Genomic DNA, 72089 nt, shown 5'->3' on the forward strand with positions numbered 1-72089 from the left:
GTTCTCCAATCAGTTGACAGTACACTGATGGGGGTAAACTAAAGAGTAGCATCAGTGTCGGGCAGCAGGAGTTTAGTTGTTCAGTGCAACTGCAAGTTTAGATGATATTGCCAGGATCCCTGACCTCTACCTCAAAAGGACTAGGAGGAATATTGCTGCTGAGGCAAAGGTTGTTGTGGCATCTGTTGAATCTCTTTTCAGAAGCCTCAAAAAGGTCAATATGTTTGGTTAGAATGCTTTGCAGGAAGTGCTAGGTTAAGAAAGTCTACTGTGGCTTTGCTTTTTTTAAGCACTCTAATGCCAAATCTGCCATGTCGCCGGAGTGACGGGTGTAATCAATTGATATGTGCATAAGGGACTGTTGGACATCACTGGAGAAGCCTGTAAGTGTTATCCATTCATTGCACCAAAACACCATGCTGGTACCAACTGCCCTACCCAGACAGTTGGTAGTGTCCAGGCCTGATCTAATGACATGTTTCTCTATATCTTGACCAACCTGTATTGTTTGTTGCAGGTTAACACGAAGGTTGTCAGACACTGTGTGCAAGAAATCTCTCACAACGTCCCACAGAGTGTGTGGATAACAATCTAGGAGGCAACCCAAGTTGATATTTGTACAGGCAGGAGTGGCCGAGGAGAACATCTGTTTCCTAAATACCTCCATGCGCTTTGAGATTCTGTGTGACAAACTGGTCAGGAAAGCAGACAGGTTTAGTTGGCTGGTGAAAGCCTGAACCATGAAGCTCTCTGGTGTGGATGTTGTAAAAGGAAAAGTAGGGCCCCATGAACTTGTCTGAGGCATCAAGCTTTTGTTCTGTTGACAGGGGTGCACGACCTTGGATTTGCCCATGTTCCCAAAATGGTATCTGTGAGGACCTCATTCTGAGAGAGTAGCCTCTTTCTAGCATGGTTACACCCATTTTTGGCCTGTTTGTGTGTTATTACTGTCTCACTGGGATCCTGCTAGCCAGGACCCCAGTGCTCATAGTTAAAACTCTATTCATCAATGTGTTTTGCCTGTCTCACTGGGATCCTGCAAGGTAGGACCCCAGTGCTCATAGTTTGTGGCCTATATGTGTTGCCAGTATGCTTAACTGTGTCACTGGAGTTGTGCAAACCAGAACTCTAGTGCTTATGCTCTCTGTACTTACCAAATGTGTCACTTTAATGACTCCATATTCCAATTCTGTTGGCACCCAGGCCCCCCCCCTTATAAGTCCCTAGTGTATGGTATCTAGGTTCTCAGGGCATTGGGGCTCAAGGAGATCCTTATGGGCTGCAGCATTTCATTTGCCACCCTTAAGGAGCTCATACAGACGTTTCATCAGGACTGTAACTGCAGCCTGAGTGAAATAGTGCACACACTATTTCTCAGCCATTTCACTGTACTAAGGTAACTTATAAGTCAATTACATGACTAACCTTCATTTACTGAAGGCTGGGTGCAAAGTTACTGTGCGTGAGGGCACCCTTTTACTAGGAAAGGTGCCCCCACGTTGTCCAGAGCCAATTCCCTGGACTTTGTGAGTGTGGGGACACCATAATATTTGTGCACTACATATATGTCAATACATATATATAGCTTTACAATGGTAACTCTGAATATGGCCATATAACGTGTCTAAGATCATGGAATTCTCCCCCCAATCCAAATATGGTTTTGGGGGCCAATCTCATGCACCCTGGGGGCTTCACCATGGGCCCCCAGTACTGCCAAACCAGCTCTCTGAGGTTTCCTTTGCAGCCCCAGCTGCTGCCACCTCACAGACTGGTTTCTGCCCTCCTGGAGATTGAGCAGCCCAATCCCAGGAAGGCAGAACAATGCATTTCCTTTAGGAGAGGGGTGTTACACCCTCTCCCATTGGAAATAGGTGTTAGAGGCATGGGAGGGGTAGCCTCCAGAGCCTATGGAAATGCTTTGAAGGGCACAAACAGTGCCCTCCTTGCATAATCCAGTCTACACCTGTTCAGGGACCCCCAGCCCACAATCTGGCATGAAACTGAGCAAAGGAAAGGGGAGTGACCACTCCCCTTTCCATCACCACCCCAGGGGTGATGCCCAGAGTTCCTCCAGAGTGTCCCTGGCGTTAGCCATCTTGGATTCCAAGGTGTGGGGACTCTCTGGAGACCTCTCAGTGGCCAGTGCCAGCATGTGACATCAGAGACCCCTCCTGATAGGTGCATACCTGGTTAGGTAGCCATTGCCCCTCTCAGGATAGTTTAGGGTCTCTCCTCTGGGTGTTTCCTCAGATTTGGTTTGCAAGATTCCTCCAGGACTCCTCTGCTTCAGCTTCTGACTGTCAGATCAACCGCAGACTGCTCCAGGAACCACTGTAACTTCAACAAGGTATCCAGGACGACTCCTGTGACCTACAACTTCAGCTCCAGCAAGCATTTGCAACAGTTTACAAGGTGTGCACATTCTGAGGACTGCCTGCCTTCACATTGCACCAGAAGAACCAAAGTAATCTCCCGTGGAGTGATTGAGTCCCTTCCCTGCTTCTGAAGGCACCCTTCTGAAACAACAAAGAGTACTCTGGGACTCCTCTCCTGATGACGAGCCTGCTCCCTGGAATACAGGTGGTGGACTGAAGTGACCCAGACTGTCCAAAGGTCCAGCTGTCCAAATTTGGTGGAGGTAAGAGCTTGCCTTCCCGTGCTGTGAAAGTACCCCTGTGCACTGCGTCTTCTGCAGCTCCTTGGGCTTCTGGGCACTTCTTCCAAATGTTCTTCATGCACAGCTTATCCCAGGTCACCAGCACTCCATCCTGCTATGCAAAGCTCTCTGAGTTGTTCCCTGGCGGCGTTGGACCTTCCAGTGTAGTACTGCGATGACAGCACTTTGCATCTTCTTTGCCCCATCTTCTGTCACTCCTGTGGGTGCTGCCTTGTTTTCTGAAGGCTCTTTAAAGGGCTAAGAGCCCCTCTGTCTCCTCCATCCTAGTTGAGACTCCCAGGTCCTTCCTTGGTCCAGGCAGCTTCTTTTTGATGCAAACCGCAAGGTCGTGCACCCCTGTCAACAGAACAAAACTTGCTTGAACCAGGGCTTGTTGGTGGAATCCAGTGACGCAAACAGCCTGCATCCAACAACTCAACGTGACACATCTCCTGCACCATGCAGGAACCCGCAATCATCTGCTTTGGTGCACTTCTGTACTTGTCTTCTGACTGGAGGATCCACTTTTGCACCTTCTTCTAGGTTGGCAGGGGGTCTTCTTCGACTTTTGGACTTGGTCTACTCTCTCCACAGATCTTCAGGTCCAGGAATCCATCATTTGTTACTTGCAGTCCTGCTTGGGTCTTGCAAAATCCTTTTTCACTACTTGTAGTGTGTCCTGAGGAAACTTGCTGTACTTTACTCCTGCTCTCCTGGCCTCTGGGTTGGGGTATTTTGTCTTACCTTTGGTGTTTTCCTACATTCCCAGTGCCCCTCTATACGCTACACTTGCCTAGGGGGGAATTTGACATTTGCATTCCACTATTTTAGAATATGGTTTGTTTTGCACCTATTCTATGACTGTTTACTTACCTGATTTTGGTTACTAGTGTATATATTGTGTATAATACTTACCTCCAGAAGGAGTATTGACTCTAAGATATTTTTGACCTTGTGTCACTAAAATAAAGTACCTTTATTGTTGGTAACACTGAGTATTGTCTTTTATTGTGTATAACTACTGTGTAACTCTAGTGGTATTGCAGGAGTTTTACATGTCTCCTAGTTCAGCCTAAGATGCTCTGCTATAGCTACCTCTAGACAGCCTAAGCTGCTAGAACACTGCCTACATTTCACTAAGGTGTGAGTACCTGAAGTACCCACTGCAAACCAGTCCAACCTCCTACCCTCATTGAATGGAAGAAGTGGTTCCATAGAAAACTTCCATAGCTGCAAATCTTCAGTCAATAGGTTTGTTTTAACCTCCACTGAGGGAAGCTGAAGTCAAGACATTCTGCTGCCATTATAATGAACATGACAAAAAAGGCAAATTCCTCCAAAAGAGTGGGCAGGTTGAATATTTACTCCTGTGTCCGGGGAGATGTTAATGCCACTGGCCTCCTGGAGGTTCAGAAAAAGATTTACATTGACATAATTAAAAATGTTCATCTTATCATCATCCTCATGAGGCTCCTTGTCTGAGATCTAAGTGGCATCAGAATACGGCTGATAAAGAATTTGGGTTGGGTTTGACTTTGACTGAGGTTGTGGCTGTGGGAAACTGGCGCCCTGTTGAAGTATCCCCTTTGCCCACTTGTTGCCTGGTTTCTGGATGCAACTTGGACAGGAGTGCACTGGGATCCTGCTAACCAGGACCCCAGTTTGAGCGTTCTTTCCCTAAAATTGCAAAGGTATCAATACAATTGGCAAAACCTTTAGCTGCTACTATAAGCCCCTAGTAACAGTACACATGTACCAAGGGCATGGGGTACTAAGGCTAAGCCCCTGAAGGCAGCAACACAGATTGTGCCACCCTCTTGCACCATGAATCCAAATGCCATAGCACTGTCATTGCAGGCTGAGTGCCCTTGTGCAATCCAAAAATGCAAATCAACATGGCCCACAGCCTGTGTGCTCTGTCCACTACACACTGCATGCAATGTAAGTAAGTCACCCCTCTGGCAGGCCTCCAAGCCCTAAGGCAGAGTGCACTATACTGTATGTGTGGGCATAGATGCACTTGCAATATGTCCCTACTGTGCCCTTGGAAATCCTATGACATTGTAAGTGAAAAGAGCAGCCAATTTAAATGCATGTGCTGGACATTGGTCATTACGTGTTTCACACCTACATGATTGCTACACTGAACCGTGGGTTGTCTGATTTCATCAACTCAGAATGATAAATCCAACTAGTATTGGATTTATTGTAAAATGTACCCAGGGGCCTCCTCAGACATGACCCCTGCAAAGCTAGCTATCACTGGCATAGTTGCTGGCCAGCCAAAACCTGACTGCCACCACCAGACAAGATTCTGGAACCCTGGGGTGAGAGCTCCTGCTATCTGGGTCCCAGAACAAAGCCCTTTCTGTGTGGAGGCATCACACATCCCTCCTCAGGAATGTGCACTGTCCTGCTAGTGAGCTTCAAAGGGTTTACAGCCTTTCAAACTTAACCCCTAGGCCTGCTTCTTGCAGCAGATGGCTGCCCCATTGCAAGCCCGCACTTTTGGAGGGAGCAATGGTAGGAAAACACAAAAAAGATAGAAGGTGTGGCCACCACACACTTGCACCACCCCAAAGGTGTTGCATGTGAGGTGACCTCTCCATTTAATTTTCCTCCATCTTGCATGGTAGGAAAATAGCCTGTCAGGAATTGGGAAGTGACTTCTGCTCACAGGAAGTGGTCACATAGTGGGTGTAACCACCGTAAGGTAGATGACCTATGGGTCACTGCTAGGTACTCCCCTAAATGCCAACTAAATATAGTATTTAGTGGGCACCCCTTGACCAGAGATTGGCCACGCACCAGCTTCAAAGACTTTCTGCAGCTGCTCCAGCCAAAACCGGAAGCTGCCCAAACTTCTTATGCTGGTCCACAGGGCCCACCGAGGACTTTGACCTACAACCAAGAGGAGACATTAGAAAACACAGTGCCTGATCTTACATGCATTTTTTAAATATTTCTCTATTGATTCCTATGGTGCGTAAATAAGAACTGAGACATTTTCTAAACTTTGAAAATGTATAACTCAAAAAGTACATACCCAATTTTATGATCTTGGTCTTATAGTTTTTATAAGAATCAGAAGTATTTTTGTAAATTGGTCTCGAGGTATTCTTTTGAGTTTGTGTTTTCATTTATTGATATTGTGACTACAACAAATGCATTGCATTTCTCCAAAATTATCCTAACTGCTTGACCAATCTACTATAAAAATAAAAATTTCTACCTCTAGCTTTTACCTCTGTAAACCAACTTGTGTTTGCCCTGACCATCTGCACAGTGTACAAGTTTTTGCACACTACATCGAGAGCCAGTCTCCTACAGTGGCGGGTTTGAAAGGACAATGGGTCCACCCTTTGGCGTAAAAGCAAGGGGAACAGGCACTGTATTCTGTTCTTGTTAAGGAGTCAGAGCAAGAATTAGCTCCAGAATGAGATGGAACCCTAAATAGGGTTGAGAGGTGCAGTTTACTTAAGGGATAGATTCTCCCGTAGTAACCTGATTATGATCCACATGACATTCATGGTACCCAAAGGCACACCATAGTTCCCAAAGGGAACCAAAAATTTGCAACAAAGCCTCTTTGAAGGCTTGAATTCACTGCAGCATGGTTGGTGGCCTCAGGAACTCAGGTTGGTTCAGTGCTTGAGGTAGTTCAGTGGTGAATGACTGAGATCTGCAGGTACCGTGACATCCACACAACTACTCCTAACAAGAATGGTGGGAAGAGGGGAAAGCCAAGTTTGGACTTCTTGTGGCAGATTTACTAAACTGGTACCCAAAACAGAGCAGCAGCCAACATTTCTGTGCTGTGTTGCATGACAGGGAGGAACAGGGAATGCCATACTTATGTCTATGTGGTTCTCTCCTCCTCTCTCCCTAGCTCCAGTGCAGATTTTAGCACCTTTGTGCCATAGTGCAAGGGTGTGTGCAATAGTATAGCATAGGTTTTGTAATCAAGGGTACCCTTCTAGCATAAAATACTATGCATAGGTGATCTATCAATCAATCAATCAATCAAAAAAATGTATTTATCGCGCTACTCACCCGTGAGGGTCTCAAGGTGCTTGTTGGGGGGGGCAGGAGGGTCACTGTTCGAACAGCCATGTTTTGAGTTTTTTTCTGAAGAGCAGGAGGTCTTTGGTTTTGCGGAGGTGGTTGGGGAGGGAGTTCCAGGTTTTGGGGACAAGGTAGGAGAAGGACTTGCCTCCTGTGGTGGTGTGTTGGATGGGGGAGACTGCGGCTAGGGTGAGGTTGGCTGATCGGAGGTTGCGGTGGGAATGTAAAAGTTCACTCTTTCGTTGAGGTATGTCGGGCAGGTGTTGTGGAGGGATTTGTGTGCGTGGATGAGGATCTTGAATGTGATTCTCTTGTTTATGGGGAGCCAGTGAAGGGTTTTGAGGTGTGGTGAGATTCTTTTGTGGCGGGGGAGGCCAAGGACAATGCACGCAGCTGTGTTCTGGATTCTCTGGAGTTTGCGTGTGAGTTTGAGTGTGGTGCCAGCGTAGAGGTCGTTACCGTAGTCTAGTCTGCTGCTGATGAGTGCATGAGAACTGTCTTCCTGGTCTCTGGGGGAATCCATTTGAAGGATTTTTTTAGAGTGCGGAGTGTGAGGAAGCAGGAGGAGGTAAGAGCATTGAATTGCTGTGTCATGGAGAGGGAGGGGTCCAGGATGATGCTGAGGTTGCGTGCGTGGTTTGCGAGGGTGGGTGCAGGTCCTAGGGTGGTGGGCCACCAGGAGTCGTCCCATATGTTTTGTTGGGGCCGAAGATGATGATCTCGGTTTCGTTGGAGTTATGCTTTAGGTGGTTAGTTGTCATCCAGTTGGCGGTGTCGAGGAAAGCTGAGTGTAGGTTGGTTTTGGTGGTGGTGAGGTTGCGCGTGAGGGGGAGGATGAGTTGGGTGTCATCTGCGTAGGAGAGGATAGTGATTCCGTGTGATCGGAGGATGTTGGCTAAGGAGATCATCTATAAGGTTTGTATTACTTTGTATGTGTGGTGCACAGAGCAGCACACATGCAAAGTGAGAATAGAAAGGAGAAATGAAAACATTTCTCTTTTTAAAACCTGGTTTGAAAGGTGTTATTTTTGTATGCAAAACCCTGCCTCACAACTTTAGAAGATAGCGTTTTGTGTCAAAAAGTGTGGAAGGTTTTATGGGAACACCCATGTAATACACCCCCAAAAACAATTTTGTGCTGGAAAGAAAATAATAAAAAAAAACATTTTGTACTGGTATTCATCACCTTTATGATAAATCACCCCCATGTGTTTTCTCTTCTTTGACTCATCCGAAGATTTGGAGTGGATTGAAGATCTCTCTTGGGAGCAACCTCAGGTCCAAGAATCAATGTGAGCCTTTGATTTTGATTGGGATTCGGGCTGCTGGAAATTGTCTCTCTGCAGGGTCACCTCCAAACCTTTTGCTTTCCTTCTCTTTTTTTCTGATTTTGGTTTTAGGACTTTGCTTACTTTACCACTGCTAACCATTGCTAAAGTGCATATGCGGTCTCGCTCTCTCCCTAAAAACAAGGTAAATTTGGTTCATGCCCACCAGGTGGGAGTGAATGGAGTCCCAGTCACTGCTCTGAGGGACACTGGGGCTAGTCATACCATAATGGTGGGGAGACTAGTTTCCCCAGAGCAGTACACCAGCCAGGTGCCAGGTGTGATGGGTGACTCCAGCCCATGGGGACAATTCCTTCCACCCTATTGGCCCTGGTACAGAACCTAGGTTGATCAACCAGTGTCAGGATACCACCCATGAAATAGTGTGAGGTAGAGTGGAAAAGGGGCACAGAATCCCTGGGGCATATGCTCTCGCCCTTAAACATAGTAACACTGGTGTATCCCCAACTGGCATATTTGATTTACCTGTAAGACCCTAGTAAAATGCACTACAGCCCAGGGCCTTTAAATTGAATGCTACTAGCAGGCCTCCAGCACTGGTTGTGCCATCGACATACGTAGCCCCTTAACCATGTCTCAGATTTGCCATTGCAACTTGGAATTTAAAAGTACTTGCCAAGCCCTTTTTCCCTTTTTCTACATTTAAGTCACTCCTAAGGTAGGCCCTAGGTAACCCATAGGGCAGGGTGCTATGAAGTGAAAAAGGCAGTAAATGTACATATGTGGTTTATATGTCCTGGTAGTGGAAAACTCATAAATTGATCTTCCACTACTGTGAGGCTTGCTCCTTTCACAGGATAGCATTAGGGCTACTATTTATTTATATATTTAGTATGGCCAGAATGGTAATAGAAATTCCTGCTTATTGGTGAAGTTGGATTTTATATTAGTATTTTAATAGTGCCACTTTTAGAAAGTGAGCATTTCTCTGCACTTAAAATCCATCTGTGCCTTACAGCCTGTCTCCAATCCACATCTGGGCTGGGCTGCTTGACAGCCCCCTTGCGCATTTCACCCAGACAACCACAAACACAGGATACTCAGTAACACCTGCACTAATGTGCATACTGAATGGGTCTTCCTGGGATGGTAGGGTGGATGGGCTGAAATCTACATTTTTAAGGCTAATGGCCTGCCCTCACACAATGGACTACTAATCCCCCTACTAGGACCCTGGCAAACAGACCTGTGCTGAAAAAGGACCTTGTGCACTTCAAAACCACTCTTTGAAGTCTCCCCCACTTCAAAGGCATTTTTGGGTATATAACCTGGGTCTCTGAACCCACCAAATCAGACATTTCGGGACCTGAACCTGCAACCTTTCAAAAGGAACTGCCTGGCTCCCCAAAGTACTCATCTTGACTGCTTTTCTGTGAAGGGCTGCTGCCCTGTTGCTGCCCTGCTGCCCTCTAACTTTGCTAAGAAGAGCTCTCCAAGGGCTTAGATTGAGCTTGCCTCCTGTTTCTGAAGTCTCAGGGCCAAAAAGACTTCATCTCTTCAAGGAAACTCCATGTGCACTGAAAATCGATTTACAGCCTTGTGGAAATGACACACAGCCTACCCTGTGGAGAGAAAATTGCCACACAGCTGATCCGGAACAACAAGCCCGTCTTCCCGACTGAAGATCAATGCACAGCCATACCGGATCAACGCATAGCCGAGCTGAAACGACACAGTTCTACTTCCTGAGTGAAGAATCGAGCCAGTGTCTGCCGTGCAACAGAGAATTTGACGCACCACCTACTGGATAGATGCAACACCTGTGTCTTCATCTTGCATCCCCAGGATTTCCTTGCATCGTCCCTGGATGCCAAAAGACCCCTGCATCGCAGTGGGGAACCAAGACTGTGCACCACAAATCAATGCAAAGTCCCTTGCAGCGTAGAAAGAAATGACGCATGGTCTGTGCTGCATCAGAAAATCCAACGCACAGATCTGGAGCTCACTCTCTTGATTTCTGCAGCTGAAATAGCTTTCTCCTTTAAAATATGTCCAATGTTCAACAGACATCTTTATCTAAAACAGTGGGGGGTTAAACCCCCATAAAGATTGCCACAAACAGATTTCAGTGATGGACCCATATGTCGTCTTTTCTGAGGTTTTGGATGCTTGTATGACTGAATGGGATGTGACAATTGCACTCAAATTACCCTTAAGACCACCCAGTTAAGCAGTGTAGAAAGGTTTGGAAGTCCCTGTTAGAAATGGGGTCTCTAGTTGGCAGAGGTATACACCTTTGTCCAAGTAGAGACCACAATCCAAGTAAGGGTAAGCCACACACAATCCAAATTATCCTGTGCCCACACGCTGGAAGATTAGCACTGAACAGCCAGGCTTAACTTAGAAGACAATGTGTAAATTATTTGTGCAAAAAATCATACAATACCACAGTGAAACACCACAAAAATACACCACACACATGTTTATATATAATATTTATCTGATAAGATGAAGGTCAAAACAGTTAAGGTGTATAGGAAAGTACCATCTTGCCTGGCATGTTACCCCCATTTTTACATGTATGTCAGTTTAATTTTGCCTGTCTCACTGGGATCCTGCTAGCCAGGACCCCTAGTGCTCATAGTTTGTGACCTGAATGTGTGTACCTGTATAGTGACTAACTGTGTCACTGATGCTCTGCTAATCAGATCCTCAGTGCTTATGCTCTCTCTGCCTTTAAAATTGTCAATATTGGCTAGTGACCATTTTCACCAATTCTAATTGGCACACTGGAACACCCTTATAATTCCCTAGTATATGGTACCTAGGTACCCAGGGTATTGGGGTTCCAGTAGATCCCTATGGGCTGCAGCATTTCTTTGCAACCCATAGGCATCTCCGACAAATCTTACACAGAGTCCTAAGGACAACAAACAAATACAGCACAAATGTGAGACAAACCCCAAGGCTATCGGGTCTAACAGTAGAGAAATTGACCATCTTAACAATTTAGCGTTCTCTCCTTTCATCTGCTTCAACCATTTAAGACGTCAATGGTCAGTTTGAAACAAATAAGTAGACCCTTAGCTTCTTCATCGACCAAACCTCAGCAAAGGCTTCCCTCACAATGGTACTCCAATGGTGTTCTCTGGGAGCAGTAACCAGCTGATAAAGGTAACTGGATGTCCTTGACTCTGGTCTTCTAGCTGTGACAAACTGCCCCAATCCCATGTTCTGAAGCATCAGTTTGGACAACAAGCTTTACTAAAGTCATGTGCCTTTAGGACAGGTGCTGAGCACAGAGTTTCTTTAAGGATGTCAATGGCCTTTTGACAGGAGTCCACCATATAACTTTCCTTGGTTGCTTTTTAGAGGTTAACTCTGTTAAAGATGCCACTATGGTACCTTAACCCATTATAAACCTCCCGTAGTACCTGGATAGGCCTAAGAAGTATCTGACCTGTGTTTTTGGAGCTTTTTTGGCCAGAAATGTGTTGATTCTGGGATGGAGAGGTTGTACATGGCCTCCACCTACTTGGTGTCCCAGGTACACTACAGACCCTTGGCCTATCTTGCATTCACTTGCCTTAGTAGTCAGCCCTGCCTGTTGAAGGGCTTAAAGCACTTCCTTAAGGAGGACCAGGTGATCCTCCCTGGGGGTCCTGAAGACTGAAATATCATCAGGGTATGCTGCACTGAAACTTTCCAGACCTTACAGTACTCTATTTACCAACCTCTGGAAGGTGACAAGTATATTTCCAACCCAAAGGGCAACACCTTGAACTAAAAGTGGGTTTATGGATTAGAAAAGGCAGACCTCTCAATGGCTCCTGGTTTGAGGGCTATTTGTCAATAACCTGAAGTCAGGTCAAAAGTACTCAGATATTTTTCAGCCCCTTACATATCCATGAGCTGATCACCTCTGGGCTGAGCATCAGTCTTGGTGACTGCATTTAGACCTCTGTAGTCTACACAAAATCTCATCTTTGGTTTGCCTCTTTTTGGATTGGGGCTGGGCACCAGAAGCAATGACCACTGGGCTGGCTCATGGACAATTAGCAACCGCAACTCCAGTCTTTCAAGCAACTGCAGCTTTAATGCTAGGCTTGACTCGATCTGACAGTCTGTAAGTCTTACTTTGACAGGTATACTATTACCTGTATCAGCATCATGGGTATACCATGTCGTCAGACCTGGACATAAGGAAAACAGTCCAGCAAACTGTCTAAGCAAGTTTTAACAGTCTTTCTGTTGCTTGCTTGTCAAAGTTTAAGAGAAAACTACTCCTACCACTGAACCATCTTTGACATTGGTTGACATCTGGTCTGGGAAAGGTTCACATTCTTCCTAGTCTGCAACATCTGTCACCATGAGTATTGTGATATCTGGTCCGTCATGATGGAACTTGCGCCTAATCATCTGCATCACCTTTTGAGGTTTCCTTTGAGTACCTAAGTCCAACAAGTATTTGACTTCTAACTTCTTTCCCAAGATGGCGTAAGGCCCAGTCAATTTGTCCTGGATGGCTCTTGGTGCCCGAGGCTCTAACACCAACACTACTTGTCCAGGTTGGTACTCAACCATAGCAGACATGTGGTCATACCATTGCTTTACAAACTCCTGGCTGGCCTCCAGGTTCCTGTTTGTCATTTTCAGGAATTCGGCCATCTTGGAGCAGAGGCCTAATACATAATTTAGGATGTCCTATTTTGGCTCCTTGAGACGTATCCTCAACCTTCTATAGCCAAACTCAAGGGACCCCTGACAGAGTGTCAAAAGACCAGTTCAAAAGGGCTGAAACTTACTCCTTTCTGAGGAACCTACATGTAGGCAGATAGTAGGCATGGGAGAAGAACATCCCATATTCCCCTGAGTTTCTTAGGCAAACCCATAATCATGTCTTCATAGTCTTGTTAAATCTTACAAAAAGGCCATTACCTTATAGATGTTATCGTGTGATTAACTTATAAGTCACATAACCGTCATCCCACATTGCTTTCAGATCGGCAGAAATGAATTTTGTGCCTCTATTTGAGATTACCTCCTTAGGAATACCCACTGTGATAAAAATACAAATCAGTGCTCCAGCTACTGCAGGAACAGTAACTGTTCTCAGGGGAATTGTTTCAGACTGGTGGCATGGTCCACAACTACCAGGATAAACCTATGTATGATCAGAGGCAGTAGGTGGTTCCATTGGAGCAACAGTATCAATCCACACCCTCTCATCGGAAGTCCCACTACAGGAAGTGGTTTCAGGAGAGCATTTGGCTTGCCACCAATCTCTCCAATGGCTTGGTGGGTGACACAGGAGTGACAAAGCTTCTTCACCTTCCCAGTTATTTGGAGTCAATAGAAATCGTTGACAAACCTGTCCAAGTTGAAATGGTTGACAAACCTGTCCAAGTTGTAGTCTGTCCCATATGTCTACCTAAGGGGATGCCATAAGCCAAGTTAAGGAGGAACTCTCTTTGCTGTTGGGAACCACCACTCTCCTGGTTACCCCTAGTTTGTGGTCCTTTGCCTCACTCTACAGGATTCCCTCCTCCCAGTATAAAGTATGGATACCATTGACTCAGACCTTCAAGAGTTGGACAAGTCTTCTCTGGAGGACCTCCTGATCCTTGAAAGTCTCTCACATCAGACAGGACTCTCAAGGCAGCACCCTCCCTCCTCCTTAGAGACCTCTTTAAAGACCAGACCCTCCGTCTGAGGGTTAGGGTCCCTCTAGATCTGTGGACTTTTTGCAGAAGCCGTCCCAGGCTTCCTGACCTTTCTCTTGCTGCTAGGTACAAGACACACTTTTCCAGGATCCACAATCCTCTGACTTTCCCTTAAGGTATCTGTGCTCTAGTTGAGAACACAAACCCACTCAGGAAGACCCAAAATTACTGCATGACTCTTTCTCTCCATCTCTTCCCTTCAGAAGGTTCAAGGACATTGCCCAACAGGCACTACATTGGGATAGCAGGGACACAGCTACTTTCTTATGGCCAGTAACCCCTCCCTACTCAAAGTCTACCACAGCTTTGAGACCATGTCACATTGTCAGAGTTGAGTATCTCATGAACCTCATCTGGAAAGATATGGCTGTATAGAAACCAGCTTGGCCATCACTATGGTTATGCTGACACCTGTATCCCTCAAGGCCTGATTGTCCACCCTGTAGATTTTTGGCCACTGCCTGTACTTTAGCATACTGGCATGCAAGTTGGTCAAGGGTTTTTCTTCCTCACCATCCAAGGTGCTGGATGTGCCGTTTTTGCAGCCTCATCCTCAAACTTTTTGCCTCCTTCCTCATATTTTTTCTGACCAGTTTATGTTGGCTTTAGGACTCTGGGCACTTTCCACTGCTAACCAGTGCTAACGTGCATATGCTCTCTTTGTGAATTGTGTTGGTGATTAGTTTGTCCATAATTGCCATATATGATTTACTAGTACGTCCCTAGTAAAATGCACTAGAAGTGCTCAGGACCTGTAAATCAAATGCTACTAGTGTGTGTTCCGCACTGGCTGTGCCACTCACATGAGTAGCCCAGTAAACATGTCTCAGACCTGTCATTGCAGTGTTTGTGAGAGCTGTCTTGCACTGCCAATTCGACCTGGCAAGTGTACTCACTCAAAGCCTAAACCTTTCCTTTATTTACATGTAAGGCACCCCTAAGGTAGGCCCTAGGTAGCCCCATGGGCAGGGTGCAGTGTATGTTAAAGGTGGGGCATGCACTGATGTGTTTTATATATCCTAACAGTGAAATACTGCTAAATTTGGTTTTCACTGTGCAACGCCTATCTCTCTCATAAGTTAATATGGGGGCTGCCTTTAAATAATCTTAACATGCAGATTCCCTTTGAGAGCAAATCGAAATTTGGAGTTTGGTGTCCCTGAACTCACAATTTAAAAATACATCTTTTAGTGAAGGTGTTTTTTTAAATTGTTAGTTTGAAAATGCCACTTTTAGAAAGTGGGCATTTTCTTGATTTAACCATTCTGGACTCTGACTGTTTGTGTTATCCACATCTCGGTCAGACTGACAGTTGGGCTGTTGTGAATTCCCTGTAGACAGTGACACAAAGGGAGCTCGGGTATAGCCTGCATGTCATGATGAGCCATCTGGGTTAGAGTGGAGTTAGAAGTGTTCACTTACACCTGAATGGGCTGTGCCTGCCCTCACACACTGCAGGCTCCAACCACCTGGTGTGTGTGTGGGAGCAGGCCTGGGCAAGGCAGGATCTTGTGAACAACAGAGACTTTCCTTTGAGGTTTGCCTATTTCAAAGGCAGAAAGGGGTATAAGTAGTGGACCCAAAACCCCAGGCTTTCGATTTCTTCAAGATCACTTCTGGAACCAAGAGGAACCTCTGCCAAGGAGAAAAGCTGAAGAGCTGAGGAAAAGTGCTGCCCCTGCCTGTGACTGTGCTTTATTATGCTATCCTGCATTGCTGCTTCTGCCTATGAAACGGGACAAAGACTGGGCTTTTTTGTGCATTCCTGCTTGAAGAAGAATCTCCAAGGACTTGAACTGGACTTCCCTCCTGTTTTGAAGTCTCAGGGAAATCAAAGACATCTTCTGCCAGCACCTGGACTCTCTGCTGAGACTCCTGTTCTGCCAAGTAGTGCCCTATCCAGTCCCTGGGCCCTCGAAAGGTGACGTTGGCAGAACAGGAGCTGAAATCCAGGTACAGAGCGGCGAGTGGGAATATTTTCGAGGCACCATCTGCAAAGCGGCTGATAAACGACGCGCCACCCGCTTCACGGTTAAAATCTACGCTCCACCTGCATCACGGCTGGAACATCAACACATCATGACTGGAGAAACAATGCAACAACACAGCTTCTAGTAATGATGTAAACCCCACTCAGTGTGGTTTTCTAACATCGTGCAGCCAGATTTCTCACTCAATGCTGGGCATCAAACTCATTGTGAATCAAAGTGGATCCAAGGTGCCCTGTCTGGAAATCAATGGATCGCTCTCTTGCCAGGAAGCAAAATGACGCATCACCTACCTGATTGGAGAAGCAACAACTCACGGCCTCACTTGCGAGTAAGGAATCAACACATCAATGACGTTTCTGCTGCATGCTCTCCCGTGCGGCTTTATTTTTTATGCAAACCAGGTACTTTGTGTATACTCAAAATATCCATTGTTTTCTCTGGAGTTGAACTCTTATTCTTTTCAAAATTCATATCTTGACTTGTGTATGTTGCATTTTTGTTGTTTTGGTCTACTTTGAGTTAGATAAATAGTACCTTTTTTACAAAACTGGTGTGGTGTCAATTCTGTGGCATTTTCACTGTATTACTGAGTGTGTTAGTACAAATACTTTACACATTGCTCCTGAGATAAGCCTGACTGCTTGTGCCAAGCTTCCAAGGGGGTGAGCAGGGTTTGTCTAAGTGTGTAGCTCCATTGCCCTGACTAGAGTGAGGGTCCCTGTTTGGACAGAGTGCAAACTGACTGCCAACCATAGACCTTATTTCTAAGACAGGGAAACATATGTGGCTTCAGTCTATCCCTTACAATCCTGAGGGACACTGTCCATCCCAATCCTTACACTGACTGTCACCAGTGGGTGACTTTTAGGTGTATGCAGGATCACCCCTCTTGTACTTTGTTAACCTATAGTCAAAGCACATTCCAGCCTTTGAGGAGTCACAGTTCTTTCCCCGATACCTCCTCCCCTTTGTTTGGCTTGTGGGTCTTTGCTCCCCCACTTGGGAATCTTTTGAGGTCTCTTTGGGCTTTTCTGACTTTTAAACTAGCCCCCATCTATACACTGAAGGAGGACCTGTACTCACTTTTTGTGTTCAACATCAGAGGATGTTTTGGATACCCTAGTGCCTACCCACTCATCAGTTTTCTTTCCCAGCTCTTTCGGGTAGATAACTGGAAATGTGCCAGATTCTGGTGAGACCTTTCTGAGAAACAATTGGTAAGTATGTGCTCCTTAACCATTAAATTGTATAAGCACTCATGGGTATCCACCTTGGTACCCTTACTCCAGCCATCTAGTGACTTCACAGAGGCATCTACGAAATCAATCTATGTCTGTGTTGCTCCAATCTGTGAGCTTCTTTATTTCTGTCTATACTCTTCAGTGATGAGACCACAAAGCTCAATGAGTGCATTCTTCATGTGAGTGTAAGACTCTGCCACCTGACCCTCAAGTCTCAGCAGCCTATCTTTCCCTACAGTTAGAATGAGTTCCCACAGTAAGAACCCCCAAATGTGTGCACACACCCTTCTCATCCTAAGAGCTCTCTCATCAGATGCCAGCCACTTATCAATGTTATCCCCCTCTACATATTTAGGCACAATTCCCTTGGGACACCTAGGATCATAGGTACCCTCGGCAGTTACCTCTGCATATTTACTGCTGCCACCATGTCCTTGGGGTTTGATCCCTAGCTTGATCCTCTTCTCCTCCAGGGCCAGTCTTCTTTCCTCTAGGGCCCGCTTCCTCTCTTGGATCTCAAAGAGGATAAGCTGGGCCTCCAGGTGTCTTGGTCTCCTCATCACTGTGGAGCACTTTTCACTCCTAGACAGGGAGTGAACCCCACTCTCATGGTCCACCTCTTGGTCAGAATGGATACTGCCCACCCCTTCACCCCCACTCTCAGGAGTGATAACTTTCTCTAGTTGAGCCTGGTTTCTTATGGGTTCCTCCCAGACTCTTAAGGTTTTCTCTAACTCCTCTATCTTTGCAGAAAGGCCTAAAAATATGTTCCTCTCCTTGAACAATGCTCTTAGCTCATTGATCCTTGATGTGGGCAAAATGGCCAAGTCAACCCCCTGGTTCGCCATCTTTGAAGACTCTTGGCAAAAACTTTTTTCCAACTTTTAAAAATGTTCTTCTTGAAAAGCAGGTACCTTGTAACAGAACTTGGCAGCCTCAGAAAAATATTTTTTCAATGTCAACTTTGAATTTTTTTTTCAGTGGTCATAAACTACAAGATCGGGATCTCACCGCTGGGCATCCAATGAGAAGATTTTGCTGTGCTCTATGTTATGGCTGTGGAGTCTTATCATCCATTACACTCACAAATACAATCTTAAATCCAGTCAGGTACAGTTACTTAATCTTACTCTCAACCCCGGATAGCTGGGGCTGCGAGCAGTAAGGCTCAGCAAAGGAGCAATGTGTAAAGCATTTGACAAGATCAACCAAAGAAATAAGAAAGCAATGACATGCAAAAGAAAAAAGACACTAATTTATAAAAATAAATTATATGTTTATGAATTTTAGAGACCGTGATTAACAAAATCCACCAGAGGGTTCTGGACATACAGATTTTAGAAGACCTTTAGAGACGTTGATGAAACAATCCACTGGAGGGTTCTGGAGATACGGATTGTAGAAGACATTATTTCTTTTAAATGCAACCACAAACAAGCAATAGTCAACAAAATTTTGGGATCTTTTGAAAAGTTTGAAACAGTTAGTTTTTCTACTCTGACCCAGGTTTGGTGTCCCATTCTGGCAGGACAGAGTTCTAGAGGGCCAGAGTGGACACTTTGGACAACTGCCATGATGACAATCGAGTGGTCCTGATGCACAGGAATGCAGGCAAATTATATTCAACGAGTGCCTAGTTGTGGTGCAGTTGATGGGGGTGTCTTTGTGGGTGCTTATCAGTCCACTGGTGCAGTGGGGTGAATTTGGCAACAGAGATCATGGTCCCTTGAAGTCTTCTATTTTGCAGCAGCAGGACAGCTGATGCTGGGCTACTGGTCAGTCTGTACCATGGCTGGGGTGAATCTTTAGCTGGGAGCTAGTGTCCCTTGGGTGCAAGAAATCAAGACATTGATAGCACTCCCGGGTCAGGCATGCACAGGTGCATCTTTTGGCTATCTTCCATTTGTACTCTCAGGTGCCTGACCAATAGGTAGCAGGAAAACCTCTGCAGTGGCTACCAACTTCCCAATTTGGACAACTTCAGCTCTTATGTCCCTGGAGCTGGTTCCTTGGAGTCAATGCTGTTGTTGGATGTCAGGATTCAACTTTTCCCTGAGCCAGGAGCTGTAGACACAGTCCAAACTTTTCTAGCACAAAGTGCAGGAGGTGCAGTCCTTTCAAGTGTGAATCCTCTCTTTGTATAGGTTCAACGGCAGCTGGGCAATCGTTCTTCACTCCTCTCTCTGATTCCAGCATGATCTTAGGGTCAGAGTGCCAAGGGTGCCATATTTATCACATGAAAGTGACCTAAGTGGACCATGTGGTCACTAGCCAAAGAGTTACTGCCCCCCCCTTCAGAGCGATGAAGTTCCTATGATGTGTGGCATCTGGCTATCCAAGATTGCCTCACTGTTTCGCTTTCAAGATGGCATGACCATTCATCTGTGGTCAGAAGCTTGGTATCCCACCATAGAGGGGTGGCTAAGAAAGGGTCACATGCCCAAAGTAGAACTGGTTTGGGGTAGGTTTCCCCCTTGACCCTGTTTCCACTTTATCTGCAGGAACAAATGGCATCCTACTCAGGGGTGTTGGTGCTACTTTCCTCACAAAGGCAACTTCACCTTAGAACTTTGCTTTTGTTCATCCTGGGGGAGGAGGTGACACCTCTCTTCACAACAACTGCCTTTGTTGTAGTCCTGGGGAGTCATTCACAAGCCTCACCATGTGGTCATAAACCTGTCTGTGTGCCAGGTCCTTTGTGAGGCTATTGGGTTAGCTGGAGCACAGAGTGGCAACTCTGGCGACTTTCTAAAAGTTGCTTACCTTTCATAGTGGTCTTAAATTTGATCTGGGCATCAGGTCTTGTTAATGTCACAATTAATTCATACCTTATGAGAATGAGCCTTAGCCAGGTTGGGGTGCCAAGCAGTTACTCTGTGTTAGCCAATAGGGCTAATAACTTTGGGCCTGATTTAGAGTTTGGCAGACAGTTTACTCCGTCCCAAATGTGATGGATATCCTGTCTGCCATATTACGATCTCCATAGAATATTCACATTTGTGACGCAGTAACCCACTCTGCCAAACTCTAAATCAGGCCCTATATCCACAGCAAAATGACAGTTTGAAAGTGTTGCTGTTAAGACATATCAAATATGTATGTCTTACATAGCAAAATACAGCCCTTTGCCATGTAGTTCTATAGGCCTTCCTTATGGGAGACTTACTTATAGTGCTAAGGGATATGGGGCCAGATGTAGATAGGAAAAATTTAGCGAGTCGGAATTTGCAAGTCATTGCGACACACAATTTCCGACTCGCTAAATGGTATCCAAGAAGAAAATGTGACTTCAATTTGCAGTTTGCGAGGTCGCTTTTTGTGACCGCGCTAAAAACGAACACGCAATTTGCGAGTGGGTGTCGCAAATTGCGACTGTGCTGCAAATTGAATGCAGGTGCAGCAGAACACTCTGGAAAACACTTCCTGGCTCTTGATGATGACATCACAGCTAGGAAGTTTACAAATACACCTGGGAGGAGGGAGGAACACACCCATTTTCAACTGCTACACTGCAAACAGAGAGAACAGCAGCTACCATGGCTGAGACACCAAGGAAACACAAACTGAAATTTGCAGAGAAAGAGCTGGAGGTGCTGACAGAGGAGTGCAGCCAGCACCGTGACCAACTTTTTGGGAGGGCAGCCCTCACTGTGCCAGAGGTGGAGAAGAGAAGAATCTGGACGGACATCCAAGACAAGGTGAACTCCCTGGGTGTCAGCCACCGGAGCATAGAAGAATTTTAAAAAAGGTGGTATGACCTGCGTTCCTGGACCAAGTAGAGGGTGGCAGAGTGCTCCGGGAGATGAGGGGCACTGGAGGGGTACCGTCCACAATACCACCACCCACACCCCTGGAGGAAAGAGTTGAGGAGACCCTGGAGCCAGAGGCAGTGTGCGGGATGGGAGAGCTGGATACTTCAGAGCCAGGACCATCAACCGATGAGTACCATGAGACAGGCATGTACACCCAAATATGCCATACCCCCACCCAACTTGTACACAGTAACATGCACAACCGAAATTGCTCCATTTCAGAGTAGCAACAACCAGAATGGTGCATTATGGGCAATGTAGTCAAGTAGGCAGTTGATAGGCAGCAGTTTATTAGGAAGTTGATAACAGATGGTAGATACTGACAGTGTGTTCCCTATGTCCCACAGGTCTCCCACACGACACCCCCACCAACCAAAGCATCCAGGGGCCACAGGTCAGCCACCAGCCTGCAGACGAGTCAGGACCAGCCACCACAGAGACCTGCACCACCAACACGCAGTCCCCTCAGGATGCACCAGTTGCCATACTGGTGAGTGAGCCAGCACCTGGTCCCAGCCACAGAGCCACAGTAGATGACACGGAGCCTGCACTGCGTCGCAGGCGACATGTAAATGTGCCACCAGAGCCGCAGGCTGAGTCAGGGGACGCCTCCATGTCGCACGCCGAGGCCGCAGTCCTACGGGCTCAGTGCCTGCAAACACAGGAGATACGGAGAATTTCAGGGGCAATGCGGCACATGGAGCAAAACCAAAGCAGTGGTATGCAGCTGGTACACACAGAGCTGCAACAACTGAACACACATGTGGGCGACCTTGCACTCTCCATGAGACAACTGGTGGCAGAACTCATAACAGAGAGAGAGGGTGCAAGGCGTCGTGACAGGCAGCTAATGCACCGGCTGCACCAAATGTCTACTTCCATAGTCAGGCTGGCTGTGAACACCACAGGCCTTTCAAGGTGCACGGTCAGCCTCCAAGTAGACATGGGCACTTTGCCAGTGATGTGGCACGTGGACTGGGACGTTTCAGCCACGCCATTGAGATCATGGAGGCACGGCAGGTGACTAGGGGCGTGGCTGACACGCCGCAGGATAGCGAGGAGGGCTCCACCATCAGCAGTGTCTCAGCCAGTGACACCAGGGTGTTGTGCAGTGGAAGCGCAAGGCAGGGCACTGCTGAGACACCAGGTACCAGCCATGCTGGCCGAGGCCGGTGTAGAATATGAGCTCCACACTGTCCTGGGGTAGAGGCACATGAGGTCAATGTGTCCTCTTGCAAGGTGGACTGTTACAGCCCCTGAACTGTTGTCAATGTAAATAGTTTTTTTTGGTGCACAAAATAAATCACTTGTTAGTTCCACTTCACAGCTGGACTCTTTGTGTGTGACATTAGTTAGTGTGGTGACAGTTAGCACGTATCTTCGGAAGTATTGGTTTGCAATGTGGTCCCGTCTCAGTCTGCCTCGATTTGCAATACTTCTATCCCCATGATGACGATGTGGTAGCTCTTGCTCTTCATCCTCCGAATCTGGGTGTTGGAAAATGGGTTACTGGTAGGGCAGGTAGGTACCTACACCTAGCAACAAGCCACAAACCTCCACAAAAGTACAGTTAGGTCTCAGTAAATTAATCCCAGCTCTACCCTTGGTAGCTTAGCATCGAGCGTCAAGGCTTAACTTAGGAGACAAAGAGTAAAGCATTCAAATATCACAAAACAGTAATTAAATAAAACACAGGAAACAGTTTAAAAATCCAAAACCAATTTATAAAAATAGCTTATATTTTTATCTTTAAAATGACACAAAAACGATTAAAATCGGTTCAGGGGAACCGGAGATATGAATTTTTAAAGTATTATTATTTTCTAGCGCATAGAAACAAAAAGCGCCAATCGGGTCATCTGGTTGCACCAGGACCGGGACAAAGTCAAACTTTCAGGCCGACCGCGATGGAGCCCTGCTCGGATACAGGTCGCGGGAAGCCTCGGTTAAAAAGTTACCTTCTGACTTAGTCTTTATTTTGAAGTTTTTCTTCACCGGGACGAACCTGCCAGTTGGATCCGACCTCCTGGAGCCCTTGTCCGGATACGCGAAGTCGGTTTCCTCGGTGGTGATTTCTACCTTCGGACTTAGTCGTTTTTTCGAGATGAAAATCCTTCGACCGTGGTAAACCTGGATCTTGATCCGACGTCCGTGGAGCCCTTCTCGGATACGATGGCTGGAAGGTCCGGGTCAACTTTTTACGTTCGGACTTAGTCTTTTTTTCGGATGTTTTTCTTGACCGGGACGAACCACGAAGTCAGGCCAGGTCGCGGTTGAGGCAAGCCGGCTAGAATTTCCGCGTCGAGTCGGTCACTTTATGGAGCTTTTTTCTAAAATTTCTCCAATCTTTTCCAAACTTCTGGGGCTTCACCCAGATGTTCTTTTAAGGTTCTTTTGGGGTCCACAGCTCACCCCAAGGGTCCAGAAGTTCTGTGATGGTCCTTGGGAAGTGCGGACTTCAACTCCCAGAGTGCACCTGGCGCAAACTCCTTTTTGGCCACTGGGCAGTGGTCAGCTGGTCACTTTTTCAGGAGTTGGTGCAGGGGACTCTGGTTAGCAATTTTTCACCTGTAGCAAACAGGGAGTCCCTCCTTGAACCAGTGGAAGCCAGGCAAAGTCCTTCTTGTGGTGAAGCCCAAGTGTGCAGCTGGTGCAGTCTTTCTGAGTGCAGGGTCCAGGTGCAGGCCAGGGGTCCAGCAGGGCAGTCCTTCTTCTCCTTGTAGTTCTTTCTTCTTGAAATTTGGTGGGGATCTGAGGCGTGGGTGCAGGTCTGCCAGTTTTATCCTTGCTCCTGGGTGAAAAGCAGGGGGGCCCTGGTCCTCCAATCAGGGACAGGGTCGTCCCCCTGTGATGACCACTTCCTGGGAAGTGTGGCAAAAATCCATCCCAGAAGGCAATAGTCTCTAAAAATCCAAAATGGATGAATCTGATTTTTGGAGGAGAGATCTGGCTGAGCCCACCCACTGGTGTGGCTAAAAATCATAAACACACCCCTCTCCTGCCCTCTCCTAATCTAATCAAGGGGGCACCTAGCTGTCTGGGGTTGCAGGATGTGGGGGTGTTGCTGGGTGCTCCAGATGTCCTTCTCTGCCTTTGAAGACCAGTTTGGCAGCCCTCCCCCTTCCTGCTTCCCCATCTGCTGAGGGGAGATTCTCTCCCCCAAGCACATTCCTTTGTGTAAAGCCAGGCCACTTCACACCTCATTAAAGTGGCCTGGCAGAAGCTGCTGCAGGCTGGCCAATCAGAGCACAGCAGCAAAAACAATGCAGAGCTGAAATTGGCAACTTTTTAGGTAAAGTCTAAACTTTTTACCTGCACTAGTTATATTAAATCCAACAACTGGAAGTTGTGGGATTTATTATAACAATCAATTTGATACCAAATTCTTGGTATGTAACATTTAAGGAGACTTTAAAATTTAAAATAAAGTCTGCCCATTCTAGCCTATGAAGGCCATTTACTTCAATGAGGGAAAAACGAATTTGGCTGTTTTTACCTCACCAGGGCTTATAAATCTATTTTTATAAAGTCCCTGCTTATAGTTACATGGCACCCAGCCCTAGGGGCACATAGGGCACACCTTAGGGGTGACTTATATGTAAAAATAAGGTAGTTTAAAACTTTGGAAGTACCTTTAATTCCAAAGTCGAATTTGCATATAACTTTAATTTAAAAGCAGCCAGCAAGGCAGGCTTGCTTTTAAAATGACACTGGGCACCTCAGCAATGCACCTAGGTGTGCACCACCTATGCTGTGGTCCCTAAACCTACATGCCCTACCATATACTAGGGACTTATAGGTAGGTTAACTTAGCCAATTATAATTAGCCTAATTTGCATATCCATTTTACACAGAGCACTGGCCCTGGGACTGGTAAGCAGTACCCAGGGCACAGCCAAGAGTCAGTAACCACCAGTACCTATCCAGAAAGAGTGGGGGTGATCAGGCAAAAAAAAAGGACTTTCCTACACTGCCCCCCCCCAGATGAAAGGTGATGGGTACTAACCTACACCCTGGTAGTCCTCATCAGCTAAGTGGAAAAACCTGGAAAGGCCATCTGCATTGGCATGAGCAGTCCCAGGTCTGTGCTCCACTGTGAAGTCCATCCCCTGTAGGGAAATGGACCACCTTAACAGTTTTGGGTTCTCCCCCCTCATCTGCATCAACCATCTGAGAGGTCTGTGGTCAGTTTGTACACGGAAGTGAGTGCCAAACAAGTAAGGCCTCAACTTCTTCAGGGACCAAACCACAGCAAAGGCCTCCCTCTCAATGGCACTCCATTTTTTCTCTCTGGGGAGTAGTCGCCTGCTGATGAAGGCAACTGGGTGATCATGGCCCTCTTCATTAACTTGTGCTAACACTGCCCCAATCCCTTCCTCCGAAGCATCTGTTTGCACTACAAATTCCTTGCTATAGTCAGGGGCCAGTAACACTGGTGCTGAACACATAGCCTGTTTTAGGGTGTCAAAAGCTTTCTGACACTCTGGGGTCCAAATGACCTTCTTGGGTTGTTTCTTGGAGGTAAGCTCAGTCAGAGGGGCCACTATGGTCCCAAAATTCTGAACAAACCTCCTGTAATACCCAGTCAGGCCAAGAAAGGCCCTGACCTGAGGATGGGTTTTTGGAGCCTCCCAATCCAGGATAGTCTAGATCTTGGGCTGGAGAGGTTGTACATGGCCTCCACCAACAAGGTGGCCCAGGTACACAACAGAACTTTGCCCTATCTGGCACTTGCTTGCCTTGATAGTCAGGCCTGCTTGAAGCAGGGCCTGAAGCACTTCCTTCAGGTGGACCAGGTGGTCCCTCCAGGTGGAACTAAATACAGCTATATCATCCAGATAAGCTGCACTAAAAGATTCCAACCCAGATAGGACTCTATTCACCAACCGTTGGAAGGTGGCAGGAGCATTTTTCATCCCAAAGGGCATCACCTTGAACTGAAAGTGGCCCTCTGGTGTGGAAAATGCTGACCTCTCCTTAGCTCTTGGACTTAAGGCAATCTGCCAATATCCTGAGGTCAGATCAAATGTGCTCAGGAATTTGGCAGCCCCCAACCTGTCAATGAGCTCATCAGCTCTAGGTATGGGGTGAGCATCAGTCCTAGTGACTGCATTTAGACCTCTGTAGTCCACACAGAATCTTAATTCTTTCTTCCCACCTTGGGGATTAGCTTTGGGTACCAGTACCACTGGACTGGACCAAGGACTATCAGAGGGCTCAATTACCTTCAGGTCCAACATCTTAGCCACTTCAGCTTTGATGTTGGCCTTGACCTGGTCAGACAGCCTGTACAGCTTGTTCTTGACAGGCAAGCTGTCACCAGTGTCAACATCATGGACACACCAATTGGTGAGTCCAGGGGTCAGGGAGAACAGACTAGCAAACTGTCCCAAGACTTGCTTACAGTCTTGTTGTTGCTGATCTGTCAGTTTGGGAGAGAGTACCACTCCCTCCACTGACCCATCTTTTTCCTTTGAGGACAGGAGGTCTGGCAGAGGTTCACCCTCCTCCTCCTTCCCTTCATCAGTGACCATCAGCATGGTCATGTCTGCCCTGTCCTGGTGGGGTTTCATCCTATTAACATGCAGGATCCTGTGAGGATTCCTGGGGGTGCCAAGGTCCACCAAGTAGGTGACCTCACCTTTTTTCTCTAGGATTGGATAGGGCCCAGTCCATTTGGCCTGTAGTGCCCTAGGAGCCATGGGCTCCAAAACCCACACCAGCTGTCCTGGGTGATACTCAGGCATGGTAGCCTTTTGATCATGCCAGAGCTTCATGAGCTCCTGACTGGCCTCCAGGTTCCTGCTTGCCTTCTTCATATACTCAGCCATGCGAGACCGCAGGCCTAGTACATAATCCAGCACATTCTCCTTGGCTTCCTTGAGAGGCTTTTCCCAAGACTCTCTCACCAAGCACAATGGGCCTCTTACAGGGTGCCCAAACAGTAACTCAAAGGGGCTGAATCCAACCCCCTTCTGTGGCACCTCCCTGTAGGCAAACAGCAGGCATGGGAGGAGGACATCCCATCTCCTCCTGAGTTTGTCAGACAAACCCATGATCATGCCCTTCAGGGTCTTATTGAATCTTTCCACCAGACCATTGGTCTGTGGATGGTAGGGTGTGCTGAACTTATAAGTAACACCACACTCCTCCCACATGGCTTTCAGATAGGCTGACATAAAGTTTGTGCCCCTATCTGAGACCACCTCCTTTGGGAATCCCACTCTGGTGAACACACCAAGTAGGGCCCTAGCCACTGTGGGTGCAGTGATTGTCCGGAGGGGTATTGCCTCAGGGTACCTGGTGGCATGGTCCACTACCACCACAATGTACCTGTTACCTGAAGCAGTTGGTGGGTCTAGGGGACCAACAATGTCAATCCCCACCCTCTCAAAGGGAGTCCCAACCACTGGCAGTGGAATTAAGGGAGCCTTTGGCTTGCCCCCTGTCTTGCCACTGGCTTGACAGGTGACACAGGAGCTGCAAAACTCCCTGACTTTTTCTGACATTTCAGGCCAAAAAAAATGGTTGACCAGCCTGTTCCAGGTCCTGGTCTGTCCCAAATGACCAGCTAAGGGGATATCATGGCTTAAGGTAAGGAGGAATTCTCTATACTTTTGGGGGACCACTACTCTCCTAGTAGCCCCTTCTTTGAGGGTCCTAGCCTCAGTGTAGAGAACTCCATCCTCCCAGTAAACCTTGTGGGTACCACTGGTATCCCCTTGTTCTTGCCTGGCAGCAGTCTGCCTCAGGCCCTCAAGAGTGGGACACTCTCTTTGTCCCTGGCACAAATCTTCTCTGGTGGGCCCACCTGCCCCTTGCAGTTCTGCCAAGTCAGGCAGAGTTTGCAGGGAAGGTGTCCCTCCCTCAGAGTTCAGATCCTCCCCCTCAGGGTTGGATTCTTCCTGACCCTCTGTACTTGTTGGGGCTGGCAAGCCAGACCCAGTGCTCTTTCTCTTTTTCTTGGAGGCTTGGCCCATTGTTCCAGGGTCCAAGTGTCCAGCATTTCCCTGTTGTGTTGCCTGTGACCTGGTCACAGCACACACCCATTCAGGGAGATCCAGCATCTTTGCATGGACCCTTCTCTCCACTTCTGACCATTCAGATGCTTCAAGATCATTTCCCAGCAGACACTCTACTGGGAGGGCAGGAGCTACAGCTACTTTTTTAGGGCCAGTCACACCTCCCCATTCCAGACTCACCATAGCCATGGGATGGAGTTTGGTTCTGCTATCTGCATAAGTCACCTGGTGGAAGACACCAGGTAAGACCTGCTCTGGAGAAACCAGCTTTTCTGTGACCATTGTCACACTGGCTCCTGTATCTCTCAGAGCTTCCACTTCAGTCCCATTGACTTTAGGCCTCTGCCTATACCTCTGCATGATGGGAGGTAAGGTGGCCATAGTTGCAATGTCCACCCCACCCACGGATACTAAGGTGACTTCAGTGTACCCTGATTCCACCCCTGGGCCAACTTCCACCCCCAACCCTACACTAGCAATCCCCTGGGATTGCCCACCAGTGGGGGGCTTCTTGGTGCAGATAGCATCTCCTCTTTTATGTCCTGGCTGATAACAGTCAAAACACTTGCCGGCCTTAGCAAGCTCCTGAAACTTTCCTGCTTTAGCAGGATCAAAATTCTTTCCCTGATACCCTTTCCCTTTAAAAGTGAATTGGCTCGGGGTTCCCCCTCCCTGAGAAGTTTTTGGGGACTCTTGTGAGGACTCTTTGGGTTTTTTGTCATCTTTCCCCTGGTTCTTCCCCTGAGAAGAACCATGTCCTCCCTTTTTCTGATCACCCCCTGGGGGTCTCTGGTTAACTCTAGTTCTTAACCAGTCATCTGCTGCCTCCCCCAGCTCTCTGGGGTTGGTTAACCTAGAGTCTACTAGATACTGGCGGAGCCTCTCTTGGACACAATTAGTTAGAAGGTGCTCCCTCATAATCAAATTGTACAGCCCCTCAAAGGTACTTACCCTGTTGCCCTGTATCCAGCCCTCCAGTGCTTTTACTGAAATGTCCACAAAGTCCACCCAGGACTGGGTGCTTGTCTTTTGGGTGTCCCTAAACTTAAGCCTATACTGCTCTGGGGTTAGACCAAACTTTTTAGTCAAGCAACTCTTCATACTGGGGTATGAGTCTGCATCCTCCCCACTCATGGTTAGGAGCCTATCCCTCCCAGAGTTGGGAACTAACTCCCAAAGGAGTGAACCCCAGTACTGAGGCTTGACTTTCCTCATCTGGAGGGCCCTCTCAAAGGCCCCCAGCCACTTATCGATGTCATCCCCCTCTACATAGGCAGGAACCACCCCTTTGGGTAATCTGGGGGCAAAACCCCCACCCAGGGACACCTCAGTTTCTTTCTCGCTGCTTCCATCTTTTTTTTCTTTGCTTGCCCACTTCTTTTTTTCTAGGGCAAGCTTATCTGCCTCCAAAGCTATGTAGGCTAGCTGGGCTTCCAGCTCTCTCTCCCTGATGGATGGGTTCTCTCCTCCTGAAAGAACCCTCTTCCTATCACTAGCTTTGGGTCTGCCCCTAGTGACTGTGTCCAGTGAGAACCGTTCCTCCTCTTCCTCACTTGGGGTCTGATGCCTTTCCTCCCCTGAGTGGTTAGAGTTAGCATCATCCTCTTTTGGTTCCTCCTCTGGAGCTTCCTCTGTCTCTACCTCTTGGGCCTCAGCCCATGCTGTCAGGGATTTAATCAGGATTTCCTTCCTGAGATTAGTGGTTGCAGGCAACCCCCTCTCAATACACAACCCCCTAAGCTGGACTACTGTCAGTGTGGGTAGGCTAGCCAGATCAAGCTCCATGGTTCCCTAGTTTTGTGTCAACAAAAACTTTTTGCAAAAATTGGAAACAAGAATTTAGAAAAATTACAAAAATTCAATAATTGAAATTAATCCAAATTAATTAAAAAAAAAAATTAAAATTAAAAATTAAAAACAATTTTTGCACTAGGACAATTTAAAGGATTTTTAATTTGTTTTATCTAAAACTGTAACGTGATATTGAACACAAGTACAGGATCCCGTCGCTGCTTCCAATTATGTTGGAAAATGGGTTACTGGTAGGGCAGGTAGGTACCTACACCTAGCAACAAGCCACAAACCTCCACAAAAGTACAGTTAGGTCTCAGTAAATTAATCCCAGCTCTACCCTTGGTAGCTTAGCATCGAGCGTCAAGGCTTAACTTAGGAGACAAAGTGTAAAGCATTCAAATATCACAAAACAGTAATTAAATAAAACACAGGAAACAGTTTAAAAATCCAAAACCAATTTATAAAAATAGCTTATATTTTTATCTTTAAAATGACACAAAAACGATTAAAATCGGTTCAGGGGAACGGAGATATGAATTTTTAAAGTATTATTATTTTCTAGCGCATAGAAACAAAAAGCGCCAATCGGGTCATCTGGTTGCACCAGGACCGGGACAAAGTCAAACTTTCAGGCCGACCGCGATGGAGCCCTGCTCGGATACAGGTCGCGGGAAGCCTCGGTTAAAAAGTTACCTTCTGACTTAGTCTTTATTTTGAAGTTTTTCTTCACCGGGACGAACCTGCCAGTTGGATCCGACCTCCTGGAGCCCTTGTCCGGATACGCGAAGTCGGTTTCCTCGGTGGTGATTTCTACCTTCGGACTTAGTCGTTTTTTCGAGATGAAAATCCTTCGACCGGGGTAAACCTGGATCTTGATCCGACGTCCGTGGAGCCCTTCTCGGATACGATGGCTGGAAGGTCCCGGTCAACTTTTTACGTTCGGACTTAGTCTTTTTTTCGGATGTTTTTCTTGACCGGGATGAACCACGAAGTCAGGCCGGGTCGCGGTTGAGGCAAGCCGGCTAGAATTTCCGCGTCGAGTCGGTCACTTTATGGAGCTTTTTTTCTAAAATTTCTCCAATCTTTTCCAAACTTCTGGGGCTTCACCCAGATGTTCTTTTAAGGTTCTTTTGGGGTCCACAGCTCACCCCAAGGGTCCAGAAGTTCTGTGATGGTCCTTGGGAAGTGCGGACTTCAACTCCCAGAGTGCACCTGCCGCAAACTCCTTTTTGGCCACTGGGCAGTGGTCAGCTGGTCACTTTTTCAGGAGTTGGTGCAGGGGACTCTGGTTAGCAATTTTTCACCTGTAGCAAACAGGGAGTCCCACCTTGAACCAGTGGAAGCCAGGCAAAGTCCTTCTTGTGGTGAAGCCCAAGTGTGCAGCTGGTGCAGTCTTTCTGAGTGCAGGGTCCAGGTGCAGGCCAGGGGTCCAGCAGGGCAGTCCTTCTTCTCCTTGTAGTTCTTTCTTCTTGAAATTTGGTGGGGATCTGAGGCGTGGGTGCAGGTCTGCCAGTTTTATCCTTGCTCCTGGGTGAAAAGCAGGGGGGCCCTGGTCCTCCAATCAGGGACAGGGTCGTCCCCCTGTGATGACCACTTCCTGGGAAGTGTGGCAAAAATCCATCCCAGAAGGCAATAGTCTCTAAAAATCCAAAATGGATGAATCTGATTTTTGGAGGAGAGATCTGGCTGAGCCCACCCACTGGTGTGGCTAAAAATCATAAACACACCCCTCTCCTGCCCTCTCCTAATCTAATCAAGGGGGCACCTAGCTGTCTGGGGTTGCAGGATGTGGGGGTGTTGCTGGGTGCTCCAGATGTCCTTCTCTGCCTTTGAAGACCAGTTTGGCAGCCCTCCCCCTTCCTGCTTCCCCATCTGCTGAGGGGAGATTCTCTCCCCCAAGCACATTCCTTTGTGTAAAGCCAGGCCACTTCACACCTCATTAAAGTGGCCTGGCAGAAGCTGCTGCAGGCTGGCCAATCAGAGCACAGCAGCAAAAACAATGCAGAGCTGAAATTGGCAACTTTTTAGTTAAAGTCTAAACTTTTTACCTGCACTAGTTATATTAAATCCAACAACTGGAAGTTGTGGGATTTATTATAACAATCAATTTGATACCAAATTCTTGGTATGTAACATTTAAGGAGACTTTAAAATTTAAAATAAAGTCTGCCCATTCTAGCCTATGAAGGCCATTTACTTCAATGAGGGAAAAACGAATTTGGCTGTTTTTACCTCACCAGGGCTTATAAATCTATTTTTATAAAGTCCCTGCTTATAGTTACATGGCACCCAGCCCTAGGGGCACATAGGGCACACCTTAGGGGTGACTTATATGTAAAAATAAGGTAGTTTAAAACTTTGGAAGTACCTTTAATTCCAAAGTCGAATTTGCATATAACTTTAATTTAAAAGCAGCCAGCAAGGCAGGCTTGCTTTTAAAATGACACTGGGCACCTCAGCAATGCACCTAGGTGTGCACCACCTATGCTGTGGTCCCTAAACCTACATGCCCTACCATATACTAGGGACTTATAGGTAGGTTAACTTAGCCAATTATAATTAGCCTAATTTGCATATCCATTTTACACAGAGCACTGGCCCTGGGACTGGTAAGCAGTACCCAGGGCACAGCCAAGAGTCAGTAACCACCAGTACCTATCCAGAAAGAGTGGGGGTGATCAGGCAAAAAAAAAGGACTTTCCTACACTGCCCCCCCCCAGATGAAAGGTGATGGGTACTAACCTACACCCTGGTAGTCCTCATCAGCTAAGTGGAAAAACCTGGAAAGGCCATCTGCATTGGCATGAGCAGTCCCAGGTCTGTGCTCCACTGTGAAGTCCATCCCCTGTAGGGAAATGGACCACCTTAACAGTTTTGGGTTCTCCCCCCTCATCTGCATCAACCATCTGAGAGGTCTGTGGTCAGTTTGTACACGGAAGTGAGTGCCAAACAAGTAAGGCCTCAACTTCTTCAGGGACCAAACCACAGCAAAGGCCTCCCTCTCAATGGCACTCCATTTTTTCTCTCTGGGGAGTAGTCGCCTGCTGATGAAGGCAACTGGGTGATCATGGCCCTCTTCATTAACTTGTGCTAACACTGCCCCAATCCCTTCCTCCGAAGCATCTGTTTGCACTACAAATTCCTTGCTATAGTCAGGGGCCAGTAACACTGGTGCTGAACACATAGCCTGTTTTAGGGTGTCAAAAGCTTTCTGACACTCTGGGGTCCAAATGACCTTCTTGGGTTGTTTCTTGGAGGTAAGCTCAGTCAGAGGGGCCACTATGGTCCCAAAATTCTGAACAAACCTCCTGTAATACCCAGTCAGGCCAAGAAAGGCCCTGACCTGAGTCTGGGTTTTTGGAGCCTCCCAATCCAGGATAGTCTGGATCTTGGGCTGGAGAGGTTGTACATGGCCTCCACCAACAAGGTGGCCCAGGTACACAACAGAACTTTGCCCTATCTGGCACTTGCTTGCCTTGATAGTCAGGCCTGCTTGAAGCAGGGCCTGAAGCACTTCCTTCAGGTGGACCAGGTGGTCCCTCCAGGTGGAACTAAATACAGCTATATCATCCAGATAAGCTGCACTAAAAGATTCCAACCCAGATAGGACTCTATTCACCAACCGTTGGAAGGTGGCAGGAGCATTTTTCATCCCAAAGGGCATCACCTTGAACTGAAAGTGGCCCTCTGGTGTGGAAAATGCTGACCTCTCCTTAGCTCTTGGACTTAAGGCAATCTGCCAATATCCTGAGGTCAGATCAAATGTGCTCAGGAATTTGGCAGCCCCCAACCTGTCAATGAGCTCATCAGCTCTAGGTATGGGGTGAGCATCAGTCCTAGTGACTGCATTTAGACCTCTGTAGTCCACACAGAATCTTAATTCTTTCTTCCCACCTTGGGGATTAGCTTTGGGTACCAGTACCACTGGACTGGACCAAGGACTATCAGAGGGCTCAATTACCTTCAGGTCCAACATCTTAGCCACTTCAGCTTTGATGTTGGCCTTGACCTGGTCAGACAGCCTGTACAGCTTGTTCTTGACAGGCAAGCTGTCACCAGTGTCAACATCATGGACACACCAATTGGTGAGTCCAGGGGTCAGGGAGAACAGACTAGCAAACTGTCCCAAGACTTGCTTACAGTCTTGTTGTTGCTGATCTGTCAGTTTGGGAGAGAGTACCACTCCCTCCACTGACCCATCTTTTTCCTTTGAGGACAGGAGGTCTGGCAGAGGTTCACCCTCCTCCTCCTTCCCTTCATCAGTGACCATCAGCATGGTCATGTCTGCCCTGTCCTGGTGGGGTTTCATCCTATTAACATGCAGGATCCTGTGAGGATTCCTGGGGGTGCCAAGGTCCACCAAGTAGGTGACCTCACCTTTTTTCTCTAGGATTGGATAGGGCCCAGTCCATTTGGCCTGTAGTGCCCTAGGAGCCATGGGCTCCAAAACCCACACCAGCTGTCCTGGGTGATACTCAGGCATGGTAGCCTTTTGATCATGCCAGAGCTTCATGAGCTCCTGACTGGCCTCCAGGTTCCTGCTTGCCTTCTTCATATACTCAGCCATGCGAGACCGCAGGCCTAGTACATAATCCAGCACATTCTCCTTGGCTTCCTTGAGAGGCTTTTCCCAAGACTCTCTCACCAAGCACAATGGGCCTCTTACAGGGTGCCCAAACAGTAACTCAAAGGGGCTGAATCCAACCCCCTTCTGTGGCACCTCCCTGTAGGCAAACAGCAGGCATGGGAGGAGGACATCCCATCTCCTCCTGAGTTTGTCAGACAAACCCATGATCATGCCCTTCAGGGTCTTATTGAATCTTTCCACCAGACCATTGGTCTGTGGATGGTAGGGTGTGCTGAACTTATAAGTAACACCACACTCCTCCCACATGGCTTTCAGATAGGCTGACATAAAGTTTGTGCCCCTATCTGAGACCACCTCCTTTGGGAATCCCACTCTGGTGAACACACCAAGTAGGGCCCTAGCCACTGTGGGTGCAGTGATTGTCCGGAGGGGTATTGCCTCAGGGTACCTGGTGGCATGGTCCACTACCACCACAATGTACCTGTTACCTGAAGCAGTTGGTGGGTCTAGGGGACCAACAATGTCAATCCCCACCCTCTCAAAGGGAGTCCCAACCACTGGCAGTGGAATTAAGGGAGCCTTTGGCTTGCCCCCTGTCTTGCCACTGGCTTGACAGGTGACACAGGAGCTGCAAAACTCCCTGACTCTTTCTGACATTTCAGGCCAAAAAAAATGGTTGACCAGCCTGTTCCAGGTCTTGGTCTGTCCCAAATGACCAGCTAAGGGGATATCATGGCTTAAGGTAAGGAGGAATTCTCTATACTTTTGGGGGACCACTACTCTCCTAGTAGCCCCTTCTTTGAGGGTCCTAGCCTCAGTGTAGAGAACTCCATCCTCCCAGTAAACCTTGTGGGTACCACTGGTATCCCCTTGTTCTTGCCTGGCAGCAGTCTGCCTCAGGCCCTCAAGAGTGGGACACTCTCTTTGTCCCTGGCACAAATCTTCTCTGGTGGGCCCACCTGCCCCTTGCAGTTCTGCCAAGTCAGGCAGAGTTTGCAGGGAAGGTGTCCCTCCCTCAGAGTTCAGATCCTCCCCTTCAGGGTTGGATTCTTCCTGACCCTCTGTACTTGTTGGGGCTGGCAAGCCAGACCCAGTGCTCTTTCTCTTTTTCTTGGAGGCTTGGCCCATTGTTCCAGGGTCCAAGTGTCCAGCATTTCCCTGTTGTGTTGCCTGTGACCTGGTCACAGCACACACCCATTCAGGGAGATCCAGCATCTTTGCATGGACCCTTCTCTCCACTTCTGACCATTCAGATGCTTCAAGATCATTTCCCAGCAGACACTCTACTGGGAGGGCAGGAGCTACAGCTACTTTTTTAGGGCCAGTCACACCTCCCCATTCCAGACTCACCATAGCCATGGGATGGAGTTTGGTTCTGCTATCTGCATAAGTCACCTGGTGGAAGACACCAGGTAAGACCTGCTCTGGAGAAACCAGCTTTTCTGTGACCATTGTCACACTGGCTCCTGTATCTCTCAGAGCTTCCACTTCAGTCCCATTGACTTTAGGCCTCTGCCTATACCTCTGCATGATGGGAGGTAAGGTGGCCATAGTTGCAATGTCCACCCCACCCACGGATACTAAGGTGACTTCAGTGTACCCTGATTCCACCCCTGGGCCAACTTCCACCCCCAACCCTACACTAGCAATCCCCTGGGATTGCCCACCAGTGGGGGGCTTCTTGGTGCAGATAGCATCTCCTCTTTTATGTCCTGGCTGATAACAGTCAAAACACTTGCCGGCCTTAGCAAGCTCCTGAAACTTTCCTGCTTTAGCAGGATCAAAATTCTTTCCCTGATACCCTTTCCCTTTAAAAGTGAATTGGCTCGGGGTTCCCCCTCCCTGAGAAGTTTTTGGGGACTCTTGTGAGGACTCTTTGGGTTTTTTGTCATCTTTCCCCTGGTTCTTCCCCTGAGAAGAACCATGTCCTCCCTTTTTCTGATCACCCCCTGGGGGTCTCTGGTTAACTCTAGTTCTTAACCAGTCATCTGCTGCCTCCCCCAGCTCTCTGGGGTTGGTTAACCTAGAGTCTACTAGATACTGGCGGAGCCTCTCTTGGACACAATTAGTTAGAAGGTGCTCCCTCATAATCAAATTGTACAGCCCCTCAAAGGTACTTACCCTGTTGCCCTGTATCCAGCCCTCCAGTGCTTTTACTGAAATGTCCACAAAGTCCACCCAGGACTGGGTGCTTGTCTTTTGGGTGTCCCTAAACTTAAGCCTATACTGCTCTGGGGTTAGACCAAACTTTTTAGTCAAGCAACTCTTCATACTGGGGTATGAGTCTGCATCCTCCCCACTCATGGTTAGGAGCCTATCCCTCCCAGAGTTGGGAACTAACTCCCAAAGGAGTGAACCCCAGTACTGAGGCTTGACTTTCCTCATCTGGAGGGCCCTCTCAAAGGCCCCCAGCCACTTATCGATGTCATCCCCCTCTACATAGGCAGGAACCACCCCTTTGGGTAATCTGGGGGCAAAACCCCCACCCAGGGACACCTCAGTTTCTTTCTCGCTGCTTCCATCTTTTTTTTCTTTGCTTGCCCACTTCTTTTTTTCTAGGGCAAGCTTATCTGCCTCCAAAGCTATGTAGGCTAGCTGGGCTTCCAGCTCTCTCTCCCTGATGGATGGGTTCTCTCCTCCTGAAAGGACCCTCTTCCTATCACTAGCTTTGGGTCTGCCCCTAGTGACTGTGTCCAGTGAGAACCGTTCCTCCTCTTCCTCACTTGGGGTCTGATGCCTTTCCTCCCCTGAGTGGTTAGAGTTAGCATCATCCTCTTTTGGTTCCTCCTCTGGAGCTTCCTCTGTCTCTACCTCTTGGGCCTCAGCCCATGCTGTCAGGGATTTAATCAGGATTTCCTTCCTGAGATTAGTGGTTGCAGGCAACCCCCTCTCAATACACAACCCCCTAAGCTGGACTACTGTCAGTGTGGGTAGGCTAGCCAGATCAAGCTCCATGGTTCCCTAGTTTTGTGTCAACAAAAACTTTTTGCAAAAATTGGAAACAAGAATTTAGAAAAATTACAAAAATTCAATAATTGAAATTAATCCAAATTAATTTAAAAAAAAAAATAAAATTAAAAATTAAAAACAATTTTTGCACTAGGACAATTTAAAGGATTTTTAATTTGTTTTATCTAAAACTGTAACGTGATATTGAACACAAGTACAGGATCCCGTCGCTGCTTCCAATTATGTTGGAAAATGGGTTACTGGTAGGGCAGGTAGGTACCTACACCTAGCAACAAGCCACAAACCTCCACAAAAGTACAGTTAGGTCTCAGTAAATTAATCCCAGCTCTACCCTTGGTAGCTTAGCATCGAGCGTCAAGGCTTAACTTAGGAGACAAAGTGTAAAGCATTCAAATATCACAAAACAGTAATTAAATAAAACACAGGAAACAGTTTAAAAATCCAAAACCAATTTATAAAAATAGCTTATATTTTTATCTTTAAAATGACACAAAAACGATTAAAATCGGTTCAGGGGAACGGAGATATGAATTTTTAAAGTATTATTATTTTCTAGCGCATAGAAACAAAAAGCGCCAATCGGGTCATCTGGTTGCACCAGGACCGGGACAAAGTCAAACTTTCAGGCCGACCGCGATGGAGCCCTGCTCGGATACAGGTCGCGGGAAGCCTCGGTTAAAAAGTTACCTTCTGACTTAGTCTTTATTTTGAAGTTTTTCTTCACCGGGACGAACCTGCCAGTTGGATCCGACCTCCTGGAGCCCTTGTCCGGATACGCGAAGTCGGTTTCCTCGGTGGTGATTTCTACCTTCGGACTTAGTCGTTTTTTCGAGATGAAAATCCTTCGACCGGGGTAAACCTGGATCTTGATCCGACGTCCGTGGAGCCCTTCTCGGATACGATGGCTGGAAGGTCCCGGTCAACTTTTTACGTTCGGACTTAGTCTTTTTTTCGGATGTTTTTCTTGACCGGGATGAACCACGAAGTCAGGCCGGGTCGCGGTTGAGGCAAGCCGGCTAGAATTTCCGCGTCGAGTCGGTCACTTTATGGAGCTTTTTTTCTAAAATTTCTCCAATCTTTTCCAAACTTCTGGGGCTTCACCCAGATGTTCTTTTAAGGTTCTTTTGGGGTCCACAGCTCACCCCAAGGGTCCAGAAGTTCTGTGATGGTCCTTGGGAAGTGCGGACTTCAACTCCCAGAGTGCACCTGGCGCAAACTCCTTTTTGGCCACTGGGCAGTGGTCAGCTGGTCACTTTTTCAGGAGTTGGTGCAGGGGACTCTGGTTAGCAATTTTTCACCTGTAGCAAACAGGGAGTCCCTCCTTGAACCAGTGGAAGCCAGGCAAAGTCCTTCTTGTGGTGAAGCCCAAGTGTGCAGCTGGTGCAGTCTTTCTGAGTGCAGGGTCCAGGTGCAGGCCAGGGGTCCAGCAGGGCAGTCCTTCTTCTCCTTGTAGTTCTTTCTTCTTGAAATTTGGTGGGGATCTGAGGCGTGGGTGCAGGTCTGCCAGTTTTATCCTTGCTCCTGGGTGAAAAGCAGGGGGGCCCTGGTCCTCCAATCAGGGACAGGGTCGTCCCCCTGTGATGACCACTTCCTGGGAAGTGTGGCAAAAATCCATCCCAGAAGGCAATAGTCTCTAAAAATCCAAAATGGATGAATCTGATTTTTGGAGGAGAGATCTGGCTGAGCCCACCCACTGGTGTGGCTAAAAATCATAAACACACCCCTCTCCTGCCCTCTCCTAATCTAATCAAGGGGGCACCTAGCTGTCTGGGGTTGCAGGATGTGGGGGTGTTGCTGGGTGCTCCAGATGTCCTTCTCTGCCTTTGAAGACCAGTTTGGCAGCCCTCCCCCTTCCTGCTTCCCCATCTGCTGAGGGGAGATTCTCTCCCCCAAGCACATTCCTTTGTGTAAAGCCAGGCCACTTCACACCTCATTAAAGTGGCCTGGCAGAAGCTGCTGCAGGCTGGCCAATCAGAGCACAGCAGCAAAAACAATGCAGAGCTGAAATTGGCAACTTTTTAGGTAAAGTCTAAACTTTTTACCTGCACTAGTTATATTAAATCCAACAACTGGAAGTTGTGGGATTTATTATAACAATCAATTTGATACCAAATTCTTGGTATGTAACATTTAAGGAGACTTTAAAATTTAAAATAAAGTCTGCCCATTCTAGCCTATGAAGGCCATTTACTTCAATGAGGGAAAAACAAATTTGGCTGTTTTTACCTCACCAGGGCTTATAAATCTATTTTTATAAAGTCCCTGCTTATAGTTACATGGCACCCAGCCCTAGGGGCACATAGGGCACACCTTAGGGGTGACTTATATGTAAAAATAAGGTAGTTTAAAACTTTGGAAGTACCTTTAATTCCAAAGTCGAATTTGCATATAACTTTAATTTAAAAGCAGCCAGCAAGGCAGGCTTGCTTTTAAAATGACACTGGGCACCTCAGCAATGCACCTAGGTGTGCACCACCTATGCTGTGGTCCCTAAACCTACATGCCCTACCATATACTAGGGACTTATAGGTAGGTTAACTTAGCCAATTATAATTAGCCTAATTTGCATATCCATTTTACACAGAGCACTGGCCCTGGGACTGGTAAGCAGTACCCAGGGCACAGCCAAGAGTCAGTAACCACCAGTACCTATCCAGAAAGAGTGGGGGTGATCAGGCAAAAAAAAAGGACTTTCCTACACTGGGCCTTCTGGGGTGAGAGGTAGCCCACGTCTGGTGGCAATGTTGTGCAGGATAGCGCATGCGCCAACAATCTTGAAAGCTGTTTCTGGGGTATACTGGAGGGCACCTCCACTTCTGTGGAGGCATCTGAATTTTGCCTTCAGCAGTCCAAAGGTCCTTTCGATGATATTTCTGGTCCTCCTATGTGCACTGTTGTATCGCCTCTCTGTCTCATTGTTGGGTGTTAAGTACTGTAAGCCACCTGTTTGGCACAAAATGTGCAATGTTAGCTGGGCATAGATGGGTTCCACACTGACATGTGTGTATGTCTGCAAGGTGTATTCAGCTATACCTAGGAGGTATCCGTCTCCAAACTCCCCATGTTCTAGGCGTTGGTGTATCCCACTGTGCCTGAAAATGTACGAGTCATGTGTACTCCCTGGGAATTTGGCTACCATGTCAGTGATAACATAATGGGTGTCACAAACCACCTGTATGTTCAGTGAGTGGGTACACTTCCTATTGCGGAACAGATATTCCAGGTTTGAAGGAGGGCATATTTGTATATGTGTCCCGTCCACACACCCTATGACATGGGGGAAGTTGGCAATCCTGTAGAATTCCAACTTTGTGCTGTTGATTTCTGCCTCATTCCTGGGTAGGTATATGTATCTGGACATGTGTGTGAGTAAGGCATCTAGGAATGCCCTAAAGAACCATGAGAGTGATACCCCACCTGCCACGGCAATGACCCCCTGATAGCTACCCGAGGCCAAGAGGTGCAGTGAGCATAGCACTTGCACATGCGTAGGGATGGCGCAGCCGCGCACAGTCTGGCGTTGTAGCTGCGGATTGAGTAAATCTATTAAATCTAGTATTGCTGCACTGCTGAGTCTATATTTATCATAAATCTCCTCCTCAGTTTGTTGAAAAAGTGTCTGTCTGGTTCTGTATATCTTCTCCTGTCTCTGGCTCCTCCTCCTCCTCTGCTGTGCCGCGTGGGCTCTCCTCCTCATTCCTATCCCATATATCTCCGCCATCTTGAGTAACCCAGATGGCTTCTGGGTCTCCTTTTATACTTTGGTTCTGGTTACCACCTGCTCTGAGTTAGTGGTAAATTGGAAGTGCAAAATGGGCTTTTTGCGACTAGTCGCAATTTGCGAGTGGCTATTGCATTAGGTTTGCGACTCGCAAATTGCGACTTCCTATTTGCGGGTCGCAAAATGGGGTCGCTATTTTTGCGAGTCGGTAATGGCTTGCGTCGCATTTTCCTATACCTAAGTCACCCCTTGGAGTTTACATTACTGTTTTAGAAATGCCACTTTTGGTAAATGGGATATTTCCCTATGCCCATGATTCTAGTGTTTTGCAGCCTGACTCCAATCCACGTCTAGGGCAGAGTGACAGCTACACTTTGTGCATGCTTTCCAGACAGCCATCACACAGGAGGTACTAGGTGCATCTTAATATTGATGGTCTGCCTGGGCTGGGAGAGTGGGAGGCGGGGCACACTTGCTTGTCAACAGGCTGTGTCCTTGCCTCAAACAAAGGGTTGAATTACCCCATACTAATTGATTTATCAAAAAAGGGGGGACTGGGAGGGTTAATGGTCCAGTGTATAGCCTCCCTAGATAAGTATTATTTGACAGAAGTAATGATACACTGTTCCAAAGAAAAATGACAGAGAGAAGAGACACAGCGAAGTCCTATTTTTAGGAGCAAGAGTCCTCACACACCCAACTGGGTGTCATGCTTCATCATCAGCTATGCTCCTTGTCGGACCGGGGCTGCAATGTCTGACAGGCACCCCCCTAAGGGGGGCTCTTTGCCGGAGATCTTTTATCGATGACGCCAAGACCTCAAGAGTGAGATTGGAAGACAGAAACAAGGAGAGAAACTAAAATTGGCACAAGACCCAAAACCTCAGGGTAACAATTTTATCAGTCCACGGTGGGTGAAGGCCAAGATTAAAAACTAAACTGGAGAGTGAAAAATAAATAATGATCAATCACTCTCCCTCACACTCATAAGAAAATAGGAGGTCAGGAACTACCAGGCCCTCCCTTGGAAAGGGTCAACATGTTTCGCGTCTCTGGGGTCCAACAGGATCCAGTGACACTTCTTCAGGACCAGATTGATAAATACTTCTCCTTTCATGTACTTAATAAACTCCTATACTCTGACACTGTCAGTTTTAATGTCTCCAGTCACTTACACTGGTCCGGTATATGTCGAACTTCTCATTCCTAAAAGTCACCCTGTAATGGAATGAACACAGATTATACAATGGTATTCCAGGCAGGATCTACTCATCCTGGGTTGGAAATTAAAAAGAAAACAAGGGGTGTCAAATTGTGAGGCACACGGTGCTTGTGTTGTGAGTGGCCTACCACAACATGCAAAGAGAATACAAGCTTACCCTCCCTACTGCGGAATGGGCTTCATGGGACAGCGTAGGCCTAAGGCCGGGCACACAAATTTTCTAATAGTCAAACAAAAAGAAGACAGACATGCCTGTTATTGTATATCACGCCAGAGTCATGACATCCCCACAAAAGATAGATATAGGACAACTTGAAAACGATCATCAATCATATATAGTGTGACCTGGTCTGCTGCAATGGTAAATGGGTCGGACAGTGAAGACAATAATCTGAACATATATATAGTAACCTGACCATTCCAAATGTCCAAAAAGCGATAATAGTAGGAAGCAACCAAATATCAGACTTTTTGCGTTATTGTGTGATTCATGGACCAATCTGTCACTTATCTCAAAAGTACAATCTTTAGAGGCATGCAAGACCCCATGAACATGGTGGGATAGAGAATGATCTTGCTGCAAATATTCCTCAAACAATGTAGTTCTCGCTGATCAGATAATCTAAGTCACCCATTAGTATCATGCAAGAAGTTTCATTTTTTTCGTTACAATACAACACATGGTTTAGTCGATCACAAAAGTAGAGGAAATGCCCTGTCTATTAGGTCAATTCTGTTTATCCAAGAAGCGGCTGCATATTCCTTTAAGTGAGTAAATGATTAGAAACTCAATGAAGAGCATACGGCAGCAAAAAGTCAAATGACCCAGTCAATCGTCGGTGCATGAAAACTAGATTAGACAACTTACTTGTGTGCTTCTGGTCTCGTGCAGGTAACCTACCCCTGGCCGCGCTCCCGTAGCAATGAGGAAGCCGTGGTACAGGGGGTAGAAAAACCTGTTGACCGGAAGAGCGTGCGTAACACTTGCGCTTGCGTTGCTAAGCAACCGAGACCAGCGTATCGGGAAATGCTCCGATCTCGCTGGAAGCCGCGGTCATAAACAGAGGACTAAGACACCGTAGCGACTGAAAGGGGAGAAAACAAAAAACGTATTGTCCTAATGAAGTAAAAATAAAATACGTGTTTCAACGAAGCCCTGATGGGGGTTGTCAAGAAAAGTTATTAAAAATCGTCAATAAATACTAACGATCCACCCATTAGACATTGCCCCTAGTAACAAAGGGGGGGGGGGAAATGATGAGCACCAATAATGATGATGTAAAATTCTAGTCTAAGTACTATTGTCATGAGTAAAGGGGGAGTTTCATGGACCCTATAAAGTGTGTGAATTATTGTTGTGAAAAACTAATCCAAGGGGTATCGTCGTTCAACCCCGTGAGGTGTGTGTTCAATTTGTACACCCACCGCTGTTCGAGTTCGAAGAGAGATCTCGTCCCCTTTTGTGAGTAAGTCTGCAAGACTACCCACCACATATCGCCTGGGCTGTGATTCACTTCCAGATAGTGAATGCTAAGTTTAGTCGTGGTCCGGCTGCATCTGATATTGCTCCGATGTTCATTTATTCTCAGTTTCACTGCCCTTGTGGTCATTCCCACATATCGTAAGTTGCACGGACCGGTGATCAAATAAATGCAATTACGAGTGTTACAATTAGTATGCTTCAGCAGTCGCCATGTCCCTATCGGTGTCAGTTCAAGGGTGTTGACACATTTTGTGAGTGTACACACATTGCAACTACCACATGGGAAATGGCCTACGACGGGTGGAAGGTCCCAAAGAGCCCTTTGTTTGGGAGGCACAAATCCAGGTCGTGGTCGAGTGTGAACTAACATGTCTTTGATGTTAGTTGTTCTCTTGAAAGCAAAGAGGGGTTTAGGGATATCCAATCCTCCACTGCAGAGGATAGCCCAATGTGTATTGATCACTTTCTTTATTGAATTGGACAAGGGAGTAAATGTGGATACACATGTCAACTTAGTGTCTGACGTTCTGTGGGCCATCGTCAGTAAAGTGTCCCTGTCACAATGCTTGGCTTGTTTCCACGCTGTACTCACCACATGATGTGCATAGTGGCGGACATGTAGTTTGTTGGAAAGGTCTTTAGCTTGGATATCAAATGTAGGCAAATTCTCAGTTACGGCGAAGCCGAAGAAACTGCCCATAAGGTACATTGTCTCGTAGTACGTTTGGATTGTGGCTGTCATACAGCAACAAACTGTTGCGATCAGTGGTTTTTTTAAACGTACAAGTCTTAAGTTTGCCATTTTCTATACTGATCAACAGATCCAAAAATGGGATCTGCGTAGATGACTTTGAAGAGGAAAATTTTATGAAAGGATCTAAACTATCGACCCAAGTTGTGAACACGTCAACCTCAGAGAGGGGGCCTTGCCAGACGATCAACATGTCAACATTTGCGGAGTGGTTATAATCACACAAGGAGACGCACAGGTACTCTTGTGGCCTGCCCTTCTATAGGAATTATCTCCCCTACCACAAATGCCTACCCCTATCGGATGTGATCTAGTAAGAGTACAGGTGTTCTGGTGCCCAATAAGTGTCTTATAGGGGTGAGCGTGCACTGTGTACCAAAATTACCATGAAACTTGTGAAAGGCGCGCCTAGATGCTGTGTCTAGGTAATCTGGGAAAGTTACACTCTTCATTACCTGCCAAGCATTCATGATTTTCTAGTGATCCTCATATTGTTATTTTCCACTCTGTTGCGTTTCATATCCTGAGAGTCTAACTTAAACTTTTCAGGATAGCGAGTACCATTTCAGGACCTAAATAGCATTCACTTTGTTTCTCATACATAATGATGCTTATGTTTTCTGCTATAACCTAACTGCTGCGTCTCATACCCTGATGTTGTGGAGTATGTCATTTTGATCCTTGCCTAAGCCCAGGTAATGAGCACTGACTCAGGATTTGCATAGTGCTCACAGTAATTATGAATAATGTCATTTTGGCCTATGTTATATACAGTATACTATATTGCTATATAACTTTGTGTGTAGTCTCTTTTGTAGTGAATTTATTGTGTCACTGGTGTGAGTGTGTTGCGCAAACACTTTACACATGACCTCTGGGGATAAGCCTGACTGCTCCTTGCTAAGCTACCAGGATGTGAGAACAGGTCATCTTTGGTGTGTAACTTACTTGCCCTGACTAGAGTGATGTACTCTGCCTGGCTTAGGTGCATACTCTAGCCAACGAGAAACCCCATTTCTAACACCTGGGTAACCTGGGTACCATATACTAGGGGCTTATAAGTGAGTTGGTCCTTGCTAATTGGGTGTATTCAATTCAACATTCAATTTGTATAGGGTCAGAATACTGCACTGAGGTTTGGTTAGCAGCCCTCGGAGTACTCTCAGAGTAAAAAGAAAAACAGCAACATCAGTCCAAAAATGTGGAGGTGAACATGCAAAAAGAGGCATTCCCTTACAACCTCAGCTTTACAAAAGGCAGCATACCTTGGATTGTGCCAAAATGGTGTGCCTATCACAAACAGGCATAATAAGCAGAAACATATTTATTTTCCCTTGCTGTGTTTTCTGGCCATGTGTGCTGCATTCTGCAGCATGCATAGAAAGAGGTATAAGCCTCAAGGGATTGTTTCTGTGCAGGAAGATAGCCCTTCAAGGACAAAAACAATCCTGGTTGTATCACAAGCACCCATGCATTATGGTGTAGGGGTACCTTCTTTGGCTCTTGGCAACACAGCATTGTGCGAAACAGAGACAGCAGAAACGTGCTATGTCTACTAACATGACAGACTTCTGTTCCCTTCCTAGAGCTGGTGCACTGTGTGCTGCCTAGCACCGATGTAGTTACCCTTGCACCATGCTTAATCTCAGGCACTAGGATGGAGCAGAAGTGGAGTGCAGCTAGTTCCCTTGCTGTGTTGTCTTAAATGTTAGTAAATCATGGCCTCAATGTGCATGCTGACAAGAGTGTTCTGAGAGTTAAACAGTATCCGCTGATATTTATTGATACTACAGATCACCAGATTGCATCTACCTTTTATCCTTCTGAAACCAGTAAATTAAGTACCATTACAGTGTGTAAAACGAACACCTACTTTCAACAGTGCTTAGAAATATCTAAATGTTGTATGAAGCACTATATAAAGTTGTTATTATGAATTTGCTTTAGCAGTTGCGCAACTGAATTTGTTCATGCAGATTGGATTGCATTCATAAATTCTTTACATTTCTGTACTATTTTTCATGAATTTACCATTCATAATTAGGCTTGTCTCTAAAATGCACACCTTTACCGCGTTGCTGCCTTTGCATGCATTTGGTGATGTGGAAGATGTGCAGTAATACACAGCTTGTAAATGCTTACTTGCTGTTATACACCCATCAATACTTGGCCTATCAGGTTTCATTAACTTGTTTGTGCTACGTATGATAGCATCATCTATGATGGGGATTTATGCTATTTGAACTTCATTTCAATGTGTATCCCCAGCAATGACAAAGATAAGCTGTGAGTAAAAGAGGCCACAGGTTTGATGTGAGCTTAGGTTGAGTTATCACAAACAATACCCAAACATTCTGACCAACAAGGGCAATCTGACTTCTATGAATAGCCTCTCATTCAGCCTTAATAGCTTAGCGCAAGGAACAAGTCTATCCTCCGACAAAATGCACAATTTTGCCATCCTTCCCATCACAATTGCTCCTTTCCCTTTGTAACGGTCATCCTAAATGTTTAATAAATTCAGTTAAACCAAACGTACAATTAAACTCTGTCTTTCGTCATTCCTTAGGCTCCACATATCGGCATCAACTTCACAGGATTCCTTTACAAAGCGTAATGTATATTTGTTTTCTGTGTTCAGTCCTTAAGTGTTATCACTTCTTGACTGCTTTGTAATTATTATTAATAATGTTTTTTGCTGAGTGCTATGTCCCCAAACGAACTGTTTGTTCTGTCACTTTACGTTTATCAGCCGTTCCAGGCATTCCTCATGCTCCTTCTCTTTTCCATTATTTTGATTTTCTTTCTACTCTGCCAGTGCTTAATTTGTAAATAAAAACGTGCTGGTGCCTAAAACCCTCCTCTTAAATATGCGGCTGCTGCATTAACTGTGCGAACACGGAATACCGAGGCAGCATAAGCCTGAAGCCATCTTGGGCCTCTTCAATAAATTTACAGCCACTCTCTGCCCCTTCAGCTCACTCTTGTAGCGTTCTTCTTTCTCCCTTTGTCACGCTTTTTCATTTTTTCTCTTTCTCCGTCTTTCCCATATGTTTCTTTTGCTCGCAGTAAATACTTGAGGTAGAAAAATAAGGTCCGTTCCTCAAAAATAAGTGAAGGCTCATCATCGGAAAAAACAAGCACAAATTAAGCACTGTCCTCTGTATTAGAATTAATCAACTTTCAGCTTAAGATCAGATGCAAATCTGTCGAACTTCAAGAAATTGTTGAAAAACATGTTTTAACTCCAAGCTCTCAGAAATGACTTTACTGTTACTACCATCTGAATTATTATTTCATTTGTACCAATTATTTGTGCATTCAGCAGCATGTATAAAATCACTGTAACATTTAATACATAATTTAGCAACTTATTATATACTTAGTACAAATTCAAAACGAAGCTCCTAAAAGTTCAAAATAATATTAAAAAAGTGGAAATATAATACGGAAAAAGACACGAAATACGACAATGGAACAAAGGATCAAATGAAAAGAAAAGAAATCAGATATGAATGTAGTACAATTTAATTAATGCCATGCAGTGGGAACAGGAGAAATGGTAAAAATTGACAAAGTGGCCAATGGGCAAATCACTGGGACCTGGGCAAATTTGGCAGCCAACCCGCAGGTTGAATGTGGTTGGATGGTGTTAGAAATTGGGTTTCTGGTTGGCAGAGGTATGCACCCTTTCCAAGCAGTAACTACAAAGTCAGATACACAGCATAAATTAACCTGTACCCACCCTCTGGTAGTTTGGCACAGAGCAAGAACACATAACATAGGGGGCAATGTGTAAAGTATATGTACAACACTTAAAACATGAAAACAGTGAAAACACAACATATAAAAATAATCTATACAAGGTTAGAATAATAGAGCTTAATTCAATGAACAAAACAAAGACCAAAACAACAAAAATCCAATAAGTAGAAGTCGAGATATGAACTTTTAAAGAATCAGCAAATATAGCACATATAAACATAAAACTTCAACTGGAGTGATGGTCAGACTAGACTAGGTGAAATCTGAAAAGTGAAGCTGAACGCACTGGAGCGCTGGGCGGATACAGGGACTAATCTTGTCCCGCTGAAAAAGCACCTTGGGGATGTAGGATGTGTCAACATCGAAGACCTAATGTGAAAGAAGAGGAGGCAATGCTCAGGTTATACATCAGTTCCAATCCATACATTTGGTAATGTGTCACCCATGAACCCTTGGCAATGAAGGTGGTACATCGTTTTTGAGGTGCCCAGCTGGCAATGCGTCGGGTATGAGGGTGATGCATCATTTTCAAAATGTGCAGTTGGCTCTACAATGTCCTCATCCTCAGTAGCAGCGGAATTGTATTGAGGAGAGATGTTGTGGCTCCGATCGATGCAGTGGCTGTGATTCATGTTTTTTTGTGCAAACCTGCAGAACCCCTTACGAGGGCCGAGGCCTGGAATGACACCACTTATCAGGGCAGGGCTGACAGTTGGCAGTGTCCAGAGGCTGTAGCAGGGGTGAGTGAAGACTTTGATGTTCCTAAGATGTCAGAATAGGAGGTAAGCCATCATGCCCTTAGACTCACATTGGTTCTGCCAATGTAGAAATGCTGGTCCAGTCCTTCTCTTTCCCAAGCATGGAGGACAGCAGTCAGCGGGGCAAGCATGGAAAGCAGGAGTCCACCAAAGTTCAACAAAGTCCAGCAGAGTAGCAGTCCTTTCAGCAGCGCAGCACTCCTTCTTCCTGGCAGAATGTCCTCAGAGCAAGAGGTGTACTGATGAGTCAGAAGTCCAATTGTTTATCCCAGTGGAGACTATGAAGTGGTGGATACTTGGGCTTTTAAGTGCACAACATCCCTGCTCTGGCTGAAGAAACACTATAGGGAGTTATACAGGACTTCACGAGGGCTGAGGACACAACCCAGTCAAGCGTAAATGTCAAATCCTCCCTCCCATCCTGCCCAGGATAGGCCATCAAAGTGCTGATGTTGTCACACAGACAAAATGGAAACCCAAGGATCAGTAGGGACAAAGAGCACTATGCTGTTAAAGGAACAAGTGTCCCTAAACTTTGGGTATCAAAGCACTACTGTGGGGAAAAATATATCGTACCCAGGAATTGTCCAATCAACAATAAAGAGACTTTTCTATTATCAAAATTAAAATTAAAGGACAGATTCAGAATTGTACCCCTGCCGGGCTTTGTAAGAAAGTATCCTCTTTTTGGCATGGTTACCCCCTCTTGTTGCCTGATGTAAGTATGCTTTGACTGTTTTCACTGGAATCCTGCTAACCAGGACCCCAGTGATTGTGCTTGCTCCTTCTAAATTCAGTTGCCTTGGACTTTACACACCCCACAATTGGCATACTGGTGGCTCCATGTAAGTCCCTAGAATATGGTACTTAGGTTCCCAGGGCATTGGGGCACTAGGGGTACCCCATGGGATGCAGCATGCATTATGCCACCCATGAGAGCCTATGCAAAATGTATCTGCAGGCCTGCCATTGCAGCCTGCGTGAAATGGTGGATACACCCTTTCTCCACAGGTCACCCCAACAGTTCACTAGAACTAATAATTTGAGCAACTATACCCATAACGGAAATGAAACACAGCCAGAGAAGTCAATTCTCCGTATGTATGCTGCCGAATAAAAGAAGTAGACAAAGTACTAATATACTTGTATGTAACTACAGCGAGACATGCATAGGGTAACAATACGCAGAATATATACTGGTCAAACCATAAACAAGAGTCCTTCTTTTTAAATAATCTGCACAATGCCCGTTTGCTGTTTAGGGCCTACCTTAGGGGTGACTTATATGTACTAAAAAGGAACGTTTGTGCCTGGCATAAAGGTTAACTTGCCAGGTTGACAAAGAAATTTCAAACTGCACACACAGGCTCTACAATGGCAGGCCTGAGTCATGTTTTAAGGGCTACTGAAGTGGATGGAACAATCAGTGCTGCAGGCTCAATTGTAACCTTTAATTTACAGGTCCTGGGCACATGTAGTGCACTTTACTAGGGAATTATAAGTAAATTAAATAGCCAGTTGTAGATAATCTAATATTACCATATTTTAGGCAGACAGCTCATGCAATTTTGCACGGGTTAGCCATGCTGAAGTGCTCAGAGTCCTAAAGCCAGCAAAACAAGATCAGCAAAACAGGAGGTCAAAAGGCAAATAAAATTATGGTAAACCATGCTAAGGATGCCAAGTCTAACAGATACCATTTGGCTTTTGACTCCCAATGAAATTTTAAACTTTTGGACTTTGAATATTTTAGGGAGTTTGGATATCTTCTGAAGGGCAATGAAGTAGGATAGATGTGCTAGGGGTCGACAACATTACGTGCAAAGATGAAGGTTACAGTAGACTTCAATTTCCCCGAACGAGCCAAAGGCAGAAAGAATCACATAGTTGAGTTTATGGGGATCATGCCATTGTTTTCAGAAATCATTTCATTCTTTTCTTAATTTCCCAAGTGAATGCTGTAGCCAGGTTTTTTCTCATCAGTTAAGCATTTTGGCAAAGGTTTTTTCTTCTCATGAGACCAAGTGCATTCCATCAGTATATTCTGTACCCATGGATGGACATTGTTAATAACCTTTGTTTACACATGCCAGCACAATTCAAGGATATTTATCTCAGGGGATTTAAATTGTGACTATTCATCAGGTTTCTAAGGCAATGCAACAATGACCCTTTGTTTTCAGGACATTCACTGGTTGCCCCTTGCCCTTCTTATAATATTTCATTCCTTGTGTATTACCAGTTGTTCATGAAATCTTTCATGAGTTTCACATTCTCCCTACTCAGTCTGCTAACTAAAGGCTGGTGTGTTTCCTTGATTCAAGAGGATTCAAAAAGAGTTAGATGAGAAATTATAGTTAAATATTTTAGCTCCAAACAAAATTATCTATTTGTACAATTTTAAAGATGTGGGGAATGCTGGTGAACTAAGTAGCGTTCTCTAAGAATAGTTGAGTGTATGTCTTTGGGTAGATTGGTGCATCCCAAGCTGTTCCTCTCATCAAACATTACCTGGCTGACATTTACAAGGAACTTTGGGCCAGCTGTAGGAAGCAGTTTGCACATCACAAACAGCAAATTCCGCTGTTTTTGATGTGCAAAATGCACTTTGCAATGCACAAAACCCGTTTTGTGAGTCGCAATTAGGAAGGGTTGTCCCCTTCCTAATTGTGAGTCGCAGTGCAATGCAGGTTTGCTTAACCAGTCGCAGTCTGCACCCTTTTGAAATGGGTGCTAACCCATTCACAAAAGGAAAGGGGTCCCCAGGGGACCCCTTAACCGTTGTGAATGGCACTGCAAACATTTTTTCAGAGAAGGCAGTGGTCTGTGGGATCACTGCCTGCTCTGAAAAAATGAAACAAAAACATTAAATTTTTCGTTTTTGTAATACATCTCGTTTTCCTGTAAGGAAAACGGGCTGCATTACAAAAAAAAAAAAAAAATGGTTTATTAAAAAGCAGTCACAGACATGGTTGTCTGCTGTCCGCAGCAGGCCGCCATCCCTGTGTATGCTGCCACTCGCAAGGGGGTCGCAAATTGCGACCCACCTCATGAATATATTTAATGAGGTGGGCCTTTGTGACCCCCTTGCGAGTCGCAGATGGTGTCAGGGACACCATCCAACATTCCAAATTGCGACTTGCTAATTGCGAGTCGCTCTGACTTGCGATTTGTGGGTCGAAATTCGGAATATTGTTACATCTGGCCCTTTATTGTTTTTACGGCTATTGGGACCACAGTTTGTGTTTGGAGGCAGGGACCATATTAGTTTGGTTCAAAATGATCCTAGGGTGACTTGACTATGCAGAGCTGTGTCATTGTACGTGATGATCAGGTGAGGCGCTGATTCTGGGGACAAGAGTGGGCACAGTGATTCAGTCCCTGAAACTCATGTTATTGATTATATGTTTCTGTGTTCTATTCGGGGTTAAAATCAGTTTCACTTGGTGTATTGACCATAATCTTAAAATTCCATTCAATACACAAATAATCTTCTGATGCACATTTCTTCTGATGCAGTCAAATGCCTAAATATATAATGTTATAAAGAAAAACGGGTCTATTTGGCCTTGAGAACTGCTGCTCATTGTATTGATGACTTTATTAAAAAACGATTTTAAACACATATTTAATACAATTCAAAGAAATTGCTACTTCCTACACAACAACGTACATGTCTTTGGGCAAAAATGTAAGTACATTTTTGCTTTTGAACTTCCTTGTAAGATTTTTAATTAACATTGCTGATCAGTGAAACAGTTTGAGAAAAAAATAAAAATAAAACAAGGGTCATATTTACAAGCCAAATGTGCCGCTAGCGCATTTCTTTTTTTGATGCTCTGGTGACGTATATTGCAACCCCTTATCTATGGGGCCACATAAAGACACTTTGCATAGCTTTTCAAAGCCTTATAGATATTGGTTAAGGCAATGCAGCGCAAGTCACTGCGTTTCCTACTCTGCATCAGTGGGTGTTCCATGGCCTTTGCGGTGGATTTTCCCAAACAACACCCATGGGTTTTGATGCATTCCCAGATTTACTAGGGTATGTAAGCCTGGGAATGTGCCAAAACTGTATGCTTTCTAAGGGGAGGTGTAACAAGGAGAAATATGTTTATTTCTCCTCATCATTTCCCCTTTCAGTGTGTGCTGCATTCTGAAGTACACATTGAAAGAGGAAAACGCCTCCATAGATTAGTTATAATTTGTTAACTACATCAGACATAGGTGTAACATCCTGGATGTACCCGCACTCATGTTTCTCATGAAAATTGCACAAGACATTTGTCATTCAGTGTGGTATGTTTTCTTCTTCTAAATAGCAAGAGCTGTTGTCTAGCAGAAACTTAGCTGGACTTGTTGACAGCCAGACAATGTGTTTATTTATTCTATAACACCAACAGCAGGAGATGGCTAATGGAATTTTTTAGTGACATATCTAGATTCAGGGGTGTATATAGGCAAACACCCGGTCTGCATTGTAATATCAAAGGTATTAATGAGAAAGACACCTTTATAGTTCCTGAATGAAAGCCAGCAATCATGGAGAATGTATTCCTTATTCAGATCTCTCAATGAAATGATGTTTGCTCACAATCAATTTGCTGCAGTGTTAAAAGTATTGTTTATTCTCCTCTTTTGTTAACAAAAATACACTTTTATTATACATATCTTTAAAAAACATGTGCATTAATCTTTTAGCTTACTTCTAGGATTTCCAGGTTCCTAAAGGTATAGTTTTGACTACATTTAGAATAATGTCTTCTAACCTAGTAAAAAAATATAATTAGGCATTAATCCCCAAACTTGATGGCAATGATGGCTGCTCAGTAGTCATGATTCTCGGGCCATTGATCAATGATATTTGCACCTCTCTAGGCCACAGTGACTCTTGTGTGCATACTATCGTAATGCTTGGACGTAATTTCAAATATATCTTCTTCCCTCCTTCATCAGTAGTGAGTAGGCATAAATCTTCCTTAATTTCTTCCCACTGGTGTTCCCACTGTCGAAATTGCGACACAAATATACTTCAACCAAATACACACATTACAACAAACAAGAAAAATGCGGAAATTGGCATTTTCATTTCAATGTGAAGGTGTTTCAACATTTTGATTTATTTCTAAAACAGGAAGTAACTGATTGTCTCTAGAATATCACAATGCATTTTTACATACTGGTGCAAGCGCTCCGTTTGTAAGTGGTTAACACTGTTGCTTCAAATGAAGCCATTATTCATCTATACTAGTTTTCCGTTTGCTGTATTTGAACCTATTTCTAGCTTCTAATTTCAAATTCCTTCACATTTTAAAAGGTTCATTTCCCAGATTTGTCTTTTTATGTATTTGTACTTTGCTGATCTGTCAATAGTATTTAATTTTCTAAACAGTTGTCTACAGCATTTGGCTAACTTTAAGATAGTGCTGCAGCTACTTCGTGGTGATTCTTGTGCCAGCGATAATCTGTAAGTATATATATTCAGTCGTGGCATGCCGAGGGAGTGGGGCGGTGAGCTGGTTGGGGGAATAAAATGAAAAAATATATAAAAAATACACTCACCTTTGCTCCCATAACGCGTCGTTTTGTTCCTCTGCTCTTCCGTCTCTCTCCAGCACAGGCTCCCAGCCTGCCCTGCGGCCAATCCTGATGCTGCTCAGAGCAGCATTAGGATTGGCTGGGAGTGCCCAGCCAGGGCGCTCCCAGGCAGACTGGGAGCCTGTGCAGGCTTTCTCCAGGCAAACATACATGCGCAGATGGCCGTCCAGAGCACTCCCCTTCATTGCTTTTCCCCCCGTGGCTCCACCTCTTTCCCCCTAAAACTATAATAAACATAATTTGTTATAGATTTTGGGGAAAACGTTTGCAGCTGCCGCTGCTGGCAAGGGGAAAGGACACTCCTCCACCCCTATGGAGGAGCCACCCCGTATATATTCAAATACACTGTTGAACACATTTATTGTCTGCTTTGATTGTGCTTGCTTGTGGCACCCCAGCATGTTCCAGCTTTTCCTCAAGCTTTTCCTCAAGGTAGCCTCAAGATGGTCTTGGAGGCATAAATAGCTTTGTTTATGAGTTAATTATTTCTTTGTTTGAAAACATTTAAGAGACCATCATCAAAGCATTGCACACACTATGACTTCCGCTGCTCAGTCACAAAAAATACTGGAATGAAATTTAGGTGCTAGACCTGATGGCATCAAATCTCTTTATAATGTTTGTTGTTTTAGGTACTTTAAACGGGTACACTATATTTACTCTTCTGAAAAGACTGCAATGCACTCAGCCCACTCCACTACCAGTAGATGGGAGGTTCATGTCACCTCTCGCTTTCTGTTAACTTGGTGTGGCTCAAGCCTGCAAGTTTGTAAAAATCTAAGACAGTTGCTAGAAGGTATGATTGCAAATATTGTAGAAGCATGTTAGTATTAATTCTTTTTTAAAACAAAAAATATGCATTGCCTTAAAATTGTACACGCCTCTGACAGTTTGTAATTCATTATCCTCTGCCACATATGACCTATCCATAAATATAACTATTTATTTGTCACAATGACAATATCTTTTTTAAAATTAATTTCTTTTAGTTGCGTTGGAACAAATGTGCCAGTTTTCCATTTGACTACTCTGTTATTGTGGCTTCCGCATAATTGTAGCCTTTTGAACACACGCTTTGTCACTATAAACAAGCATTTGCAATGCAATGGGTCTCGTGTTTGCTTGAGCTAGAGCTATTCGCACTGTAAATTTCCTAACTGGACTTTTCTTGCCACATAAACTGAAAATGAAAAGTAAAACAGTTGATATAAGAAAGTCAATTCAAAGTGCCCCAGCCACTGTGAACGCAAAGGAGAGACACAAAAGGAAAAAGATGTTCTCTCGCAGTCAAATGTATCGGCAAACATGCAATTATCCATGTAAGAGGTTCGATGGCCAAGATGGTAAAAAAACTTCTCAAGGAAGGACAAAGGGAAAAACTTTACCAATGATAACAAATAAACTAGTTAAAATGATGGGCATGCGGTGGGCATGGTTAAAAGCTGTTAAAACGTCTGACCTTAGTAAATAAAATTACAAGGGGACGCAAATAGGTCAATGAACCTTTTGACTCACAATTAAGATGATCCCATATATGCAATATCAATAATCAACAATAATTAATGACATTATTAATCAATAGAGTCAGTTATTGTCACGCACCATGACCTTTCAGTCGTGAATACCCACACCTTTTAGTAAAAGTTAGAATATTTATTTCCCTATATTAACAGTGCTAAAGTCATGTAGATTATTCTCAAAATCAAATGAAACACATAAAGAACAATACTGGCTGTCCAAAGCAGCGGACAAAATGAAATCTAATCAAAGCTTGAACTACAACACATTCTAAGGTTATGGTGCAAATTAATAACAAGGTCAACTGCGTCAATCTGATGACATACATTTAAGTTCAGCAGAGAAATTCATCAAGCATTATTCCCTATTAGCAGAATTTCATTAGAGAGAATCCTTAACCAACACCAGATTAGCATCAGCATGTTGGGCTTCATGCAAAACAATTTAGTAACACAAATTTGGAAAAACATCTAACTATGGCTCTATCAAAACAGTTTGGTTGGTACCTAGAAAGACAGCAAATATGCATAACAGACACATAGATACGAGTTATATCTCTCCTTAACTGGATCGGCAACACAAGATAGTCTTTGTCATCAGGACACCAGTCGATCAGCAAGGCATCAGGATTCAGTATCAAAGTTCAGAAAACGCAAAGTCTTTAAGCAATAAAGTTAAGCATGTCTGTAGGAGGCTGGCCTGGTTTGTAGTGGGTACCTTGGGTACTTACACCTTATACCAGGTCCAGTTAACCCTTATCAGTGAAATGTAGTAGTGTTCTAGCAGCTTGGGCTGATAGAAGTAGCTATAGCAGAGCAGCTTAGGCTGAACTAGGAGACATGCAGAACTCCTGCAATACCACTTATAGTTACACAGAACCTATACACAAGTAAAGACAATACTCAGTGTTACCAAAAATAAAGGTAGTTTATTTGGGTGACACAAGGCCAAAAATATCTTAGAGGCAATACTCCTTCTGGAGGTATTATACACAATATATACACTAGCCACCAAAATAAGGTGAGTAATTAGACATAGGATAGTGCAAACAATAGAAAATGCTATAGAATGCACTGGGAGAAAATAGGTCTAGGGGCAACACAAACCATATACTAAGAAAGTGGAATGCGAATCACGAATTCCCCCATAGACAAGGTCCTGTGCAGAGAATCACTGAGAGAGTAAGAATACAGTAAAGGTAAGTAAATTACCCCACCCCAGAGTCCAGAAAAGCAGGAGTAATGTACTGCAAGTTTCCTTAGGACACACTACAAGTCGTGATTAGAGTTATTGCAAGAACCAAGCAAGACTGCAAACAACAAATGGTGTATTCCTGGACCTGAAGACCTGCAAAGGAAGGAGACCAAGTCCAGAAGTCGAAAGAAGTTCCAGGAAGGACAGGAGCCCCTGCCAACCCAGAAAAGGGTGCAAAAGAAGAGTTACCAGTTGGATGAAGACTGCAGAAACACACCCTACAAAGATGTTAGCAAGTTCCTGCATGATGCACTGGATGTGCCACGGACAGAAGTTGGATACAGGTGAGTTTTGGCACCGGATTCCTCCAACAAGCCTTGGTTCCGGCAAAGTTGCATTTTGCAACAAGTTGGCGCTATCTGGACCCAGGAGGGACCTGGGGGCCTCAACACTGTGTGAGGAGGAAGAGGGGGCTCTCAGTACTTCAGAGAGCCCTCAGAACACCAGTTAGCACCCACGGGAGTCCCAGGACACAGGGACAAAGGAGGTGCAAAATGCAATTGGTGCAACACTACAAAGGAAGGTCCCAAGCTGATGGAGAACAACTCATTGAGTTGAGCGTCGCTGGATAGAGTGCTGGGGACCTGGCCAGGCTGTGCACGGAAGAATTTTTCAAATAGTGCACAGAGGCCTCAGGAGGTGAAGAAGACACGGTGCACAGGGGTACTGTCGTTCTCGGGGAAAGGAAGGTCTTACCTCCTCCAAATTTGGACAGCAGGATCTCAGGACAGTCTGTGTCGATGGGGTCCACCCTCTGTGTTTCAGGGAGCACACTCGTTGCCAGGAAATGAGCCCAAGAGAACCGGTTGTCGGCTTAGAAGGTGCCTGCTTCAGCAGGGGACTGATTCTGTCACTCCATGGGTGGTTTCTTCGTTCCCTCTAGTGCAGGGTGAAGACAGGGAGTCCTCAGAGCATGCACACCATGGAAACAGTTGCAGTTGCAGACTGGAGCTGAAGTTGCAGAGCAAAAGTAGCCCTTCTGGATACTTTGTTGTTGTTACAGGGGTTCCTGGAGTAGTTTGTGGTTGCTCTGAGGTCAGAGGATGAAGTAGTAATTGCAGAGGATTCCTGCTGGAAACTTGCAAGTAGAATCTGAAGAGAACCCACAGGACAGACCCTAAATAACCCTGAGAGGGGGATTGGCTACTTTATCAGGTATGGATCTATCAGGAGGGGTCTCTGATGTCACCTGCTGGCACTGGCCACTCAGAGGCCTCCACAGTGTCCCCACACCTTGCAAAGCAAGATGGCTGAAGTCTGGGACCTACTGAAGGAGCTCTGGGCACCACCCCTGGGGCGGTGATGGACAGGAGAGTGGTAACTCCCCTTTCCTTTGTCCAGTTTCACGCCAGAGCAGGCACAAGGGGTTCCTGAACCGGTGTAGACTGACTTATGCAAGGAGGGCACCATCTTTGCCCTTCAAAGCATTTCCAGAGGTGGGGGGAGGCTAACCCTCCCCAGCCTGTAACACCTATTTCCAAAGGGACAAAGAGAAAGGGTATAACACCCTGCTCCCAAAGGAAATGCTTTGTTCTGCCTTCCTGGGACTGACCTGCTGAGACCCCAGGAGGGCAGAACCCTGTCTCTGAGGTGGCAGCAGCTGTAGCTGCATTGCAAGCCTCAGAGAGCTGGTTTGGTTGTACTTGGGGTCCATGGTGGAGCCCCCAGGATGCATGGAATTGGCTCCCCAATACCAGATTTGGAATTGGGGGACAATTCCATGATCTTAGACACCTCACAAGGCCATATTCGGAGGTACCATTGTTAAGCTACATATAGGTATTGACATATATGTAATGCATGCGTGTAATGGCGTTCCCACACTCACAAAGTACCAGGGATTGACCCTAAACCATGTGGGAGCACCTTTGCTAGTGCAAGGGTACCCTCACACTTAGTAACTTTGCACCTAGCCTTCATTAAATTAAGGTTTGATATAGAGGTGAATTATAAGTTACTTAAGTGCAGTGTAAAATGGCTGTGAAATAGTGTGTGCACTATTTCACGCTGCCTGCAGTAGCAGGCTTGTAAAAGGGTTTGTCTGAGCTCCTTATGGGTGGCAAAAGAAATGCTGCAGCCCATAAGCATCTTCTGGAACCCCAACGCCCTTGGTACCTAGGCACCATATACTAGGGACTTATAATGGGGGTCCAGTGTGCCAATTGAAATTGGTAAATGAAGTCACTAGCCTATAGTGGCAAATGTAAAAGCAGAGAGCACATAACCACTGATGTTCTGATTAGCAGAGCCTCAGTGACACAGTTAAGCACTATGCAGACACACACATTAGGCCATAAACTATGAGCACTGGAGTCCTGCCCAGCAGGATCCCAGTGAGACAGGCAAAAAACACTGACATATAGGTTTTTATTTATGAGCACTGGGGTCCTGGCTAGCAGGATCCCAGTGACACAATAAAAACACACTGACACACACTCACAAACAGGCCCAAGGTGGGGGTTACCATTCTAGAAAGAGGCTACTTTCTCACACTGTCTCTTGTTAAGACACACAATAAAACATTGACCTTTTGGCCAGCAAGAAAATGGGCAATGACAGTCTCTTCTCCTAGTGCAGTCTCGTTAAGTTGAATTCACTAAAACTATTTCCCAAATCCCTATTGGTTAAGGGATCGCATGTTCACACATTGTCCAATAAAACTAAAACTACTAAATTCTACCATCACTCCATTCACATGTTGTTGATTGGTTGTCCTGCAATCTCCTCATCATCCGGCTCGTCAGGTTACAATATTTTTGCAGCTTTTACTCCAGTCAGTGTCTTTATTGTTATTCTCCTGAGAAAGTCAGTCTTATACACATTCCATACAAAATGTTACATTTGCAAAAACAGCATCTTCTAGCAGTTGGTTATCATGAGAAACGATACTCGGCTATGAGCACATTAAAACAATACAATGGAAAATCACAATTTAACCCTCTAGGACAACTATTTTATTAATTGTTAAGACATACAGCTTGACATGAGGTCTGGCAAGTAGGCCAAGACCTTTTCTAAGTTAAGGCCTACATTTAATAGAATTAATACTTAATGTATAACCTTTAATATGACACATTAGTACATGAGTCAAACATATGCTCAACATTTCATGGCATTAGACTATTAATAATTACTTTGTGAACATTGGCGGCCACTCATCGTAATCACATTTTCAAATGTGTCCATTATTCTTCTACCTTATTATATTTTCTACACAAATCCTTTACTCAGAATACATCAACACTCATTACTAATTGTTGTTAAAACGCCTATACTAGCAATCCCTCCTCTGACTGAGGCCCTCATTATGGTCTTGGCGGTAAAAACTGCCAAGATCCACGCTGGCAGTCAATAGAAGACTGCCAGTGAGCCTACCCCCCACCAGCCGTATAATGTTTTCCCCGCTGAGCTGGTGAGCTGAAACAGGCCGTAACATTGACAGTGGCTCCAAATGGAGCCGCCGTCAATGTGGGTGTGCAGCGGGTGCAGCAGCACCTGTCACATAGATCACTGCCCGTAAATCGAGCAGTGACCTGCGCGATGGGGCACTGCACAGGGGCCCCAGAGCACCCCTTCTGCCAGCCTTTCCCTGGCAGGGGAACCCCCCAGGGAAAGGCTGGTGGAAAAAGTGATCATTAACTGAGGGGCAGCGCTGCTTGAAGCGCAGCCCTGTCGGAAAATGATTCCCTCCACTGTCAGGCTGCCTGTCGGCAACGGCCTGCCGGTGGAGGAGGGCCGCCATAGGCAGCCCTCACTGTGTCCATTATATGGTGGTTCAGAGCGCCGTGCCGGTGGCTGTCTTGGCCCCCACCGCCGGCATGCCGGTCTGAACCGCAGGGGTTCGTAATGACCCCCTAAATCTGTCATCACACTAACTACCAGCCACAAATTTTCGCATCAGCTAAAATTCTGTCAGTTCAATCCCTTCTCACTTTTGTTACCTTTTTGAATTTTCCCTGTACAATTTTTCCCTTTCCCTTTCTTCACTCCTCTGATTATTCTTTGACTTTTTCAGTTTAATACTTTTGCAATATCTTTATTTAATTAATTTATTTTGGTTGTGTTGGTACAAATGTGGCAGTTTTATAATTGACTACTCTGTTATTGTGGCTTCTGCATAAATGTAGCCTTTTGGAAACACACGTTGTCAATGTAAACAAGCATTTGCAATGCAATGTGTCTGGCGTTTGCTCAAATTAGTTCTATTAGCATTGTAAATTCCTAACTGGACTTTTCTTGCCACATAAACTGAAAATGAAAAGTAAAATAGTTGACATAAGCAAGCCAATTCTAGTGCGAGAGCCGCCGTGAGCTCGAAGGAGAGACACAAAAGGAAAAAGATGGTCACTCGCAGTCAAATGTATTGGCAAACGTGCAATTATCCATGTAACAGGTTCAATGGCCTAGATGGCAACAAAAGTGCCCCAAGGAGAGACAAAAGTAAAACTTTTACCCGTGATAACAAAGGATTTTTGAAAGGCAAGTCCATGAAGGAGTTATAATGATGGCCATGCAGTGGGCGTGGTTAAAAGCCCACAGATAGATTACACATCAGAGCACTTGCACACTCGACCTAAAAATTACATGCTGTACCATAGCTAAATAAACTTTTAATGTATAAGCACAGTAAATAAAAAAGAGTTGTTATTAATACTCAGATCAATGTCATCTTAATAAGAAAGACAGACTGAGGGCCAGATGTAGGAAGCCTTTTGTGCCTCGCAAACGGCAAAAAACGCAGTTTGCGAGACGCAAAAGGCTTAACGCAATGCACAATCTCAAATTGCGAGTCGGTACCGACTCGCAATTTGAGGCTGCGACTCGCAAATAGGAAGGGGTGTTCCCTTCCTATTTTCGACCGCATCGCTATGCAGAGTTCGTTTGTGACCGCGAATGCGGTCGCAAACCAACTCGCAGTTACCATCCACTTGAAGTGGATGGTAACTCATTCGCTAAAGGGAAGGGGCCCCTATGGGACCCCTTCCCCTTTGTGAATGCCCACAAAAATATTTTTCAGGACCACTGCCTACTCTGAAAAAACCAAAACCAAATGGTTTCGGAATTTTTTCTTTTTGCAGCTCATTTTCCTTTAAGGAAAATGGGCTGCAAAAAGAAAAAAAAACTGCTTTAATAAAAAAGCAGTCACGGACATGGTGGTCTGCTGTCTCCAGCAGGCCACCATCCCTGTGAGTGCCTAGACTCGCTATGGGGTCGCAAACTGCGACCCACCTCATTAATATTCATGAGGAGGGTCTTTGCGACCCCATAGCGAGTCCCAGAAGTTGTCTGAGACACCTTTCTGCATCTCGGATTGCGAGTTGCAACTTGCGAATCGCTATGACTCGCAAATTGCAAGTCGCAATTTCATACCTACCTACATCTGGCCCTGAGTTGGCCAGGACCGATTTCGATATTCTGGCGCACCTGACAGACAGATGACATTAATTAACCCAACAAATGAAAGAGTTTCTAGTCAAGAATAATTATCATGGAAAATATCGGGAATCCGTTAGAAGTTAAAACATTGGTAACAAAGAACGGGCATTAGTTAATTGTAAATATCTGTAGTGTAAAGAATCCTTTACCTAAGCAACCCTACTACGTACCCTCAAAATAAGCAACTATTTCCTCATAACCTCAGTGGTACAACTCAGCTAGACTCGAAAAGTTGAGGAACAAGCCAATGTGATAATATAGGTTGTTATGACCTGAAGAATTATTAAATGCTTTCTGAAAGTGTTTGGTATCGGTTCCGTCTGTGTAAGTCCTAATTGAAGACCCCTCTCTCTGAACAGCAGCATCTTGACCCCACCTTCCTCTGTCCTTTGTGACAGCGGAGGAATGAGGCTATCACAAACTTAAGAAACCAAGGGGGGGAATTTAATATGTCTGATGCCTCGTCAGTGGACCACGCAAATAAAGCACATTATAAAGATTTTGACAAACAGATAAAGTTTGTCTAAATACACCACATCCTGAGGCGCACAGCACTACACCTCAGCTTTTTACCTTTACAGCCGTGCTGTCAGTATAACAGAAAGTCCTTTGTCAGACACATCTGGACTCACAAAGCAGTACAGAATGGACTTGGGCACCACACTAATGGTAAACTAATGTAAAACCTGCCCATAACATCATGGGATAACGTAACAGGGGACCTGTGAGATCACACGAAAGGTCCCCCTACACAGTTTGGAATAGTTGATGTTATTATTGTCATTTGGCTTTTACTTCGCACAGAAATGGCCACCAGTGTGGCATTATTGTGCTTTAAGTGTATTAGTATAAATTTCTCAAAAGATTTGGGGGCATATTTATACTCCGTTTGCGCCGAATGTGCGTCAAACATTTTGACGCACTTTCAGCGCAAACGTTGCCCCATATTTAAACCCTGACGCCCGATCCGGCGCACCAGGAAAATGGCGCTATGTGCGCCAGTTTTTGGAAGCGGCACCCCGCCCTGCGTTAATGACATGCAGGGTAGGCGTTCCCGTCCAAAAACAGACGCACATAGCGGTGAGTCGTATTTATGCTTCCGGGCAAAAATCACTCCCGCGTGGCAGGCGGCGCAAAAAAATCATGCAAAGCACGAATATCGTGAAATTTTAATGCCTGGGTCAGGGCAGGCGTTAAAATGGGGCAAACACACCTGTACTTAATCAGAACACACAGAACAAACAACAGAGCAGCAGAGCAGCAGAGCAGCCACAGGGAGACATGGAGGTGCTTTTTCTTCAACGTGCACGTAGACGCAGAGCCCTGCAGCAACAACAGCAGCCACAACAACAACAGCAGGGACCCCAAAGACAGCGCAGAAGGCAGGAGAGGATATTCCGCCCAAGAACAACCCTGCATGGCCTCAGGGAACGAGACATCATCCAAAGGTACCGGTTGGACTGGCAGGCCATTCAGCAGCTGCTGAGAAATATCGAACAGCAGTTGGCCCCCACTTTAGTGACTCCACGCATTATCCCAACAGAAACAAAGCTGCTTGCCGTACTTCACATGCTGGCAAGTGGCTCCTTTCAGACAACTGGTGCCCTGGTTGGTGGAATCTCACAACCATCTTTCTCCGCATTCCTGCCTAAAGTACTGGATGCCATCATTGGACTGACACCCCGCCACATCTGCTTCCCTAACACAGTGCAGAAGCAGCAGGAAACTAAACAGGGGTTCTACGCCATCAGTGGCTTTCCGCACATCCTTGGTGCAATCGACTGCACACACGTTTGCCTTGTGCCACCTGCTGCGAGTGAACACCTCTACCGCAACAGGAAGCACACACATTCCATCAACGTGCAGGCCATAGTCGATCACCAAGGACTGATCAGCAACATTGTGGCTAAATATCCTGCACCATCAACCAACACTTCCAGGATGGACGGTATGGCAATGGACTACTTGTTGGTAAGGACAAAAATCTACTTATATACTCACTGCACAAAAACCCTCTAGGATAAACAACCCATACACCACAATAGCAACACCTAGACAGGAACACACTGAGGTACTCACATCACTAGCCATGTTTCACAAGTCACCATTGAACCTCTCACACATTGGAATTTACTCTACAGCTTAGTGTGAAGACATTCATGACTGTGGTTGCCTAAATGTCACCTTGCAAATTGGAAGTCTCACAATAACCTGTACACTAATACAATGCATAAGTTTTAAGGGATGGGATGGCCTGGGTATGTTCAATGGAACGTTTCTAATACACTTTCATGTTTCAACTCTGCATGGAACTATCATCACACCCCCAGTGAGGACACACGGACACCTGTGTCACAAGTCACAATGCAAGGGAGGGCACACTGTACTTGAGAAACCAATACATCCTGCTGACAAACAGTTAGCCAACAAACACTTGCTCAGCCAAGGAAAAAAAACAATGCCAAAGTTTCCACCAACAACCATAGGTTGTCACATTAGTACACAAAATAGTCACAGACAACACAACACAACTACTTCCATCAAAGATACGTACAACAGTGCCTCCTACATCTAATTGATACCATTCTGTGTTTCTCTTTCAGCTGATCAGGGTTATGGCATCCAGCCTTGGCTAATGACACCATACGGGAACCCAAATACTGCTGCTGAGCGGGCATACAATGACGCCCACAAGAGGACACGCAGCATTGTGGAGCGGACCTTTGGGATCCTAAAGTCAAGGTTCCGCTGCCTTGACATCACTGGCGGAAGCCTACTATACTCCCCAGAGATGGTCTGTAAGATCATACTCACTTGTGCCATATTACACAATATTTGTGTAAAAAGGAACATTCCCCTCCTTGAACCGGACCCAGACATGCCTGAGGATGATGATGAGGAGGATGCTGGCCTGCAACAGGAGGGGGAACAACCTAACACGGCAGCAGGAGTGCGTAGGCGCCAACAGCTTGTGAACAATTCTTTTACTTAAGTTATTATAATCACTTGTATTCCACACTTGTAAATAAACACAGATAACAAACACCACATCATGCTTTGGCCTATTCATTTCTGACCACCTTTAGTTTGAAATAGCTGAAGATGAATGTCGTCTCATTGATCAAGAATGCCATTAAAATTCATCACACCAAAAATAAACATCACAACTGTATGCACAGAGGGTAGGATGTGACATGAGACATTACCATACACAGAGCCCAACAAGAGTACAAATGTGACAATTACACATGCCGGATCCAAACAACTGAAACAGTCTCTCATCCAGCCCAAAATTGGAGATAATTTGAAAGTCACATTACACGTGTTCAGAGACTGGGTGGGACCATCCATGTGTACGTGACCATGTCATCAATGGCTTCTCTCAAGTGTGTGATATGAGCAATACACAATAGCTACAACATCAGCTGCCACTAACTCAGGAGGAGACCTTGAAGTTACAGTGACAACATACACCCAGACAGGTGATAGTGGATCCACATTCCCACACACATGTACACATATGTCATACAATCAATCTAATATTTGAAAGTAGACCATCACAGTTGTGTCCCAGTTTGAACCTAGCAGGAAGATTGTAACATGACACTAAACCAGTTTATGCAGAAAGGGACACAGACAACCAAAATATTCTTCTCATTATCACATCGGGAACGCTGAGAGTCTTGCAAACATAGTCATAGGAAAATGGTATGCAAGTTAGCTCCAATTCATCATTACTGCAAACTTCAAATGGGCTAATGAGATCAATGAATGGTCAACAGTCATTCATACCATATGGCCTTACATTAGCCCGCTGCTGCAGGTTTGCCATGATATAATAAATATACTCCATGGATACAGTAGCTATTCTGGATGGTCAAATCCTAGGGTGCTGGGGGCCTAAGTCCACCTCTACCGCCCCCAAAACATACAAGAATCATGTACTTGTGAACGAAACACATGCATAAGGCACATGTGTGGCCTCAATGTCACAAGTCCAACACAAATCTAAAACACAAAATCATAATGGGACATGCTCAGCCACATAAAAACTGAAAGTGACTCTCCCACTCCCTGTTAGGACTACAGATAAAAGCATCACCATCATAAATGTGGACACATTTTGGAGACAGAATACATAATGGTATCCCATCCATCATTTCAAAATAGCCATCAGCAATTACACCAAATATGTCGTCAAATATGGTCAATACATTAGTTAACGTATCCCAAACATTACAGTGTGAATGCCTCCTATACATAAAACAACGGACATGTGTCATCTACAAACACATATGTGTATCACATCCCACCGTTTGTCCATGACAAATCACCTTTCCAAAGCTAAAAACATGAAGACATAAGGATAAATTTGCTCCATATTCTACGCATACAGCATGGCCGTCATAATTTGTTCACGTACATGTGTGCACACAATGCAGAGTCAAATACAAATGTATCCAAAAGTGTCTTAATATTTCGCCTTCAAAGTATAATTTACATCCACAATATTTTTGACTCTGCATCATGTGCACTACTGTACGTGTAAAAAAAAATGACGCCCATGCTGTATGCGTGGTAAAATTGACGCTACATGGACAATATGTTGGTCATCTCATGTACATTATAAATTATTAATATTCATATCATATTTTTTCACTCCGCATCATGTGCACTACTGTACGTGTTAAAAAAATGACGCCCATGCTGTATGCGTGGTAAAATTGACGCTACATGGACAATATGTTGGTCATCTCATGTACATTATAAATTATTAATATTCATATCATATTTTTTCACTCCGCATCATGTGCACTACTGTACGTGTAAAAAAAATGACGCCCATGCTGTATGCGTGGTAAAATTGACGCTACATGGACAATATGTTGGTCATCTCATGTACATTATAAATTATTAATATTCATATAATATTTTTTCACTCCGCATCATGTGCACTGTAATGCGTCAAAAAAAAATGACGCACAACTGTGTATGCGTGAAAATATGACGCATAACGGGAAAATAAAAACGGCGGCCATTTTCTGCAGGAAGTGATGTAATAGGATATCCTGTTTACAAAATCTGTACTGGGAGTTAACTTTCACTTTCACTTTGCAGTCTCAGATTTATCTAGACTGTGTGGTTGTGTGAAAGGTGTTGTCCTGTGTTTTACTGCTTTTGTGTCCTGTGTGCCTTGTATTTTGTCTTAGTGTCAATCTATTATTGTTGTATAACATTGTCTCAGTCTGTTTAGTGTTATTTTGTCTATGCCTGTGATAGTTTGTATTGTCAGTGGGAGTCTGTTGTGGGTAGCATAGTTTGGGGGGGTTAGTTGGGCTATTTTTCTCCTTCTTCTTTATCTTTCACACCTCTACCTTTCCCCATTTCCCACTTTTACTTTCATATTTATTTTGTCCATTATTAGTCCTCTCAATATGTCAGGTAGGCCTCGCCTGTCCAGGATGGGTGAAGACGAATTGGGGGGGTTCATATGGCTAGTAAGCCATTTCCTCCCACTAATGCTGGAAGCTGGGGGCCGTGTGATACGGGGGTATCACACGGAGGCGAGGAAAATCCGGTGGGAGAAGGTGCGCCATCACCTGGTCCGGGTCTACGGGAGTCAGAGAAATGTACACCAACTCAAGCACTGCTGGGCAGATCTGATCACCAGGGAACAGGACCTTCTGGACCACCTGGGACTCCGGATTGGTGGCCATGTTGGTGAGTAAAAATCTATTAAATGGGAATGATAGAAATCTGTGTGTGAACATGTGATGATTGTTAGCCAATCTGCAAAATAAGTAGCTGACTGTGTGTAATGCTAGGGAAACCTAGGCCCATGGTTATACACATAAATCCCCATATTTTGCAACACATGTACACGCAATAACAGCATTAAAATCCAACATCTATTTGTATTTTGCTAAGTCGCCCCCTCTCTGCGTCACAAAATGTTGCAAATGCTGCGCTACAAAGGTATACATATGTGTCCTCATGTGTATTTGTTGCAGAATGTGTATGAAGACCTATGCTACCAGTCCGATGGCTCATTTTTGCAACACATACCAGATGCCTGTAGCTGCATGTAATGTGGTGTTGCATTTGTGTCAGAAAAGCAACACGTGAACTGCTCTATTTGTACTCCACTGGTCATAATGGCCAGTGAGTACGTCATGTAGAAACAACACACCTACATATGCAGACTCCATAGCTAGACAGAAAATTGGAAACACATGATGATGCTATACATGTGTGTTGCCTTCACATCACATGAAGTTAGTCATGTTGTTCACACATATGTCACATGTGTGTCTGGTTGCTGTGTGTTGAACCTGTCCACATAGCCTGTTTGATTGTGAGTGGTCATGCAGTCCTCATGGAACCAGTTTTGGAATGTCTCTCTGGGATGCACATGCTGAGATGTGTGGTTAACATTATTGTTGGGGCATACTAATGGAGGATCAACTTGGACGACACATGACTGTCCTGGCCACTGCATGAGTATAGTAGGGTGTGACACTGGAGCAGGAGACTCATCCAATGATAATGTTGAATACAAAGTCATCCATGCAGGATGAGCATGTGTGAAAGTCTATCATTACCATGTCATATTCACACAGTGTCATTGTAACAGAAATTATTTGTCCGTTCACCCAGTCTGAGTATAATCTTTGTTTCATGCTTTACAGGTGGACCAGCCCCGTACACCGTGGGAGAGGTGGCCCATTTTGACGACCCCGATACCTACAGTGAGTGTCGCCTGAGTGCTATTTACATTGTTTGGTAATGAAGCATGATGGATTACTGTGTGTTCAAGAGAATTCATGATTTGATGTGCTGGCCGTTCATTGGCTTTGTTGTTTTAGTGTGATATCAAATTTGAATAATGTTTCTGTAAAGCAATACCTAGTCATCTCTCAGATTGAGGGGTTGTAGCCCATTCAATTAGGGCGGCAATTGGGAATGGTATGACTCATTTGGAATACACTGGTCAATGTTAGACTTGGTCAGGGACTTGCCATCAACTGAGTCTGCATATCAGACTGACAGTCTCCCAGATAGCTTAGGCACATGGCTTTGATGACAAGTGTTTCTTCCTAGTTGAGGATGGACTGTGTACACTGTAGGTCGGATCTTCCGGGGCCATGTACTTCCCAAGGTGAACTCGAAGTGTATGTGACTTGAGTGCAATGGCCTAGGTGTTCAGTTGAATCATGTGAATGGGTGTTCTACCTCCTCTGTGTGTGTTGTTAAACATGCCTCACTAATAGTATGTTATGTTGGGCTAAGTCATATCATTTTGACATGTGTGGACCTGGGATGTGACAAGGTTGGGCTGACTACAACGTGTTGCTAGCCCTTCATAGGTGTTGTGTGTGAAGGCACATACTTGTTGAACTTTCTGTACACTCCTGGGTGTGCATTGAACATGGGATTGTTGGTTGTTCTTCCCACACCACCCACAAAGATGGGATGTTACTGTGAAACAGGGTACCTAGGACTGTAGCAACCAGTATGTTACACGTACTTAGCACCTTTTGTGACTTGAGTTAGTACCTAGGGCCAGAGTGAGAAAAATGTCTACACGTTGCAAATGGCATAAATATATGTTTGTGAATTGCAAATGTCTGTTTCCTATTCCAAAATGTATTTGGTGGTCATGTACATGTTAGGAAAATGCTTTTCAAAATGGAAATGATAAAGGGGTTTACCAGACCTACTTGCAAATCACAGTGGTAGGCAATCCCATTTGCAACCGAGTACGTGGTTGCAAAGTGAGTAGCTATTATCATCCACTTGAAGTGGATGGTAACCAACTTGCTGACTGGAAGGGGTCCTCATTGTAAACCTTCACCTTTGTGAGTGGACCAAAATAATCCTGCACAAAACAGCCAGTGGTCTAAGGGACCAATGATTACCGTGAAAATTTCAAAGTTGAATTGTTGTGTTATTAAACTAATTGCAGTTCATTTTCCTTTCAGGTAAACGGCCTACACTTGGGGAAAAATTACTTGCTTCATTTAAAAGCAGTCACGTCTATGGATTTCTGCTGGTCCCAGCAGGCCTCCATCCCCGTGAGTGCCCATAGTCGCTACGGTGGGGCAACTTGGAACCCACATCATTGATGTTCATGATAGCGACTCGCAGACGGTGTCAGAGACACCGTTCTGCTTTGCATAATTGCTAGTTGTTATTTCAAGATTCCTACATCTGACCCCTAGTGTGGACATATGATTCTGGGCCAGGGATTCAATCTTAGCACACAACTAATTCCAAATGCCATTGAGTGAGGAGTGTGATTGTTATCGCATAGAATGACATATGTAGTGAAGTCAGTATGCGGAAGAGCTGGTGCCATAATGTCTCATGCCTTAGGTATGATTTGGTTGAGTAGTTTAGGGTGATGTCATCCATCATGTAGAGACATGTATATGCTAGGTGTGATATGCCCTTAGGTATGCAGGATTCACATGTACTTCCTCTGAGCCTTTCCGTGAACTATGTTGTAACAATTGCAGCAAAAAATAAATTTCTAGTAATGGACAAATGACCCATGGTGGTATTCAACCCACTGTAAATTCAATGCTCAATATTTCCCTTTTCTCTTCACAGCTGCAAACCTGAGTGCCGCAGAGCGCAACCATTTCGAGCGCCGTGCAATGAGGTACAGGCACATCCTGCAGGTGCAGTGTGGGTATCGGAGGATGGCCCGCAGATATAATTCGGATCGGGCCTCCGGGGCGTGGTATGCCACACCACAGGCTCCCCCAACGGTGCCACCAACAACCACCGCCACTACATCCACCAGGTCTGCCCAAGGGGACACAGCAACGGACCAGGCATCTTCATCCACACCTGGACCCAGCCGTGTGTTGGGAGCAGGGCTGTCCCGTGGCCACTCCACTCCAGCAACATCCTCCACCTCCACCGGCACCCAGACCAGCACTGACCCTCCTATTGACCCTACAGCCTTCCAGGCATTGGCCAGAAAATTGGACAGGTTGATCCACAAGGTTGACAACCTTGCGGAGGACATGAATGAGGTGAAGAAGAAGGTGCGCTCCATCCGGCGCACACTACAGAGGGCAAATCTGTAGTCATTTTGCCCTCCTGAACTTTTACCCCTCCCCTCTCACCTCTTTCCTTTTTCATACTGTTAGTTGGGTTTGGGGGGTTAGTTATAGGATAAGTATAGGAAATTAGCTTAGTTAGTGTTAGGTAAGAGGGTGGGGGGTCCTTATTCTTTCTATCTAATATTTTTGTGTGGGTGGGTGGGTGGGGGGCAATGTTGGGATTCCTGTTTAATAAAAAAAAAAAAAATCAATAAAAAAAAAATTTCACAAAAATATATGTTTGTTTAGGATAGTATAGTATGTGTGTAGGTTAGTAAGTGTTGTCCTGCATGTGTCTTGTCTCTTAATGGTGGGT

The sequence above is a fragment of the Pleurodeles waltl genome, chromosome 7 (assembly GCF_031143425.1).
Source record: "Pleurodeles waltl isolate 20211129_DDA chromosome 7, aPleWal1.hap1.20221129, whole genome shotgun sequence".
In the NCBI taxonomy this organism is placed as follows: Eukaryota; Metazoa; Chordata; class Amphibia; order Caudata; family Salamandridae; genus Pleurodeles; species Pleurodeles waltl.